This window comes from Arvicanthis niloticus, chromosome 1 (genome assembly GCF_011762505.2).
Source record: "Arvicanthis niloticus isolate mArvNil1 chromosome 1, mArvNil1.pat.X, whole genome shotgun sequence".
NCBI classification, from domain to species: domain Eukaryota; kingdom Metazoa; phylum Chordata; class Mammalia; order Rodentia; family Muridae; genus Arvicanthis; species Arvicanthis niloticus.
This window is the reverse complement of record NC_047658.1, coordinates 111608370-111679256: the sequence shown is the minus strand read 5'-3', so window position 1 is coordinate 111679256 and position 70887 is coordinate 111608370. Positions and strand designations below refer to the sequence as shown.

Below are 70887 nucleotides of genomic sequence, written 5' to 3'. Positions count from 1 at the left end.
CTGCACTGCCCAAGCTACTGCCCCAGCTACTGCCCCAGCTCTGCAAGGCTCTTGGCAGAACCTGAAGCTGTTGCCTCTGCACCTCCTGGAACCCCCCACCTCTCAGGGCACCTGCAGTGGTGGGAGGTGGTTTGGGGCAGAGGCCTTGCTTCCCAGGGGATGAAGATGGCAGGTGTTGACAAGCTGCCTTTGGGACCTTGGGCTTCTCCCCATGCCTGATCAGACACTGATATGGTTACCTGTCTGTCCCCAGCCCTACTGGACACTCATATACTCTCCTGATGCCTTTGTTGGGTCCTAGGATAATTCATCTCTATATCCTTGCTCTCCCCTTCCCCAAATCTGGGAAGCCACAGGAGTTCTCATTGGATGGCAACACCCCTCCCCTTAGCCTAGCCCACACTTAACTCTGCTGCTGTGGAATCCCTGTTGATTTTGGGCTTAGTGTTGGAGGACACCCCTCCCCCATCCCTTAACATTCTCACATTCTCGGACAGATTAGGGAGAGGCATGAGAACCAGGATCTGGTGCTGATCCATTTATTCTGTTCAATCTCTCTCTCTCTGTCTCTCTGTCTCTCTGTCTCTCTGTCTCTCTCTCTGTCTCTGTCTTTCTCTCAAAAAAAAAAAAAAAAGTGTATAGGTGTTTTGCCTGAATGTATGTATGTACCACATGCGTGCAGTATCCTTGGAGACCAGAAGATGACACTGGATTCCCTGGAACTAAAATAAAAGACAGTTGTGAGGCAGGTGTTGGAGCACTAACCCAGGTTCACTGCATCTAAACCAGTGATGGCTCTTAACTGCTGAGCCATCTCTCTAGCCCCAGATCTTTAGATGTCAAAAGGGATCCCTGAAGGAGCCGCATCTCATGTTCTGATGGAAACAATCTGATAAAATACATTTATAACGTGTGTGTGTGGTAGAGTAGGGGATAGAAGCGTGTGCTCCACACACATGTGTGGAAATCCGAGACAGTATTTTGGTAGTCAGTCCTTAAGCCTCTCTCTGAGGCCAGGTCTCCTGTTTGAGTCACTGTGCAGCATACTCTAGGCTGTTCAGCCCACAAGCTTCCTGCTGGTTCTCTTGGCCTCCTGTCTCTCAGCAGGAGTGCTGGTATCACAGATGAACACCACCACTTCAGGCTTGCTTTTTTCTTTATTATTTTTAGCACAAGTTCCTGGGATGGATCTCAGATCAGATCATCAGAGTTACAATGGCAAGTGCTTTTACCCACTGAGCCATCTTGCCTGTTGCAGGGATCTGCTCATGTGATCTGCAGATATAAGCCTGCTAGGCTTCCCCTTGCTGGTGGTGGATCTGCAGGCCCTTAGGCCTGGATCTGTGTTTCTCAGTGTTCTAAACCACTCTACAGTGTACTCCAAGTACCCAGAGAAGTGAGATGTTGGAAGGAATAATAACCGCCTCCCCCAAATCCTACCCCAACAGTGACAATATGTGAGCTACTTTAGAGTCAGAACAGTCTGGGTAGAGCAGAGGTGAGGGTCAAAGCTTAGACCTGAGCACTTTTCTGTGCTCCAGAGCCACAGGATCCTGAGCTCTGTCTTGGAACTGTGTTTAGATTGTCCTGAAACACCACAGGAGTGTGTGTGCACTCAGAGTGATGGAACCATCTGGCAACCTGATACACTGTCATGTGTGTGATTTCGAGGGGACAAGTGTGTTCACATCTGTCATCCCAGCATTCAGGAGGTAGAAGCAAGCAGTTGGGGAAGGTTGAGTTCCAAGCCAGTCTGGGCGACATGAGACCTTTACTTAATAATAATAGTAATATAATGACTAATTATCATTTTATAAAAGTAAGGATAGTTTTAAGAGTAGCCAGTGGTGGTTGTATGGTATCTCAGTGGGCCCAGGGCCACAGCAGAATGGTGGCTACTGTATGCATTTAGGGGTGTTGGTGATACCACTTGGTTTTCTTGTCTGGGATTCCTGGCCCCTAGGGATTCTCCATAAATGTTCCAGCAGGGTTCTAGTCTGTCTGCTGGCCTGGGATGTTGGAAAAGCTTCTGTCTGACTCTTAGCTTAGCTAGGGCTTAGCCTGCTTGCTTGGTCGTGGGCATAAGGTTACCCGGCTGCTCCATGAGCCCCACATAGTAACATTTAGACGCCTCTTGGGCAGCTGCTTCTCCTAGCAGAGTTGGGTGTGGCAGGCATGGTCAAGTATGCCACCTGTCCCAGGTGCTTCAGCCCCGGGGAAGAAACCCATGGTATAAGACAAGCCATCCCACTGCCAGGCACTCCACAACAGCTGGGAACATGGGGGTTGTCTTGGTCCCTAAGCTTTAATATCCATCAGAACTTGTGAACAAGTTTGCTGGGCCCCACCCTCAATTTCTGGCTCATAAGCCTGGGTGGGGAGTCTCTGTGCTAAACTGCATCCTGTGATGTACAAGCCTAGGGATGCACTCTGAGAATAGCCATGTTTCTCCTCCACCCCAAGTGACCTCCAAAAGTTCCTGAGTCCTAATCCCTAAGCACTGTGTGACTTTACTTGGGGATAGAATTCGCAGAAGTATTTAGAGATCTTGTCACAGTGAGAGTCACAGCTTCATAGAATGACTGGTGTCCCTGTGAGGGGAGACAGAAAAGCCTTGTTGGAGATGAAGGTGGACATCAAGTGATGCAAGTATGTCTTGAGAGAGGCCTGGAAATCTGGAAGCCAGAACCAAGGAAAGCTCCTCCCTGGGCCTTTTGGAGGGGTGGGGTCTGGATGCCAGCAAGCTTGGATGCCTGCCTTTGCAAGCTGTGAAGGGAGACAGTCTGGTCTGAGTATGCCAGTCCGTGGTGGCCTGTCACAGAGGTTTGAGACAGCCCGGCCCTCCGTGGGTGCTTCTTACCAGAATCTCATGCTGATGATGGACTCTAGGCCACCAGACTCCTGGGGTGGGACTGGATGTCAGTAGGGACAGAGTGGCTTAAATGACAGTTTCTGACTGTCTCTATGTAGTGATCCAGGGAAGCAGGTACTGTTCACATTGGCTTGTCACTTTGTTCTGAAGTGATAGCATTAGAAGCTGTCTGAGCTTGGCCTAGAGATACCAGTGGGACAGAGGGCTTCCCTGTGGTAAAAGCACACTGTCCTGAGCTGGAGGGGTCCACAAGCAGCCACATGCTGGCTGGTACTCTCTACTGCCTTTTTAGGTGGGGATTGTTCAGCCATTGTGGTTTGGTCAGCCTCTGGGATATGTGGACCTCAGATAGATCTATTTAACAGTGACTCTCAGGAGAGAGTAGCGGGGGTTTCTCCAGGCCAGGGTGCTCTTCTGGGGCCTTCTCCTACTGCTTCTGTTTCCTTGTGTATAAGTTAGGATTGACCCGACTGACCTCTGGACATGTAGATACTTGGGAGACCACAGCTCCTAAGAAAAGCTTTGTCTGGTGTGTAGCATCACTGAAAAATGGCTGTCAGAAGCCTGGTGTGACAGGGCAGCAAGGAAGGGGCTGCATTTCTCATGGGCTCTTGGGTAGACAGGCTGTCTACTTGTCACACAGTTTGGGGGCTCTTTGACAGCACCTCCTTTACCTCTGCATCTATACAAAGGTGCTCAGTCATGTGTTCACCTGTCTCAGTGAGCATTCTAAGCAGTGTCCCTCCCCCAGGTGAGGTGTGCACTGGGGCAACTGGCACCTGTGTGCAGACCCAGATGCCAGTGATGTCTGAGGCCCCAGTGGGGTTGGTGTCACCAGCACCTTGTAAACCCATAGGACACCCAGAATTGGCTTGGGTAATGGGATGTGTGTCCTTCATAGGGTCCAGCTGGTAGTATGAACTGGCGCCCAGAGGTGTTTTGCATACAGGTGAGGGCCTGTGGCAGGCACAGATTGTCAAGGAAATAGGAGTCCCCAGACCAGGGCGCCTGAAATCCCTTGTCTGTCCAGAAGAGGGCAGCAGAGCTCCAGCGGCCGTGGGTGGATCCTGTCCCATACCCTCAGCTCCCTACACTAAGGCTAGTCTGGGGTTACCCAAATGATCTTCCCGACTATTTTCATAAAGGCTTCCTTCTTATCTGAGCAGCTTTCCTTGACTCCAAGGCCCACGTGCATTGTCCTGTCTACTGTGTCCACTTGAATGTATGTGTAGATCTTCTGGCCTAAGGGACCCAGAAGACCGTGTAGGGCAGGACTTTGTCTCCAGGGCTGTCCTGGGGCCACAGTCAGCATTTTCCGGGTGCTCTGCAGCTGGCCTCAGTAGATATGACCTTCCTGCCTCCTCTCCAGGCCTGGCTTGCTCCTTGGTGTTCCTCTTGTCTGATGTGGTGTGTATTTATGGGTTCTCTATCATGAGCTTTCTCTGGCTAGAATGTGAGCCCCACCAGGATAGAGATGTGTTTTGCTTCTGGCCAAGTCCCAGGTGCTCATGGAGGGACTGACTTATAGAGAGATGCCCAGGAGGCGTCTGATGGGCAGACTGACAGACGGAAAAGTGTGGATGTCCACTTCTGGGCCAGCCACGTGGTTTCCACTGTGCATCTGAGCGGCTGAAAAGGTCCAGTTTGGAGTGCAAATCTGGCCATGTTCTGACATATTCTCTGTCCTCAATGGACATTGAAGAGGGTAGAAGGCACCAGAACTCGAATGGGGGAATGGCTGACCTTGGGCTGGGCCAGTGTTGGTGCAGACTCTGGGGTGACAGTGACCACCGTGGGGGACTCTGTCATGTACAGTTTGATGTGCACATATGATTATACTTATTTCTGTTTGACAGGAAGGAACTGGGGCTCAGATCTTTATAGACAGTAACTGTCCCCACATTAACATCGCCCCCTTTCTGTGTGCATCAGAGCTGATGCTGCCAGAAAATGACTTGGCACTAGCCATGTGCTTGAACAGAGAGACGGTGATGGCGTTACTGACGTGGTAGGCAGCTCACGCCTGGCAGGGAAGGGAGGGGAGGAGGGGAAGGGGGAAGTGTGAAGTCACTGCCTCCCTTGGGCTCAGAGTTCATGGCCCATAGAGCCCAAAGCATTTCTCCAATCAGGTACCTTCAGCATTTTTGTGAGATGCCAGGAATGTGTTTGGGGGCACCAGGGACCAGTTGGCCTTGCTTTCCCCTGGCACACAAACTACCACATAACTAAAGGGCAGGGATTCCTCGTGACCAAGGCATGCAGGGCGGTGATCTCTGCTCCAGCCAGTGGTGTGGCTGCTGGCCAATGGAGGGGAACTCCAGGCCAGGCAGGAGTCTGGTGGTAAAGTTGTCAAGGGGTAGGGGACAAAAACCCTTCTCTGAGTACACTGAGCTGGACTATTGGCTTCTATTTTGTTTCCATTCATCCCTAAATGATCAGTAAAGCGACAGGGATGGGGTCCACATGTTGAACAGTGACCTGTAAGTTCCCTCCCGAAACTCAGGGTGATGGGGGTTGTCCTGACCTGGAGTAAGCCACTCTGAAGCCAAGCTGGCTGTGTGTGACTTTTTACACTGCAAAAACCCACCTTCCCATTCTGAAGCCTGGAGTCCAAGGTCAAGATGGGCTGGTGCCTGTGGCCTTTGAAGGTACAGGGGAGATTCTTCCTAGCTTTTGAGGTTGTTGATGTCACTTACATTGTTCCTGTGACCTGACAGAAATGACTTAAGGAAGGAAGAAGTCACTGTGGATCACGGTTTGAAGGGGTACAGTTGTCGTTACCCCCTCCCCCTTCCCACGCTGCGAGGAAGCAGAGAGGTGAACACTGGTGTTCAGTTCATTTTCTCCTTTTCATTCACTCCGAGACCCTGGGCCATGTGATGACACCACCCACATTCAGGGTGGGGCCCCCTCAGTTAAACCTCTCTGAAAGCGCTTTTCACAGACACACCAATAGTGTGTCTTCCTTGGCGGTTTTGGACCCAATTAGGCTGCTGCTGAAGGATCCCTACACTGGGTCACTCCTGCCCCACCTCCCCATGTTGTTGTCTGGCTTCCTGTTCTTTCCAGCGTGTTTACCTCCTCTTACAAGGATGTCAGTTCAGGGCTTAGGACATGTCTTATTCTAGTATGACCCCAGCTTGGCTGATGACACCTACAAAACCCTGACTAACTAAACCAAAAAGGTAGGCTGTTCGTGGGGTATGGGGACACGCTTGGCTTAGCACGGGCATTTTTTTCTGACAAGCAGCGTCTACTTGCTGGCAGGTCCTCTGGCCTCACACGGGGACTGGCTGTCCTCAGTACTGTCATGAGTGGACAAGTGCTAGATGTGGCAGATGGGGTGGGAAGGAGGAGAGAGGAGAAAGCAGGACAGGGTAGCTGTGGCATCCCTTCTCAGCCCCAGCCTGCCCTGTACTTTGTGGCAGTTTGGCTTCTATAAAGTTTGTCATATACAATGATGAGGACAGATCTCTCTCTACCAACCCAGCCAGTTGCTGGTTCACAGAGTTGATTGAAATAGTAGAGACTGTTCCCGGTCCTGGGGGAACAGGGTCAACTTCTTCAGAAAAGACCCAAGGGTCAGTCTTGGGTCCTCCCTCTGCCAGGTGGTTCACGTGCTTTTTGTACTTTTGTATAGTCATCTTTAGATGGCAAATGGGGACTATGCCTCCTTTGAGTGTCTACAGGGCCTCCTGAAGACGACCTTCCTTTCTCTGGTGACTTGGTCTACCTCATGATGCCCCAGTAGTACCCAAGATGAAGCTGGTCACTGCCTCAGTTTCCTGATATATATATTTGGGGCTTGTACTAGCTGCAGCGCACAGGGTTGTCATGTCAACAACACTGGGCCATTCTCCCTATTGTCGGCCAGCAAGCCAGGGGACCCAGGAATGTTAATTTCAAGAGGTTGTTCCAGTTTGCTTATGGTGGGGAGACCACCCTGGATGAGTTTAAGAACATGATACCCAGCCCTTAGGTTAGGTCATTAACAGCAGGCATTTCCTTGTGTCGGGCTCTCTTCTGCCCATGGGATATGTGGGGTTCCCATCCTCTGCTTGGATTCCCTGTGCCTGTATGAACAGTGCCATGTCAGCTGGCAGGGCTGTGAACTTTGTAGCTTCCCTGTTTTCTTAGTCTGAGCTCCTTTGTCACAGAGCTAATGATCCCCAAACAAGTGGGACAGTATCCTTAGGGAGTGCCCATTTGAGGGGGCCCTACTGTGGGTCTTTGTGACATGAGCCATAGCCCCTTGGGCCAGGGTTTCCATGGATCAGAGGGGCACACCTGTGCTCAGCCCCCCTCCAGCCAAGAAAGACAACCCTGGTGTTGCCTAGACCACAGGGTATGGCCCCACTTCACCTGGCTCTCGAGCCAGTGGGAACACAGAGAAGGACTTTTGATCTTAGGAGGGTAGCACTTTTGCCAACAGCCCCAGACACCGCTGCCTGGCCCTGTCCCAAACCTGCTTCCTTCCAGAGCTCCTGGGAAACACCTTTGAAAAATGGCTCTAGGCAGCGGGCTGTGGGGCGGCAGACCTCGCCCAGGGCTATTCCTTGGCTACTAGCCTGGGTCCCAGGACGCAGGGCCATATGGCAGGTTCATAAATTAAGCCAGATCAGAGCCTGACATTCCTGTGCAAGGGCCCTGGCGGCCAGAGTGCGCCCACAGGCAGCCCACCCTGTCTCTGCCAGCCTGGGGCCCTGGTGAACTCACCCTGTCCTGGGGCTTTGGAATGGGGAGGTCTACAAAGGCTTCCGGATTTCTCTCTGGAAGCTTCCATGAGTGGCCCAAGCAAACAAGGGGTCTCTCCCCACTGTCACCAACAATCCTCCACGGATTGTTGTGATAGGTGTCCCTTGTAGGGGTGACCCCCTGAGGCTACTTAGCCAAATCTGAGCTTGGATGGGGACTTTATTTTAGTCACGTGCAGTCAGGGTAGTTATCTTTAATAAGGCCATCACGGACATTTCCTTGTAAGTTCATTCTGAGGATATGTTTGTACGGCACGCATTTTCCCACAGCTGGGAGACAATGCCCTATCCTCTGCCAAGGATCACATTTACCACCCTCGGCCTTCCCAAAGCTGGAAGGTGAGTCTGGAGCCTGGCCAGGCAGGCACTGCCAAGGGCTCTCATTGATCACTATCAGGGCCCATTTGATTAATATACCACGTGGATGCAGGCCGCGCTTGGCTGGCCCCCTAGCATCCTGCCGTGGAGGGGCTCTGTGTGCAGGGCTGGGCTTGGTTGGTGCACTCACTGGTTCCAGTGACTGTGTGCTGGGCTTGGCCTGGGCCTGCTCTCAGCTCTCTGAAGCCCTTTCTGTGCCCAGCTCTTCTTGCCCAGTACAGACCTTTGCATTTCCAGTTTATCCAGATCCACAGTGCAAAACCACATCACCCAGGCCCAGAGCCGCACTGGCCCTGTCTCTCAGGCCTTCGTGGGAAGATGCCTCTGGGCCATTCTCTGAGCTTGTGGGCATTGAGAAGGGAACAGGTCCCAGCTACCTGTCCTCTATGAACTGGCCTGGTGGGGACAGAACCAGGCGCTTCCAGGGTACAGTACTAACCTACTGTATGGTTCCTGGCAGGGAAGAGCCAGGCTGTCTGTCTCTAAGGGAGGCACAGAGAACAGGATAGGGCATCGAGGGGAAGCGTGGAGGATTGTTGGTGATTCCAGCTCCTGACTGGGAGAAAGAGGACCCTAACTAAAGGAAGCCACAGGGAGAGAGAAGAGTGAGAACTTGAGGTCAGGCCTGGTGGCTGAGGGAGGAACATTTGTGGTGGACTGTGAATGTCTGAGATATGGTCGCTGTGCTGACTCCTGGAAGAGGGTAGGCAACCAAGGTGGCTCTGCCTCTTGGGTGAGCTGTGACTACTGGTTCACACTGGCAACCATTTATGTTCTCCAAATGACCAAGGCTCTGCTTTACAGGGTTGGAGAAGTCTGAAGTGGGAAGGGCCTGCAGAGACCATGGTCTGAGGCTGTCTTAGCAGGAAGGCCTAACCCTAGTAGAACAGAAGCATGGCCATGCTACTGGGACGAGGCCTGGACAACACCTCAGTAAAAGCTTATTTTGGGTGGAAGTAGAGAGCCCTTGTGTGGTCTGGGATGTACCATAGGGAGCAAACATGCCATGTTCGGAAAACCCTAATGCCCAGGCACCAATTCTTGGAATACCTGCTGGGCACCAAGGTTTGTTGAGCATCTGCCATGGCTTTTATCTCTTGGATCTTCTCCCATGAGAAGAGAGCTCCATGACCCTCAACAGGGCTGTTACACATGGCCATACCTACTCCTCCATTTCAGGAGAAGGCCTTTCTACGCCGGCTCTGGTGGCAGGCTCTGTGACAGGCTCGGTGGCAGGCTCCAGTGGTAGGCTTGGTGGCAGGCCCTGTGACAGGCTTGGTGGCAGGCTCCAGTGACAGGCTTGGTGGCAGGCCCTGTGACAGGCTCAGTGCCAATGTTGTAGCTCCCTTCTTATCCCATGCCCTCTCCTGTAGGGTTTGTTGGTGCTAGACCACTCCCTTTTTATCCTGCTCTGGCCCCTTGGTTAGATGATCCCTTAGTCACAGTGCCTGTGTCCTGCTGACACTGCTTCCTCTCCTCCCCTCCCTCTCCCCTTTCCCCTCCATGTCAGTGGATCACATCCCTCCCCCATTCAGACCCATTCATGAACTTCTGCCAGCTGTAGCCCTGGGTCCCATGAGAACAAGTGTCACTCACCATACAAATGCTTCAGCTGTGATCCTGCCTTATCACTGTCCCATAGGAAGCCTGCCTGCCTCAGGGTCAGTGCCCAGAACATATATCTTGTATAAAACGGGGTCTGAAAAAGATTCAAGCCCATAGTCACACACTTCTGTGTTCCCAGCACTCAAGTGGTGGAGGCAAAAGCTGGAGAGTTAAGAGCAGCCTTAGCCAGGGGTACCTAGTGAGACCCTGTCTCTAATAGAAGGGAATGATTTATTCAAGCCCTGACCCCCAGGGCCTGTGATCATGACTCGCTTTGGCCATGTGAGGAGGGTAATGCCATGTTGGATTATTGCCCACCCCTGAGCTCAAGTTCCCACTGTGTGGTGTTAGGGGCTGGAATCAATCCTTCCTGATGCTTTATGGAACCTTCAGGGAGTGGTTAGGGTCAGATGAGGTCGGAATAGAGACCTGAGAATTTTGATGGCTTTGTCAAAGACAGACAGACAGACGGACGGACGGACAGACAGACACACACACACACACACACACACACACACACACACACACACACACACACACGGCCGCACATGAGTACATGCACACACCCTATGTCTCTGTAGAATGCTCTGTGCTACCAGGGACACCATCAGCAAGAGAACTAATGCCAAGTGCAGCCTGTAGCCCTTTATCAGATCCATGAACCCAAATCAACCAAATAAACCTCACCCAGCCTGTGCTACTATGCTATTGACAACAAAAAGCAGACCAACAGAGGGATTTCAGGTCAATATTCTACATCATCCTTGTTAGCCAGAGATCCAATGACAAGGATCTTGTAAGAGACACAAGAAAAGACTTGGGCAAGAGAAGTGAGGCATCCGTGAAGACTGGGGATGTAACCATAGCCACGGAGCACAGGCAGCCACCAGAAACTGGCGAGGCAGGTGGTGGATCCCCCAGGAGGGAGTGTCACTCTTCCATGGCTTGGTTTCAGACTGGTTGCCTCTGAGAATATAGAAGAATTAGTTGCTTTTACGCCATTGGGCATGCAGTCATTTGTCATGGCTGCTGCTGGAGCGCATATGTCCTCTTTGGATCTGATGTGCCTTTCTTGAGCATTGTTGATGTCTCAGCTAATTCCTATTTCCTGGTGCCTGTCTGGGAGCCCACTCCTGCCCCTTGGGGAGCCTTGTCATAATTAACTCGGATGCTTTTGACACTAGCCACTTCTGATCATGCGAGAGGAGCCCGAGCCTGAGGCTAGTGCCATTGGTGCACATGTCCTCTGCATTGTCCTGGTATGGAGGACATTGTGAGGCACATGGCTACCCACCGGTGAATGGAGTGAAATCAGGGCCCATGGGCCAGAGGAAGATCTCGGATGTAGGCTGAGAGGGAGAGGTATCTTAGGAGGAAACTCTGTGAACAGTGCTTAAAGGACAAACACAGGCTGAGGGGAGACCTGGCCTTGTCTCTTGACTGAGATCTGTGTCCAGTTCTAAGGAGACAAAGAAGGAAAAGTGAATTGTTCTACTGACACAATGAGCGTTGTAGGGGGATGATTAGTTTTCTCTATTCACCCATCCACTGGCCTCTCCCCCACTCATCCACCCAACATTCATCTATGTATGTATGTCCCCAACCTTTATTTATTCAACACTCATTTACCCATCCATCCATCCATCCATCCATCCATCCATCTCCCCAACATTCATCTAACACTCCTCCCATTATTCATGTCCCCAACATCCATCCATTCAACATCCACCCAGCCACCCAGCCACCTACCCACCCATTGGTCTATTGATTTATGCTTTTGTTCATCTATCCACCCACTCTCTCCGTGTGTTATCTATCTCTGTTTCACATTCATTCTTACTCTCCCCACTGCCCTGGATATCCATCTCCCCATCCATTCAATATCTATCAACTTAGCCATCTCTCCATTCAACATTTACCCACTCATTCATATGTCCACTTACCCAACCACCCACCCATCCATTCACCAGCCAAAATAGTGCTTTTCTTCTCTCTTCCCCTTCCTCCCTTCTTCCTGCCTCCTCCTATCTGCCCATCTAGCTATTCATCAAGCAAATTAATTTTCCTTCCCCTTTCTTGCTCTTCCCTCCCTTCCTCCAGCCATCCTTCCTCCCTGTCTCTCCCTTAGTGACCCCTGTTCTGTTGGGAAATGGGATCTCAGGGTCAAGATGGGCACCTCCAGACTTCCAGCGCCCAGGCACTTTGCTCTGGCCAAGTCAGCTGAGAGAACATGTGGGCCTAAATTAGGCAGGTGTGAACACCCCCTGGAACTCCCGTGGGCAATTTTGCACATCTTTCCCTGTCTGTTCATGGGTACAGTCTGTTCGGACCTTTGGAACATTCCTCAGCTTTGATTGAATGTGGGAAGAATCATTTATGGAATTAGCATATAAATTGGCAGAGGTCAGCAGCTCTTACAGTAGCCGGTGCTGTCAGGCGGGGCAGCTGTAGGATGAACCTGTCTGGTCCCCACACTGCTCTGTTGCTTCCAAGACACTAGAGACACACTCTGCTCCTTTCCCAGACTAGCAGCTCGAGGAAGGGTACATGTCCTCTTGATGATGGCCACAGGGAGAGCGGGTCTTGGCCAGGGAGGAGCAGAGTGTGTGGGAAACTCCTCCGGTGCACTGGCTTGTGGTGGGAAGAGCTTCCCACCGCAAATCTCATGGCCTGCAAGTGAGGACAAAGTTATGCAGAGGGGAAACCAAGGAATAATTGTCATCCTAGTTGTCATGTCTGGCATGGTCAGGGGCAGGCATTTTACACATTTTATAGCCCTGTGACTTCCAGGACTTCTGGACAGAGGTGACCAGTTGATCATTAACTGTTTGCTACGTGTGGCATTTCAAATTCTACTCAAGATAGCTCAGTCCAGAATCTTGATTCCGTCTACCCATTGGGCCATGGCTAGGCCATAGGGGTGGTGCAAATTCCCCTGATGCCAGGGACAGGGCCCTTGTGGTGGCCCATGGGTTTCCTCTGGCTCTGGTGTATTTGCTTACTTCTCTCTTTAGGAAGCCTGGTGGCCTGTGACCCTGAACTGTATGTCCTCTTTTCAACCCTGGAGTATCCACCCCAGAGGGTGTGGCAGCTAGATTCTTGTTATCCTTATGTCTGTGTGGTCCCTGCAAATGACACAGGCATGGGTGTTTGAGCATCTCTCTGGAGATGGGGTCCTTACTGGGTCTCTAGGCCTGGCCCAGGAACTTGCTTGGTCTTCTTCATCCACTTGTGTTTCTTACTGCTGTCATGAAATGCCTGACAAACAACGTCAGAGAAGAGAGATGGATAATACTTTTGGTGCACAATTTGGGGTGTGTGTGTTACAGTCCATCACGGTGGGGAAAGCATGGCAGCTGGAGGCTCTGAGGCTGTGGGAGCATGCTTGCTCACACCTCAGCAGATCAGAGAGAGATGGATGCTGGCAGCTCACTGCCTCCTTACTCAGTCTAGAAGCCAAACACATGGGCTGGTGCTGCCCACATGCAGGGTGAGTCTTCCCTCTTTGGTCAGACCTCTCTGGAAACACTGTCATATCATGGACATGCATAGGAGGTGCATCTCCTGGGTGATTTCAGATCCAGTTGAGTTCATGGTGTGGCCTGACCATCACATTTAGTAGCTGTAATTTCCAGCTACTCAAGATTCCTGGCAGAATAGGGCGGCGGTTGGTCAGCTTGAAGCCTTCCACACTGGCTTCTTGGACACCAGAGCCAGGCCATTCAGATGCAATGGGAGTTGAGTGTGTGTGTGTGTGTGTGTGTGTGTGTGTGTGTGTGTGTGTGTGTGAGAGAGAGAGAGAGAGAGAGAGAGAGAGAGAGAGAGAGAGAGAGAGGGTCTAGAACTCATAGGCTCAAGCAGTCTTCATACCTCAGCCTTCCAAGTAGCTGGGACTAGAGACACAGCCTACTATACCCCAGACAAGTTGGATCTTATATTTATATTTATAAATTTTATCAGGCTTAGAGAAGGATTTTTGGTAGAATCATAAGAAAGAAAAAAGAACCCACTATGCATGCACCTATGACAGGCAGGCTTCTGGTACCACCTCACTCCTGTCAACAGCCTGGAAGACCAGCTCTTTCAGGGTTACCCTGCTCCCACCCCAAGCACTCAGTTTGCCTCCCTTTAATTCTCCCTCTCTACTGTCTCCTCTCCTGTGATTGGCGGCTTCTAGTGAGCACTTCTAAATGGCACATTTCAGGCTGGGGCAGTAGCTCAGTTGGTAGAGTGCTTCCTTAGTGTGCACACATCTCTGGGTTCCATTCCTAGAACCGCAGAAACTAGACATGGCTGTGTTTGCCTGTAATCTCAGCACTTGGGATATGGTGTTAGGAGGATCAGAAATTCAAGGTCATCCTCAGCTACATGGAGAGTTTGAAGCCAGCCTGGCCTATATGAGACCCTGTTTCAAAATAATAATAAGCATGTTTTGTCACTTTCCCTGGGCTGAGCACTGCCACGGTGTCGGTAGACACTGTATAAAAGATCTCTGTCCTGACGTGGCTCTAAAAGGCCCTGCTCAGCCAGCTCTCCACTCCTTTCTGGACTCAGGTGACTTGGAGGGTATTTGCAGCTCCCTAGTCATGGCTTAATCTCCCCATCTTCCTCCCCCTCACCTGTTGTGAAGCCTATTCTGTTGGTACTTGGTCCTGTGGGGGCACCCAGGACCCCTTTTGCACCTTGAAGGACCAGAGTCACTCACAGGTTCTGTTGCTGAGGTTGAAAGACTGAGCACATGTGTGGGTAGGTGGGAGGCTTTGGGGGATCTGCCCTCCTTTTACTGCTTAGCTGAAAGGATAGGGTCAATGGAGACAGACAGACCTGGGCTAGACCCCAGCCCAGCTGCTGTGTGGCCTTGAGCAAGCTTGCTGACCTCTCTGAGTCTGGCTTTCCTTACTGAATAAAACAAGCAGTCTAAGAGCACCTTGGAAGAAGATCAGGGAGCCTGCCCCTGGCTTGAGCCTGGGACTACATCATAGATGGATTCTGAGTGTTATCTGGGGTCAGGTTGAAGACTGGAAGATGGTTTCTGGCTGCTTTAAAGTGGCTCCGGCAGGAGGGAACTCTGAAGTGTTGTGAAAGATGGCTTCAGTCTCACGAAGGTCAAGTAGGATTTGGATTCAAATTTAGAGCCTCTTGCTTCTGGGAGGGCTGGGGACAGGTCTGGGCTCTGTCCTCACTTGCTCTGGGGACCCCACACTCTTGGGGTTCCCTAGGGGTTGTGTGTGGTGATGTCAACCCTCCTGTAGTCATTCAAAGCCTTAAAGAAATGTACATGACCTCTGGCTCTTGGGGACCTTGGGACCTAAGCTGATCAGACATTGGCCTTCGTCCAGAGTCCTTGTATACACACTGTGATTAGAAAAGAAAACAGCAGAAATGAAAAGACTCATATCTGAAGGAGAGGTCCACCTTGGCCCTCAGATAGGAAGGGTCTCCTGCCAGTGGAAAAAGCCTCCCCTTCCCTCAATCTGTGAAGTGTGGCCTTTAAGGGGTGCTGGGGGAGGGGCTTGGAGAAGCTTTATTAGAGCAGAAGGTGACTGGCCCATGTGGCATCGCCCCATGTTTGAGAAAACAGTATTCACCAGACATTGGTATTTACCTGATCTCCTAGTCAGAAGCCGCCACTGTATAATTTAGTGCTAGGCTATTGCCTAAGCTGCCAAGTTCTGCACTCTGTCACAACGCCTGCGCTGACACCTGTCACTCTCACATCATCCCTGACACACACACCAGAAGTGGAAACTCTTATACTGTGGTGTGGGTGATAGTGGTACTGCCTAGGTCATCTCTGAAGAGCCCATAGACTCCCTATGAAGGAGCACGCTACGGTGCAGTGCTCAGACAAGGCTGGGGGTTGCCCAAGGTCACTAGGGAGAAAACTTCTTGGCTTCTTGGACTTGAAGTCTTAGTGGTAGACATAAAAGGCTCTCCCTTATGGCCTTCCCTAGCAAGGAGGGATAACAAGGGGGAAGGCCAGGGGGCACTTGTGGGTTCAGGGAGTGCTGTGGGAAGGTGGGCTAGGGACCCTGTTGAGGTCTGACCTTCCCAGGACTCCTCACCGACAGTCTACAGCCAGGGTCCCTGGAGGAATTCTGCAAAGAGAGCTGTTTCCCCTTCAAGGAATAAAAAGCACACACACACATTCCTTCGAATCAAAGGTGTGTCCCGGGGAGGGCGGGCAGGCCCCTCGGCCAGTGGCCCCAGCACGTGACAGCCTTGGAAGCTGCTGGCACCAACTCCAGCCAGGCATTTGCAGTAGATGGCGGTGCCAGGAGAGGGATGGTGGCCTTTCACCAGCCTGGCACCTCTGCCAGGTGACGGCCTCCTCCCCTGGGGAGGGCCTGCTTTGTTCCATGCTGGCTAGGCAATCCTGAAGGGCACTGAGCCTTCTGGGTCTGGCTCCCCTCTCCAGCCTCTGGAACCACACTGAACACCTGCCCTCTTAGACAGGAGGAGGTGGGTGGGGGAGGAGCTCTTGGCTACATTACTGGCAGGAGCTAGGGAACTCACATGCAAATGGATGGATGGATGGATGGATGGATGGATGGATGGATGGATGGATGGATAGATGGGACAGGGTCTCATGTAGTGGAGGCTGACCTTGGATTACTGATCCTCCTGCCCCCTACCTTTTGAATTCTGAAATAACAATGTTTTATTTGGTGCTGGAAAAAATGGAACCTAGAATTTTGTTTTTGATTTTGTTTTTCAAGATAGGGTCTCTCTGTGTAGCCCTGATTGTCCTAGAACTCGTTCGGTAGACCAGCCTGGCTTTGAACTCAAAGATTCACCTGTCTCTGCCCCCAAGTACTGGGATTAAAGGCATGCGCCACCACTGCCCAGTGGGACCCAAAATTTTGTGTGTGTCAAACAAGCTCTACGAGCTCTGCTCCGTTCTCAAACCTATTTCTAGTTTTAGGTTTCGTTTTGTTTTGTTTTCTCTCTTCTTTTCATCCCTTTATGCAGGGTCTCATGTAGGTCAGGCTGACCTTAACCGTGCTTTATAGCGAGGATGACCTTGAACATCTGGTTCTCCTGCCTTTACTTCTTCAGTACTGGGATTATAGGTGTGTCTTTCAAATGCCTTTGAAGAGTTTTCAAGATAGCTGAGCATGGTGGCTCATGTCTTTAACCCCAGCACTCGAGGAAGAGGCAGGTGGATTTATGTGAATTTGAGGCCACCCTGGTCTATGTAGTGAGTTCCAGGACAGCAGGATTAGAGACCTTGTCTCAAAAAAACAAATAAACAAACAAACAAAAAAACAAGATAAAACAAAAAAGAGTTTCCACCACTGTCTCAGGAGGGTGTGCTGTTGTGGAAGGTAGGTCTTGCCTTCCTAGTGCCCCCAGAACTCCCACCAGGGTCAGACTCCGGCCCTGCTTTCCTGGCTCTTGAGGCCCAGTGCCTGTGGAAACATTTGGGGATTGTTAAGGACACAAGCACTGTAACAAGCTGCTATAACCTTGGTAGCTCAAGCTGCCAAAAAAGAAATCTATCCCCAGGTCTAGAGGCCAGCAATCCATGGCCAGGGGATAGTGGGCCTTCATTGATTCTGAAGGCTCCAAGAGGCTTCTCTGTGGCTAAGGGAGTGCCTGAAGCTGGGTAGCCATGGCAACAGCTGGGGCCCACTGCATGGAAAGGTGCAGCACTCAGTTCTCAGGACAGTAATGCTCAGAGACTGAGCCCATAATGGAAGATGTCTTGTGGAAATCTGGTCTACTCATCTTTTGTACAGTCAGGCAGACTGAGGTGGGTCAGGGTGAGTCCCTCTGTTCACTGGCTTGTGGTATGATTTTTCCCACAAGCAGTTTTACCAACTGCTCAGAGTAGGAAGCTGGGGTACAGTGAGACCTCAGTCACACTGCTCAGAGACTCCTTCCTCCTGTGGCCTCAGGCTATAGAAGCACAGGAGGGAGGGTCTCAGATCAAGACTAGGGAGACTGCCGTGTTTCCCTCTACTATGGAAAGACTGTAGGTGGAACTGGCCACCTAGGTAGGATGACAGGGTGTCAGTTTCCTGCCACAATCCTCTTCCTGTTAGACATGGAAATCCTGGTTTAGGGTAGCATTGTTACCCAGTTAACACACCATTTCTAGTTTTCCTATAGCTGAAGAAGTCTATCAGCCAGCTTTTGCTGTGTAACAAACCACCCCGGTTTTAAGCTCTATTGGGTGGGTCCCTGTAAACACTATGGCTGGCAGAGAAAGGAACCCCAGGAGGCAAGAAGGAAACCTGATTTAGCACAACTTGGCTGGGCTGGTTCAAACTGGAGTCTGACCCGGTGTGGTTTGATTTTTGGATATTTAAATACAGAGCAACTTTGGAAAAACATTTCCTCGTGACAGTTATCTTCACAAACTTAAGGCGTGATTGTGTGGAAACTCCTCTGCAAAAGCATAGGTGACCTCTTCCACAAGAATGGCTCTGTTGACTGAGACAGTGCTCAGGATCAGGGTCCAAGGAGGAAAGTTTGTAATAAGCATGATACAAGGCTCTTTTACAAAAGCACATGGAACCTCTTTCAAAAGGATGGGCTCTATCAACTGAACCAATGCTCAGGACTCTGGGAAATTCAGATGAAGCCTGGCTCTATAGAGTAGCAAAAGTAACCAGGTTATTAACGCATCAGTTCGCAGCCTTCTGGGTGGAAAACAGGCACACACATCCCTTCACTGAAGAGGAAAGCCTGTGTGTTCTGGTTTCTCAATTGCTATCTATAATGTGGACCTCATGCCCTCTACATTCTGTGCTTGAAATGGCAAAGATCCTTCTGGGCTGTGAGTTGGTTCTCAGATCTGGGCTGCCGAGCTGATGTAGCCAAGAATGGCTTCTCTGCCATGATCATGCTCTCCCATCCCAGAGACTAGCCTGGGCTTGCTCACATGGTAGTGATGAACTCCACTCCAGACTGATAGTCTGGATGTAGAAAGGCTTCTGCTGGCTCCCTGCTTGTTCCTGTTCCTTTGAACAAATTAAATCATAAGACCACACCCAGCTGCAAGGGTGGAGCCTCTTCTGCTCCAGTCCTCCTCCCGATAGGAGGAATGGTGGAGTCAAACTGTCATCCATGTGGGGAAGCATGATCAAATCGGACTCATCATTTAAGTGACCCTAGCCAGTGAGAGCTCAGCAGCATAGGATTCCTTGGAGGGAATAGGCATACACCCCGCTTCCCTCTCAGCTGCCTGGGATGGGATGTGATGATTGGAGCTCTTGCAGGCATTTTATACTACAAGGATGAGAGCCACGCCCTAAGGGTGGTGAATCAGTAACTTCGAAGGAAGCTAGCTTCCTGTTGAGTTCTTAGAGTCTTGTGATCACTATCCCTGGACTCCTTTCACACAATGAGAAAGTTACATGTGGTCAAAGTTTATTCCTAGTTGGGGCTGGGAGGGAATAAGGTTCAGTAGATAAGGCTCTTGGGGTCCTGAGTTTGGATCCCCAGAACTCACATAAAAAAGCTAGTTCCCCAATGTACACTTAAATTTTCCAGCACTGGGGAGGCAGATACAGGAGGATCCCTGGGGCTCACTGGCTGGCCAGTGAGCTCTAGCTTCAGAGAGAGACCTTGTTTCAAAGAATGCGGTGGCTGTGGTGGTTTGAATAGGAATGGCTCCCATAGGCTTACATGTTTGAGTGCTTGGTTACTCGGAAGTGGCACTACTTCACAGGGACTAGGTGTGGGCTTGGTATAAGTCTGGGTCAGGCCCAGTGTCTCTGCCTGCTGCCTGCAGATCTGGATGTAGAACTTTAAACTACTCTTCAGCACCTGCCTGCCTGCCTGCCGCCATGTGCTGATCTCTGAGAGTTGCAGGCTAGCCTGGGCTGCATGGCGAGACCCTGTCTAAAGGTAGACGTGCTAGGGAAATAGTCCACTGCATGAAGACATTAGCCACTTAAGCCCAAAGGTGAGCCCAGTCTCTGCACCCACATGTAAAGCCAGATGCAGCAGCTCCCATTTGTCGTCCCAGGGTTGGCAGCAAATGAGAGATAGAAGCAGCCGAACCAGAGGCTCGCTGGCCGGCAGCCATGGTATGTGCAGCGCAGCAGTGGACACTAGAAACCAACCTCAACAAGGGAAAAGGCAAGAATTGTCCTCTGACCTCCACATGTGTGGCATGGTGTGTGCATGCACATACTTATAAACCATGCACCTACACTCAATACATTTATTTAAAATTAAGGTGGAAAATGATTGAGGAAGACACCTGACATTTACCTCTGGCTTCCATATTCACACACACACACACACACACACACACTCACACACTCACACATGCACACACACACACTCACTCACTCACATAGACATGCACACACTCACCCACTCACATAAACACACACACTCATGCACTCAAATACTCACATAGACAATCTCTCTCTCTCTCTCTCTCTCTCTCTCTCTCTCTCTCTCTCTCTCTCACACACACACACACACACACACACACACACACCTCAGACTCACGACTCAGTTCATTTCGACTAATACATTCAGCAAAGCCTCTTGTCTACAGGTCTGGAAGACTTGGACGTCTCTCAAGGGGTACCTTGGGTAGCAGAGGGGTGAGCATGAAGCACACGTATATTGTACTTCTAAGGGCCTAAAAGCACTAACCATGAGTGTCTTGGGTCAGACAACCTTGAGGTATTCCTGAGTGTATAGCTCTGAGTCAAATCTGGGGAACAGTGGCCTGGGAGGCTTGAGACCTTAGCAGAGAAGGTTGCATCCAGGATCCTAGCCCAGTGTGGAAACCTCAGCAGCTCTAGTTAATGGCGGAAGAAGCCGAATTTTCTCAGCAACTTGTACAAGGCCAAAGGATCGAGCTGTAGAGGTGAGAGTTGAGCCTACAGGGAAGGGCCTGAGCCTTAAGTCAGGTCATGGCCCTGGCTAGCTGAATCATTAATACGGGCTTTGAGTGCCATGGAGCCTGCCCACTCACTTCCTGAGCCTTCCCCGGCTCTGGGTACTGGTAGTCATACTGAGGACCATACTCCATCTTGTGGTCCCTGTTCTGGGATCAGAACTGTGACATTTAAAAGAATCTACCCCCTAAGTCTCCCAATATCCTGGGGGTGTGGTCCCAGCCCAAAGCAGGGCTAGGGGATGTTAGCCCCTCTGGAAGGATCTGGATTTTACTCTGAGCTTTGCAAGTCCTCAGGAGAAGGTATGGGATTGGCTGTGTCTACCCCATCACAACACCTTATTAACGAAAGTCTGGTGGGTCTTCAGCATTCTGAGCCTCAGTTTCCTCATCCGTGTGCTGGGGTTGTTCTCCAGCTTCTGGGGCATTCCACCTTCAGAGTGCTGTGTAGTTGTGCAGGGCCATGGAGGCCCCCAGTCTTAGCGTCTCCTCAGCACGTTTTTTGGAGGGGGCAATAAGGTAATAAGACATTGACAGTCCTTGTCCTTTCCCCATATCCTGCCAATTGCTGCAGTTGACAAGGCTGAGTCAAAACAGGTCTGGAGCACAGGTCATGCCTGCTTGGTGGCCAAGAGGGCAGCTCAGAGTTCAGCTTAAGTGCCCAAGCCCCTCCACTGCAGAAGGCTCAGGCTGGCTGGCCACGTGCTCCTGCCCACGAGGTCCCTGGCATGCAGAGTGGGAGGATGGGACAAGGGGCCCTGGCCAGTGTGGCCAGGTCCAGTGAGCTGGGAGGCTGCTTTGCCATTTTGGGGGTTCTGCCTGTTGCAGAGATCTGGGCCCCAACTGGGTGTTGTGATCCTGTTTTGGAGGCGGCTGGAGGTGCTGGGCGGGGCCCCTTCTGACAGCAGCTCTTTGACAAGGAAAGGCTTTGCCTTACTGTCCTGAGACCTTTTCCAGGAGCCACTGAAAGAGAGTCCCATAGTTGGTGGCTTTGATAGATATGCACATGTTGTTCCACGTGCCTGAGTCTGGAGGTTCAAGGTGGAGTCACAGCCCAGCTCTGTCTGAGCTCTCTCCTTGGCTCACAGAGGCAACTCTTTTCCTGTATCCTCCTCACACGGTTGTCCTCTGTACGCTTGCATTCTTATGAAGGACCCATCCAATCAAATTAAAGATCTACTCTAATCTTTATTTCTGAGGCAGGATCTCACTATGTAGCCCAGGCTGGCCTCAAACTCACAACCACTCCCCTCACCTCTGTCTCCTAAGCATTGGATGACAGATAATCAAAAATTAAATTTAATTCTTGTCACATGCCATCATTTTTTGAGGCACTGGGGGGGGGGGTCAGGACTTAAGTGTAAGCATTTTGAAGGATACTACCAGCTGGGGACATGTCCCTAGGAAGAAGGTAGGTAAGGCAGAAAGGAAGATGTGCTAAACACTGGTGGAGGTCTTCTGGGTCCTGACCCTGGCTAGGCTGAGCTGAGCTGTTGAGACCTCCTGGGGAATGGATCCCTCTCTGGGGACTTGGCAGCCTGAGGTGAATGCAGAAGGTGTCTCAGAATCCATGTCCCTTTTATTCTTCCCTGGCTCACTGGTTACTTCAGCCCCTGGCCAATGACACTTTTAGAATGCTCTCCCCATATCTGTGTTCAGCACAGAAGTGGACAAGCGCCCACTCACAGGCCAGCTGTGCATACTGGCCTTTTAACAGCAAGGATTCATCTTGCCCTTCAAGCGTGTGTGGACTCTGGGTGATGGATGGATGGCTTGCTCTCCTTAGCCTCAGTGTCAACATCCGTCAAATGAGAGATGCTGTGGGAGCTCTTAAGGCTGTGACTGAGGCCCTGAAGGAGCTGACTCTGTGTGGCTACGTGTGGGCATCTCTGTTACTTACACTTATTTCTGGATCCTTGGACTACTCTGGGCAGGCACAAAGTCCTGTCATTTCTACTACTGAGCTGGTGGGAAAACTGTGGCCTGGGCAGATGAAGCCACTAGCTCAAGGTTGTGGGGCCATCCCTGGGTCAGCCAGGCATGAGTGAATACCTGATTCCCACCATGGAGGGGATGGGCAGCCCATATGTGTCCGTTTCTTTCCTCTGCCCATCTTGGGTCCAGTTGGCTTCCCGAGGGGTGGCCACCCCAGCCATGGAGCAGCATCCTGGCTCCCCCAAAGTGAGAGATTCTTCCTCCTCATGCAACCAATGGGTCCTCCTCTGTTGGAGGGGACCAAGATGCACAGGAACTTGATAGCATCATCAGAATGACACAGTGTGGTCCAGAGGCTGCAGGGCTGAAGGCAGATGAGGCAGAAGACTCCTGAGAAGAAGCACTTTGAGAGACCAGAGGTACATTGCCCTGATGAGGGAGCAGCTGAAGGGGTGACCCTGGGGAGGGCAAGACCACCTGTCTGCTCTCTCAGAGCCTCACAGAGGCCAAAGTATCCTCTGTGCACCTACCCCAAAGTGACACTCTTGGTGGTGGAAGTGGCTGTGTGGTCCAGTGTCTGGATGCCCAAGCTCTTCACTGAAGTTTGTGCCATGATTTCCCTCAGAGGCCCATTTATTAAAAGCTCGGTCTTCAGAGATGCTGCAAGGATGGGCGGAGCCTCTGAGAGGCAGAGCCTCGGGCAGGCTCAAGTTGTTATAGATTGTGCCCCTGAAGGATGTAGGCTGTGCAGGCTCCTGTTTTTTCTTTAGATGGATAAGGTGCTTCCCTCCCTCCCTCCCTCCCTCCCTCCCTCCCTCCCTCCCTCCCTCCTTACCTTCCTTCCTTCCTTCCTTCCTTCCTTCCTTCCTTCCTTCCTTCCTCTTTCCTTCATTCCTTCGTTCCTTCTTTCTCCCTACTGCTGCTGTCTTTCTTTCTAGATCTCAGGCTAGCCTGGAGTTTGCTTTGTAGACCAGTCTGATGCCTTCTTGTCTCTGTTTCCCAAGTTCTAATGTGACAGGTGTGTACACCATGCCTGACTTATTTAATTTAATTTAGTTTGGGGGGCTAGGGCCTTACTATGCAAACCAAGCGAGCTTAGAACTCATGATGATCCTCCTGCCCCTGCTTCCCCAGTGCTTGGAATAGATGTGTGGTGCTGGGGATGAAACTCAAGGCCTTGCGCATGCTGGGAAAATTCCTCTATCAACTGGGTCAGCTCTCATGGAAATCATTAAATAATAACAGTCCTTGGTGCCACCCATTTACAGATGAGGAAACTGAGGTTTAGAGAGTCGAGGGGCTTACCCAGTGAGTTCTGCTAGGGCTCAAACCCCAGCTTTGTGGGTGCAGAGTGGTAGCTGTGTGTCCCCTACCTAGCATCCCCCAGTAGAAGAGCATCTATAGCCCTCTTCTCTCCACAGTTTGGTGGGTCAGGCCAAGACCCCGCCACTAGATCTCATGGTCATGCTGTGGGCCTGAGCTGTGTCACTCGGCTCCCATACGTGAATGAGATTGCTGGCTGGTTCAGCATGGGTGAAGGTTGGAGAATCAACTCCCAGGGCTCGCTGGCCTCTCCATGCTGCATACATGTCCACAGTGTAGCCCAGCCTCTGTCCCATGAATTAATGTACAGGAACTCCTGCCATGGCCCAGAACACAGTGGCAGTTTTGGGTATCATTTCATACACTAGAGACAGGAGGTGTCCTGAGAGATAGGACCCAGCACTCAGTCTTCCTGGGTTGCTGGAACCCTATTTAAATCTACAAAGGTCAGTTTACACAAGGAATAGCAGTGCCTGGGTGGTGCTTGACTCTGAGAGCACTGTGTGAGGAGTCCAGAGAGAGCACTGGGCAAGGAGTCGGGAGCCTCAGCTAACCAAGGCCACACTGCCCTCTTCTGGCCTGTGTGCTCCACACCTCTGATGTGGCCCAGGTAGACAGCACAAGAGGCTGCTGGCCATGGAACAGGATCCAGGCACTGCCTGCTGTTTACCAGGGTTCTGCTTGGAGGGTTCCACCTTCTGCCTGCAGCCCTGCTACGGGCCTCCTCCCCACTGTGTCTGACTCAACACTCTGTTATGTGTGCCGAGAACATTCCTGAGCCCCGGCCCTGCAGCAGGGCTCTCTGTGGGGGCAGACTGCAGGGCTGTTCACTGTCCCTGGAGAAAGAATTTTGCTTCCCTAGAAGTGTCCCTCACTCTGCCCTTGTGCCTCTTGGTGGTGGCCACAGGCTGTTCCTGCCTGGGACCTCAGCAAGTGTGTGTGTGTGTGTGTGTGTGTGTGTGTGTCCATCTGGGGATTTCCTAGGACTAATCACTAGTCATCTTACCACAGAGGATGATGAGTCAGAGGGAGCCAGTACACCTGGGTCATCTCTGTTCATGGACCTTGGACAAGTGGGGTTGGCTTTGTGTGAGTGATAGTGGACACTTGTGGTTGCAGAAATAGCAGCTGCAGGGCCCATGCACCAGTGACAATCGTCTACCCAGTAATATCCACACAGCCTGGCCTTCATAGAAGCTCCTCTTGGTAAATGAAGTTTGGCCTTGTGACAGAGCCAAGTTCTATACTACAGGGACCACTGGGTCTTCCCTGTCAGCAAGGAACTCCCAAGGTTCCCTAAAATCCTCAAGGCTACTCCAAGTCAGTCCTCTATACTCTATTCCAGCCTAGGTTCCTGTGTGTGACATGCTGCTGCCCTTCCCTCAGCTGTGAGAGTGTCTGGTACCCAGGCTCTCTGAGTGCACAGGGCTAAGTACTCACCCACTGTAGCTCCCAAATGACAGGCACTGCTTGTCATTGGGGATGCTTTACATCCTCTGCTGGGACTTTGAGCCTGTCCCTGCTCCTCCTTCCTTGCAGACAGGCTCACCTGCCCTGCTGCCTTTGCCTCTCCTTCTCCTCCAGGATGCTGGTCCTGGCCTCATCCCTCTTTCCAGGAAGAAGAGATTCATTGTGTTTGGATTTGCCGTGGGTCCTAGGAGCCAAGACACATCTGGAAACATCAGGGAAGAGCACAAAGTACTGGAATGAAGAGTGTCCTCTGTGGGGCTTTATCTTATGCAGAGAAAGGGAAGTGTAGATGCTGTTGTCTTGGGGCAGGTTACCTCATCTCTCTGGTCAGGGTTGGAGGGTCCATGCCATCTATAGGTTGGAGGCAGTCAGCACAGCTGGAAGACACTGAACCTGGGTCAGTGCCCTGTGAGAGCCTTGCTGTGGCTCAGTGTGGTCATCTTAGTGTGGTGACTCTTGCAGGCGTTCTGGGAAGAGACAACCAACATAGGCAACTGAAGGCACTGGACTGGCTATAGCAGCCTAGGCCTTTAGGTTGCCTGCACTCTCCAAGGAGTCCTTCATTGCTCCTGAGTAGCTCTACCCCTTAGAAACATAGACACCGGGAGCTGAAGAGATAGCTCAATGGTTAAGAGACTGTATTGCAAGGCCACTCTTGCACAGGACTGGGGTTCAATTCCCCACATATCCGGTGGCTCACAGCAGAACTCCAACTCCAGTGAATCTACTGCTCTTTTCTGGCCTCTGCAAGCACCTGCACTCATGTGCACAAATTCACACAGACACGCATAGATACAGACTTTAAAGAAAAAAAAAAAAAGCCAGGTGTTGGAGGCCCAAGCCTTTAATCCCGGCACCCAGGAGGCAGATCCACATGGCTCTCTGTGAGTTAGAGGCAGCCCGATCGGCATAAGGAGATCTAGGTCAGCCAGGGATACATAGAGATCCTGTCTCAAAACAAAACTAACGAACGAACAAACGAACAAACTAAAAAGAAACCTTCAAGGCAAACTACTTAAGAGGATGCTGAAGTTTTTAGCTGGCACCTTAAAGAGGCCGGAGTAACTACGTGAAGTGGATGTTACCCATGTCTGCACATGAGCAATACTCATCACCACCAGGTTGTGGGACTACACACAAAGACTCTGCCTGTTGGATCATGGCGGTGAAGTTGTAGTTAACGGCTTCAGGACAGGCAGTGGTGGCACATACCATTAATTCCAGCACTCAGGAGGCAGAGGCAGGGGGACCTCGGGATTCAAGACCAACCTGGTCTACAGAGGGAGTTCTAGGACCGCCAGGCTACGCGGAGAAACAGAACTTGGGTCTCTAGAATTTCAATATGTACCCTTAGCCAGTGAATCAACTCTTTAGCGCCGCCACCATCGTTTGTATGTAGCTCAGGCTGACCTAGAACCTGACATGTAGCTGAGGATGATCTTGAACTTCGGATCCTCCTGCCTCCACCTAATCCAGTGCTGGGATTACAGGCATGGGCCACCATATCTGTTTTGGGGGGAATATGGGGGAACAGACCCAGACTCTGTGTATGCTAGGCAACCACTACACCTATTGGGCCACTCCTCCAGTTCTGCATCTGGTCTTGAAGTAACTTTTCTTTGTTGTGGGGCTGAGGGAGGTAACAAGGGGCGTGTGGGAGAACCACATTGAACTGTCCAGTGTGAGGCCCTGAAGAGCAGGGGAGGAGACACAGAGAGGTCTGTGTAGTTTCTTAGAGGCCAGGCAGGAAGCCTGCCCTGGTCACTAGGATGCTGGGACGAGCTCACCCTTGGTTTTAGCCTTTGGGCCTGGCAGATGCTGGGGGTTAGCTGCCTGTGCTCCTGGGGTTGGCACAACAAAGTCTGGCGGCCAGCAGCAGGGTGGGCAGGGTGTGTTGAGGGGCAGCATCCATCACTCCAACAGTCCTGTGGCCCTGCCAAGTGGTGGTGGAACCAGGCCCACGTGCCAAGGTGCCTGGTAACTGGATGGCTATGTGAAAAATGCCAGGGGTGTCCATAGCCAAACCTCTGCCTTCAGATTGGGATTCTGGAATCAGGCGGGTGGCGGCTGGAGCCGGGCTGTTTGTGTAAGGCAGCCTGTGGGAAGGTGCCCTGGGACGGGGCAGATTACAACCAAGAGTATTACCCGCTGGGCTCAGGGTTAAAGGTGAGGTAAATAACTCCAGACAACAGAAAGCACAGCTGCTGGCCCTCCTGGGCTTGGGGACGGTGGCTCTGGGCACAGAGTGTGGGGTCAGTACCTGCTGGGTGCCAGGCAATGGTGCCAGGTGCATAGTCGGGTGGCATTTCTAGAGCACACAGCACCTGGGCTCATTTAGGGGCACATGATAATGTTTTCTTTTTCTAATCAGGAGATCTTAAGATATGTAGTTTGGTTGGCAGAGTGCTTGCCCATCGTGTACAAAACCTTGGGGTGCTGTCTCCAGACTGCGTGGGCCAGGCATGATGGTACATACCTGTTACTCCAACACAGAGAAAGTGGAGGCAGAAGGATCAGAAGTTCTCAGTCATGTCTCAAAAGGGTGGTATCCTGAGGCTGCACCCCTCCCTGGGGGTGTGGGTAGGGGCCAGGGACATTTTCTTCAGTGGTTTGGCTTCTGGTGAGATGGTCCAGGCCTTTTTCAACAACCCCATTTGTGTTCCCATAAGCAACCTTAACGGGCTCTTTGGGTCACACACATGCAGACAAAAGTAGAAGGGAACTAGTTATGAACAGGGAGGGGATGGGGTGAGCTGAGACATGGTAAAATACACACATATGAAAATGCCATGAAGACGGCTACCATGTATAACTGCTGCATTCCGATACAAGGCTGCTGTCCGGCAGACCCACTCACATGTTTACACAGGATTCAGTGATGTCTCTGTAAATTCATGCCCACCTCAAAACTTTATATACTTGGAAAAAATGTCTTGGCTGATGAAATTAGTCACAGAGAGGCCACCATGCAGTAGGGTGGGCCATGATCCAATAGCCCTGTCCCTTAGAATGCCACAGTCAGACATGAAACTGTGAAAAACCCTTGATGTCATAGTGATGTGACCAAGAAATCCCAGAGCTCCCAGACCCTGGAGCAGGCAGGAAGGGCAGGCTCCAGAACCTTCTGAGAGAGTGGCCCAGCCCACACCCTGAGGTTGGACTTCTGGCCCACGAGGTTCAAGACACTTGGGTCGAGGTGCTGTCCTGGGGTGTCAGCCGAAGCGGACAGGGAGCTTGACTCTTGTCTAAGATGCTGTGGTGCTCAGCATTTACTATTGTTTGATTGTTTGTGAGGGGGTTTCACTGCGTAGTCCTGGCTGTCCTGACACTTGTTAGACCAGGCTAGCCTCTAATTCAAAGATATGTGTGCCTCTGCCTCCTGAGTATGGGATTAAAAAAGTGTTGCTCAGGAGGGTCTGCCCAGGAGGTGGGTGAAACTTACCTCATCCTGTCGCCAGTCCCATGCCAGACAGTGACATGGGGGATGCTGTCCTCAATCAAAGCACCTCAACAGTATGCATGGTGGGCACATGTTGAGGATGTGGGAGAGAGGTGAGCCTGGGTCAGAGTCTCAGTTCTGACGGAAGTTCTGTGGAAGCCCTTATCTATATTCTCAGCACTTGGAGAGTGATATAGAAGGGTTGTCATGGGCTACAGAGTGAGTTTGGGCTAGCCTGGGCTTCAGAGCAAGACCCAACGTAAACAAACAAAAAACAAAATAAAACATTCTCGGTTTTTGCTCCTGCTTTACTGTTTCCTGGCCGGCCAAGTGACCTTGAGGGGTCACGACCTTTGTCAGCCTCTTTCATATCTGTTCGATATGTCAACTCTGGTTTCTGTTTTAGAGGCTGCCTGAGAATTTGGGGGAGAAATGCTCCTTGTTCCTATGTTCCCCAGAATGTAGCTCAGAGCATGGCTTTGGGGAGGGAATGGCCAGAGAATTAGTTCCTTGTCTCTGTCACCCATTATCTCTGTCTCCATATATCTGTCACCATCATAGCCCCAGCCCTAGAGAGGAGGCAGGGATGTTGTAAAAAGGGCTGCTCATGTCTTCTGCAGGTTTTTATCCATGTCTCAAAAGAGCCGAGCCCTCCCTGTATTGCGTGGTGGGTCTGAGTGGCTGCCATCCTCCAGGACTCCTTCATTTTAAGGGCCTCCTCTTTTGGTTTTTGTCCTCCTGGTTTGCTCAGCACTGCAGTCATCCTAAACAAACTGCCAGGAAGGTCTTTCCCTGAAGGCCTGTCTGTTTTAGTTGCTTCTGACAGGCCACTGTGGGGACCCAGCAGGCATCAGGAATCGGGGCTGTCCTGTGTGGATGTGTGTGGCTGAAAAGGTCTCTGTATAAATCACTTGTCTTGCCATCCTAGGGCCACCAAAGTGGGGGCTGACATGTGTTTCCAGGAACACATGCAACACTGCTTGGGGGAGGCACCTTGCTTTTTTTTCCTAGAGCTTCCTGTGTGTCACCCACATACAGCCACCAGCAGAGGCTGGGTACAGACATGATGGTGACCCTCCTTTCAAGAGGAGAAACTGAGGCCCAGCAGCAGGGAGGCAAGTGGGTGGATGGGGAGGGGAGCTGCTTTCCTCCCTGCTGGGGCCCCACATTCCTGCCTCTAGATGGGGCCCGCAGTCCCCGGGACAGCCCACATATCCAGAAATCTCTGAGCGCTTGTTTTTCTGTATGGCAGATCTGTCAGGCAGAATCAGTGTGGAGCATGAGGGCTCTTCAGACAGTCCAGAGGAGTGAGGGTACTCCATGACCCCCTAAATGTCATCTGCAGTCCTTCTCACAAGTACTTGGGCTTCTCCAGCTGGGGAGCAGCATCCCTCCTTGGGACCCCTGCAGACCCCAGACTTCTCTTCTGGCTCTCCCTGCCTCACTGTCCCCACAGAGAGCTGTGGAGCCCTCGCTATTCCTCACAGTGGGCCCGAAGGGCTCTCTTAGGAGAGGCGTTTGACTTTGTGAGTAGTTTTAGGGTTTCTTGGTGACCTTGGCCCAGAGGAGTCTGGGAACATCTTGAGGAAAGGTCAGTAAGACAGCTGGTCTTTCCAACTCTCTCTGTGAGCAAAGTCCCCAATTTTTCTCTTCCTCCTAAACACAGGCGAAAGGAGCAGTGTCCCTCAGGACAAGCTTAGGAGTTTGGGAGTAGATACTAAAATGGTCCAGGGAGGACCTCTTGACACCTCAGGCTTGCTCGAGGTGACACTGGGTGACAGGATTCCTCTGGGCCCCAACTTCCTCTTTCACAGTAGCAAAGGCAAGACTGGCCAGGGACATGACCTTGAGGCTGCAAGTGTCTTAGCCCAAGCTCAAAGACTGGGCAGGGCTCTTTCTGACCCTTATCCACACAGCAGTGAAAGGGTGTGGCTCTGGGGTGTAGAAATTCCAAGCAGTAGTTATCATAAAGGAAAGGTGACATTTATGATTTGTTTTTCTCAGTTTGATGCCATTTTATACAGATTTCAATGGCTTAGCTGTCACAGCAATTAACCCAGGGCAGCTTGTCACCAGAGCCCCTTCACTCTTTGCTTCCAAGCTCTGCCCCAAGCAGGGCCTGTGTTCTGTTCCTGTGGATTTACCTGTTCTATAACATTCTATCACTATCTGAGGCAGTAGCCTCGTGCTTGGCTCCTGCCACTTGCCACCAAGTGTTGTCTGGCTGTGCCTGCAGCCTGGGTGCCTGTGGCTTGCCTATTGCTCAGAATCACATGAGCGTCATGGCCGGTGCCAGGCTGTCAGAATAGGAATAGACCGGAACTCGATTTCTTATCTTCCACATAACTGACGGTCGAGTTGTATCCAGACGAGCAGTTGTGCGCAAGGCACCATGGACCTTCATGCCAGGTCTGTGTGGGCACCATGGACCTTCATGCCAGGTCTGTGTGGCTATGCTTTCTCTCTCTTTCATTCTGGTACTGGTCACATTTTTCATCGCTGTGACAAAATGCCTTCTGTAAGCAGCTTCAGGGAGAAAATAAATTTCAGCTCATGGCTGAGGCTCCCTGGCCCTCCTGCCTGCTTGACACCTTTCCATCAAAGGCTCATCACGTTTCCTGTCTCCTTTCTCATGTTCCCAGAAGAGCATAAAAGGGGGGCTCAGAGAGTACAGGTCTCCTCACCATCAACAATATCTGATCCGACGAGTCTCCTCAAAGTGCTGGGTTGTGTGTGTCATGCTTCCTGGGGGAACTTGGGAAGCTTAAGAGTTCTTGTGTGTGGTGTATGGGACACAGTAGCTGTTGAGTAAGTATCTGGAGTACAGATACGTGAACTTGGAGACCCTCACCTGGCAGCATCAGGCATGAGTCTACTGCCATTTGGATTGGATTTGCTATATCATGCTCTCTGCACCACTGCTGATTGACTAGATGTAGAGCCAGGGGATAGTGGGATACACTTGGGGCTGGACCCAGAGACTTGGAGACCTGTTCAACTAAAATCAGGCCCACTGTGAGCTCAAGACAGAACACAGTTTGTGGAGTGCCTGCCTAGCATGCACAAAGACTTAGGGTTCAAACTCTAGCACAACCTAAACTGGAATAGTGGTGCTTGCTTGTAATCTTAATATTCAGGAAGTAGAGTTGGGAGGTCAGGAGTTCAAGATCATCTTCAGCTACATAGTTTGAAGCTAGCCCGGGGTACATTAGACCTTGTTTCAAACAAAACTAAACACAAAAATCACCTCACCAAGTAGCTAGTTAAGAAAAGAATGGCCCATTGGGGACAGGGTCTGGTATGGCTGGCTAATCACCAGCTCTTAGTGGTGACCAAGGGCTGTCCCTAGGACTAGCCTGGGTACAGGCTTCTGTCCTAGAGGGAGAGAAGGGGATGACAGCTGGAAGCTCCTGGCCTTTAGATAGCTCTAGAAGTGTCAGCGTCAGAAGCCTGTTTTGGGAGAGGCTGGCTAGAGAGCAGGGTGGCTGCCACAGCTGAGGGCTCAGTGGGGTAGAACTTTCTTTCCCCCATTGTCCCACCACCTGCTTGCTCAGGCCCCCGAGTTTCAGTTTCTTTGGTACCCAGGCAGAACATCTTCCAAAAAGATACCTGGTGATGGGGATCTGGCCCCAATTAGCACTGGCCTCCAGCTCCCCCAACCAGCCCTGGGGATATAGTTGGTGCAGACCTCAGTTTTTCCAGGGACCTCCACCACAGGGACCATTTTCCTGCTTCTGACTCTGAGTTCTGATAATGGATGTGTGCTGTGTGTGCACACATTGTGTATATATGTGTGTCCAATGTGTGTGCTATATGTATAAGCATGTATTCACATGTGTATGCTTTGTGTGCACGTGTCTGAATGTACACGCTGTTTGTGTGTATGTGTGTGCATATACAGACTGTACACACTATGTGTCTATGTGTGCTGTGTTATGTGTGCATGCTTGTGCATGTGTGCTATGGGTGAGCATATGTGTGTATGCCTGTGCATATGTGCTGTGTGTGTGCATATGTGTGCATGCCTGTGTGTATGTGTTGTATGTGTGCATATGTGTGTGTGAGCCTCTGTGTATTTGCTTTGTGTGTGCATATGTATGTGTGCCTGTGTGCATGTGCTGTGTGTGTGCATATGTGTGCATGCCTGTGTATATGTGTTGTGTATGTGCATGTGGTAGCCAGAGGTTGACTTGAGCGTCTTCCTCAACCACTCTCTTCACTTGGGTATTATTTTTTAGTATTTTGGTTACTTGTTTTGTTTGAGTCAGGGTTCCACTTTGTGTAGTTTTGGCTAGCCCAGAACTAACTATGTAGCCCAGGCTGGTCTTGAACTCACAGAAGTTCACCTGCTTCTGCCTCCCAAGTGCTGGGATTAAAGGTGCTTACTATGGCACCTGGCTCACCTCATTTTTTGAGGCAGGGTCTCTCACTGGCCTGGAGTTCATTGATTCAATGAACCCTATGGATTTTTCTGTCTGTATCTACCCAGCCCTGGGGTTGTGGTTACACTCGGAGGCTGTGTTCAGGCTTATACTCACTATAGGCAGCACATGAGACAGTTTAGAGAACAGTGTCCATTCTGAGCCTTCTTTATTGATGCCCCGGTGGAATGTGTGGCAGTCAGGCTAGCTAGGTCATACGAATATGTGAGGCCTTCATGTTCTGCATGTGTGTGCATATGGTTGCATGTGTGTATCTACGTGTGTAAATGAAGATGGGTGTGTGCAAGTGTGTGTGAACGTAGGCTGGGGTGGGACAGCTCATATCTTCTACAGACTCTTTCTCAGCCTCTGAAGACCCACTGAAGCCTCAGCCCTCAGCTCCTGAGCCAGGCCTGGCACCAGGGCTGCTGGCCTTTCTGGCCTGACCCAGGAGTTTGGAGTCAAGCAGTTAGGATAGCGGGATGTACTGTTGGTCATAGCCTTAGGCAGAAACAGGCTGAGGGGCTTTGGGCCAGCACCAGTGGGGAGAGCTGAGGTAGAGAGACTTGTGTCCCAGAGGCAGTGTAGCCACAGGGAGAGGCAAGAGCAGCTTCCTGGTGTGGTTCTGTCTCAGCTTCCATGGTCAGCCCTCAGCGATCTCCTGTTCTTAGGAAGATTATGACCTACCACTAACAATGTGAAGGCCTGAAGTTCCTTAGGGTAGCTGAGATGAGGGAGCTGCTGAGGCAGGAACAGCTCTGTCTGTCTCTCTCTCTCTCTGTCTTTGTCTCTCTCTGTGTTCCTCTCTGTCTCTGTCTCTTTCTCTGTCTCTCTCACTGTCTCTCTCTCATTTAGATGTTTCTAGAAACTCTTATATATGGGGTCTTTCAGCACCTGATGGCCCATCTCAACAGTGGCCAGTCTCTTCTTTTTGGCTTCTTAGTTTTGTCTTTAGCAGAGCAATCATACCTTCCTGCCTTTACCACCTCTCTGGGGACAGAGAAAGGACCCTCACTGGGGCTTCTGGACAAAGCAGATAGACTTTGGCAGTTGAGAGAGAGGAATCAGATAAGCGTGGGGAAGGAGTTGGGGGATGGGGAACAGGAGCTGGAAGAGTGGGAAGAGGCTAGAGCCTTCAAAAGAGCCATGGGAGAAAGGGGAGGGAGGAGAGAGGCAGGGGGACCAAGGAGACCTGAGCCTTCAAAGGCACCTCCTCTAGAGGCACAGGCCACCCTGCCTATCAACTCTTTGAAAGCTTTCCTGTCTGCAAGTGAAAGCTGGTCTGGGTTCATTGATAAAAACAGGTATTGTTTTAGGGCTGAGTGTGTTAATGAGTCTTGGCCCTGGACCCCTAGCACTTGCCTGGGGCCATAGGCCCCTCCTGACTTCCTCAGTGTCTGTCAAGGTACAAACAGGTGGCCACCCCAAACCTGCTACCTCCAGTAACATCTGGAGGAGGGCGGTGGGTGCAGGGTGCTCTCTCCTAACCCTGAAGAGTAGTTGGCACTCCTTCTGGTCTCAGCTTCCCAGATCCTAAGGTGTGGGAGAGCCACACAGGTCCCTAGATTTCCAGACAGCTTGCCTCCCCTTAGGGATGGTGGCCACTCTGCAGAAATATCCCTAAAATCATGACTTTGTCTACAGGTTAGGTGCAAATGGAGCATTAGCACCTCTCGTATGGAGGAGTTCCACACAGGGATCACTGTCCCTTCCCACCCCGGGGACTGTAGGTTGAGAGGAGAAATACCAAGGGAGGCTGTTAGGAATTCTGACAAGGGAGCTTGAATAAATTACGCTCCTTTGCACACCCTAATCCGGTGTTGTGATGGCTTCTGGGACATGGCTAATTTATTTGGAATTTCATTCTGGGCTGACAGCAGCCTGCAGGCTGTTTGATCACCAGGCAGAGTTACACACCAGCTTTCACTGGCTGCAAGGCGGCCTCCTCCAGCTCTGCCTGCAGCGGCCTTTTCAGAGGGCTGCCCCTCCTTAGGACACAAGCCCCTTACTGACCCAACGCTCCAGCTCTCCACCTCCCCACTCATCCTGACAGCGGCGGTGGTGTTAATCTGCCTTTGTGGTGCAGGAAGAAAGATTTATTTTTGCCTGTCTGGGGGTCTCAAGCATTGAGAAGCAATCTGCTTTGAAAAGCATGTCCTGTTGATTTCAGGGGCGGTTTTTTTTTTTTTTTCTCTTCTTCTCCTTCTCCTCCTCCTCCTCCTCCTCCTCCTCCTCCTCCTCCTCCTCCTCCTCCTCCTCCTTCTCCTCCTCCTCCTTCTCCTTCTTCTTCTTTTCTAAGACAGGGTCTCATGTAGACTGCCAGTTTACTAGGTAATACTGGCTGGCCTTGAACTTCTGATTCTCCTGCCTCAGTCTCCCCCCTGGTGACATTATAAGGTGTGCACTGCTACCATGCCTGCCCCACCTCCATTTTCATGTCTGTATATGTGTTGCGTATTTGTGCAGGCTTGCATGTGTGAGTACATGTATGTGCATGTATGTTGAGGAGTGTTCACTGTGCCTCTTCCATCTTAGTCAATGAGGCAGGATGATCTTTCAGCCAAACTGAGTTTGACAACAGGGGGGTTGCAGGCAGACCACCGTGCCCACCTACACTGCTCACCCTGCTTGGGAGGCTAATGCCTTAGCCACTCCTGCCACATCCCTTTGGTTTTTTGATACTGAGTCTTGTTTGATACTGTAGCTTAGGTTGGTCTTGAACTTACGACCTGCTCTACCTTCCCAGATCTTGTTTTATGGGCATGCACATTCACTAGCAGGCTCCATTGTGGCTAGAGTTTGTGGGTAGGGTTCTAAGGGAAGAAGTAGGCTGGCCATGGAGATTCTATTGATTGGGAGGGTTCCTCACTGTCTGGGATCCATCTTGGCAATAGTTTACAATTTCCTCTTTTGTAATCCACACACTTCTGCAAGGCTTCCCCGCGCCCCTGTCTCTTTCCCAGTCTTGTTCTCTTGCCTTCCTTCAGCATGACTGTCTGGTCTTTGCAAAAAGGTAAAAGTAATGATTTTGGAGACAGGAGCTAGAAAAGATGATAGAACAAAAAATACAGAATTTCATAGATAAGACGAAACAACAAAGAGATAACAGTAAAATTTAGAAACAGAGTCTTTTTTTTTTTTTGGTTTTTCGAGACAGGGTTTCTCTGTGTAGCCCTGGCTGTCCTGGAACTCACTCTGTAGACCAGGCTGGCCTTGAACTCAGAAATCCACCTGCCTCTACCTCCCAAGTGCTGGGATTAAAGGCATGCGCCACCACTGCCCGGCTAGAAACAGAGTCTTAAAGATAATTTACTAAGGTTAGTAAATCAAAATAAAGTAGATGCTACAATATCAAAATTATAACCTAAAGAAAAATTAAAATTATGGCAGCAGGACCTATAACAGAAGATACAGGGATTTTTAGAGCACGATGAACAACAGAGAGAGAAATTTAAGACTGGCCCACATGAGCTAGAGGACACACTAGAATGAGAGGCACAGGATAAACACAAAGAGAGGTTGGAGACAGGATCTGGAAAAGATGCCAGACCAAAAGATGCAGAATTTCATAGATGAGGCAAAACAAGGGATGTGACATCTCACAGATCAGACTGAGCGGCAGAGAGAAAATAATGAGGACTGGAGGCAAGGCTTGGAGGAGAATCTTTTAAAATTAATCAATCAAAATAAAATAGACATCGGAGTATCAGAAGTATAATATAGAGAAAAATTAAAATGTGGAAGCAGAGCCTTAAACAGAGAATCTAGGAACTTACAGAACAGGATAAGAGACAAAAGAAGAGGTAGCCATGATAACATAAAATCACATGGCCAAAAACCCAGAAACCCCACAAATAACACGGAGTCTTATAACTAAGGAGTGAGTTAGGATAGTGTTAGATCTGCCCAATCTAGGCTAAAGCATATATTTTATAATAACTGAATTGCATGGTTTTTACATGGGCTTATTGGGGTTGGAAATTTCTGCAACAATTGGCTGGAAGATGGCTCAGCCATGAAGTGCTTAGGCTTCTCTTTCAGAGGACCCAGATTCGATTCCCAGCACCCATGTGATGGCTCAGCACTGTTTATAACTCCAGTTTCAGGAGGGATTATTGTCCTCTTGGGCACTGTGGGCACTATACACACACGGTAGTGCACAGACATACATGCAGGCAAAACACCCATTAATATAGTTTAAAAAATAAATGTTAAGAAGACATACAAGTAACAACTGTTACTGAGACTGGCTGGGAAGGCCTACTCTTAGCCCAGTGGCTGCTGGAGGCTACACAGTGTTGGCAGAATTGAGTCTAGTGCAATATGGGTTTCCTTTAATGTGTCCTGGTGACCCCAGTCCATGTGGAAGCAGGGGACTTGTGAGAGCTCATGATATAGACATGGGAGACTTCAGAGGTTGTAAGCTCCAGGATATAAAGGAAAAGTGAGCATTGGGCTGAGGAGACAGTTTGGTCGGTTGGTAAAGAGCTGGCCACACAAGTTTGAGGACCCAAGTTTTATCCCTAGAACCTGTGTAAAAAAGCCAAGTGTAGAGACACACTCTTATGCTCCCAGCTCTGGGGATGTGGAGACAGGCGGATCACAAGCTCACTGGCCAGCCCAGCATACTTGGTGAAAGATCCTGTCTCAAAAATAAAAAATAAAATAAATTGGTGGATGGGGTCTGAGGAATGACATCTGAGGTTGACTTCTGACTTCTGGCTTTCAGATGCGCACGCGCATGCGCACGCGCACGCGCACACGCACACACACTCACATACTCAGACACACCCAAAACCAATATAAACCAATCAGAAGCAGGTGTGGGCCTTGACTATGTCCTCAGTCAGGAGTTCAAGCCCAGAGAGTCCAGTGTGCCATGGTGATGTTTAAATCCCTGCAGAGCACACTGAGCGCCAGCAGTGTTGGCTGCCAGGTGTCACTGTGGCTTGCCCTGTATGAGTGAGAAAGAGACCTGTGGCCACAAATCTTCTTGATGAGGGCTCAGAGTAGACACCTGAGTGGGTCCTTGGTCTCATTCCTAACACTGTCACTGGTAGGGACAAGCTCCCGTGGGGACCATGCCACAGTTGGCAGGAGCTGGAGCCCCCTCTGCTTTTCACCCCAGCTTTCTCCATTGGCCTCACTGGTGACTGCGCTTTCACCTGGCAAACATCAGGGAACAGTGAGCAAAGACCTGTCCCTTGTCACTTCAATGCTCGAACATTTAGGTGTAGGAAGACACTGTGGAGCCTTCAATCCTTGAAGATAGCCAGAGTCCCCTGATCTGTCCTCTGTGACAAGGGACAAGAGCCTTCACAGCTGAGCTCTGACTATCATAGCAGACACTCTTTGTGTCTCTGGGTCTTTCATGTTGTTTTGGGCTGTGTTCAATAGCAGGTGGTTCAGGATGTGGTGGTCCCAGAGGATGGTAAGAAATCCAGGAACAGGAAAGTGGGGATGGGGGAAGCCATGAAAGAGGATTGACTTAGGCCCTCGTTTTTCCAATTTGGGAATGTTCTGGTGGCTGTGTACCCTTGAGTTAGTCCAGGGGATTAAAGTTTGGTAAAAGTCTGCCCAGGGGACAGCTCCTGTAGCCCCAATACTGGGGAGGCCCTAGGGACCAGGAGGAGCATAGCCCATGCCATGCTCACCGTCAGTTGTGGGTGACTCAGAGCGTCCCTTTTGCCACAGTAGGGAGCACCTTGGTGTCCTCTGGGCAGAGAAGCTGTGTCTGTGCTGTCTCCATCAGCTTCTTGCTTCTTCCTGTGCTTCCTCCGTCCTCCTGGACTTCATCCTTCAGGACTCTCACTGACCTCCTCTCCTAGGAGCAGCTAGGAGGGCCACACACTTCCTTCCCTGAAGGACACATGGCAGACTTTATGCTTGCTGATTTCCAGAGGCATATGAGCAGGAAGGAAGGGTCAGGCCTCCTTGACCCAAGAGTCTCCTGTGTCTTGATGCCATGTGACCTGGGACAATATTGACTTTCCCTATCTGATGGTGTGCTTGACAAACACAGAGCTTTGTTCAAGGCCACCTTGGCTCCACCAGTGGTGGGCCCAAGCTGGTGGCCACACTCAAGGCAGAGCTTCCGAGAAAGCCTCACCTGGAGATGTGGCCTCTCAGGTGAGTGAAATGCTGGCTGAGGTGAGCCCTTGGCTTCTTCCCGTTCCAAGAGCATGGTGGTGTCCATCTGGGGACTCCCAGATTTACTTGGGTTTTTTTTTTTTTTTTTTTTTTTTTGGTTAGTGAGCAAGGCCTCTGCTGTCAGGGACATCCCAGAAACTCCCGAGGAGCAAATGTTTGGTGTAACTTCTGGTTAGGCCCGTCTCCTAATTTCTAGATCCTTACTAACATTTGCAGCAATAGAAAAGCAAACCCAAGAACATTTCAAGAATGTTGTCCTGAGAGCGATGGGCACTGCAGAGTGGGAGACAACCTTGGTCAGTCCCAGGGATGCATGGCTGCAGCGTGAGAGGCGGAGGGTGGGCACAGGGAGCTTACATGCATCTGGCACACTTTGGGTTAGTGTTGTGAAATCCACAAATTGGCACCATTGTCAAAAATCTCTCCTTCCCACCCTATGGTGTGGTGCCTGCCAGTCCTTTGTGTTTGTCATTATTTGGAATCCTCTAGAAAGGCTATACAGAGTGAATACTTTCAATGCCATGGAGGAAAGAGTTCAGAACTAATGGGAGGCGACCAGTGATGGGCTACAGAAGTTCTCTGTGTGGAAGGGCCCCCATGCATCTCTCATGGCATGTTGGACTGCTTCTGGGTGAGACAACTTGGGTTGTAAGTCCAGGACCCTGTGGCTAGGCATTCTCATTTCTCCCACAGTGCCCCTGGCTTCAGGTGAGGTCCTGTTTTGTGGGACACAGGGTTGGTATTAGAGGTAGAGCAAGCCTGTTTTTTCTTCATCCAAGGAGACCTCAACTGTGAGGGGACAGAGAGGCCCACACAGGGGGACAGGGTCCTCATATGTGTGTGTGGGCACACGTGTATGTATGAGCACATGTATACGGCAGACGGATGCAACCAGCAGACAGATGCTGTTTTTCTGGAAAATTCTGAAGGTGAGTCCCCAGAGAGGCTGCTCTAGGGGTGCTGGGCCTATTTAAGTATTCTCTTTGTCTTCCAGAGCAGGGGGCTGTGACCTCATTTCCCAGCAAGGAGCCTGAGGTCTAAGGAAGCAAGCATCTTCCCCACTGCCACTCAGTGAGTCCCAGGCCGTCAGCCCTGTGTGGGCAGCTGGAGGGGGGGCTTTGGGGGTTCCTTCCCATAAACCTCCTGTGGGGCTGGGGTCGGTGGTGCTCAGCCCGTTTCCAGTGGTTGCCCTCCCAGGGTTGTGAGGGGGAGATTAAACTCACTCCCCCAGGTTCCAGACCCTTTCTGGGGCGGTCTGTGTTGACCACCCCCATGCTGCTACAGGCTGGGGCAGCCTTGGGGACTCAGCGCACAGCCTGTGTGCTAATTGAGCCATGTCTGGGGTCGCCTCTGGGCTCCAGCCGACTGTTCCCCCTCTCTGTGCCTCTCTCCTCTTTTCAATTGCACAGTCTCCCTGCCGCCCTCCCTGCTGGGCCGGGCCTCCCTGCAAGCCTCGTGGCCCCCGCTCGGTGCGGACCTGCTGCTGCTGCTGCACAGCCCGCCCAGCCTCGGACCGCGCTGGCCTCCAGAAGTGATAGCTAATTGGGGAGAGAAAGGGCTCGATTGTCTGCGGCAGCCGGAAAGGCCCGGAGGAGGCGGCCGCTTCGCCCTGCAGCTGCCGCCGCCGGAGATGTTTGGGGATTACGTCAGCCTGGCGGGCAGGGGCCGCGGGGACAGCGCGGGAGGCGGGCTCCCGCAGGCCTCCCGCCGCCAGGGCCTCTGGACAATACTGCCATTGTCGGTGCACGGAGTGCTTAGCTCCCCATGAATGGTACACGGGCCTCTTGACCAAGGAGGCCGCCTATAGCCCCAACTGTCCCCTCACAGGCGGGGAGGCCCAGTGCGGTGGGAAGGGCTGGCTGTGGACTGCACGGATCTGTCCCTCAGAAGGGGCCACCGGCAGGCTAGGCTGCTGCTGCTGCTCTACCCTGTGTGGTGTCCTCCCTCTTCAGCATGGCCTCCTGGCTGGGGGACACTGCTGGCCCTGACCCACTCATGGTGCTCCTGGTTGTCATCCTCCTGGTACGTTTCATCCTGTGGTCCTGTCTGGGGACCTATATGGACTACAGGCTGGCTCGGCCTCAGCCTGGAAAACCCAAGGAAGAGTAAGCCAAGGGGCACAGTGGAGACCCAACCGTGGACGTTTTGTGCTGGGGCTCTATCATCCTTCTGTGGGTGGGCAGGAGGTAGTGGGACATCCACCTGTCATTGAGTGCCACAGACACCTTCCTGCAGGACACTGTTACTCTCCCTTGCCATATCCCTTCACACCTGCCCCCAAGGGCCTCTAGTTTGGGTTAACCTCCCTAGCCTTCACCAGCCAGGCAGTTACACGATCCTTATGTCCTATCCAGTGTGCTGAAACCAGAGAGCAGAAGAAGAGACAGAGGTTCTGAGAGTCCCAGAACCTGCTCCAACTTGTTAGGACGATCTCCATAGGAGAGTGTTTGCCCACACAGGCTGTCAAAACAGCCTTTGTCACCAGGTTCTAGACCCCCATGACAGTGTGTGCCCTAGGAAATGTCTGGCTCCTCCCTGTCTCTAATTCTTTGTAAGAGGCTGGTGTTGTGCAGCGAGGCCACAAGGACAGTCACGACCGTTGCTCCCAAGGCCAGTGCTGTCATGGATCGCTGATGTCCTAACTGGTTGCTGGATGCAGACAGCTGCCTCAGTTTCTCCAAGGAGACATTAGGGAAGGGTCTCAAGATGGTCTCATGAGCTGGAGTTCAAGCCCAGTTCTTTGTCTCTGAGACCACTCTTGGCCTGTCAGAGCCTGGGTTTCCCACCTTGGTTGTCATGCGACCAACCTTTGGGGTTGTTGATGTGCCTTTCAAAACTCTGTTTTGTTTTGAAGACTCACCTGGGCAGCCCAGGTGGCATTGGATGCAAGGAGAGTTCACAGCTCACACGCATATGAATATGTGCATCCTCTGCGCGTGAAAGACCCAACACTGCTGAGAAGACAGTCGGAGATGGGGTTCTGCCAACCTTATGTGACTCCCCAGTTCTGTGGCCATGGTCAGTAGACCCCTGTTTTCTTCTTGAACCAAATCGTGTAGCAAGACATCTGTGGGCATTCCAGGCTGGAGTGTGGAAGTTCCGGGACTTGGCGTGGACTTGCTTCTGCTTTGCCGTCTTTGGCACATGATTTAGGGCTCATGGCTGCCAGAATGCTGCGGCCACTTCAGGGACTTTACATAACTTCCATGTCTAGAGACAGTACAATAGAGATGAAAAGTGGCCCTAAGGAACCCCTAGGTTTGCATCTCATAATCCAGAATAACGTCATAGTGTCTGAGCCTCCTGACTGTTGCTGCGATAAAAAGTAACTTACGGGCTCAGCTCACAGTTCCAGGTCAGTCTACGAAGGCTGAGAAGCCACTGGCAGGAGCATGAGGTGTCCACTCCCAATGTGCCCGAAGCTGGAGGAGGGCAAACAGTATATGCCCCTCCTAGATGCTGCCACTGGCCGGAGCCACTCTTTTCCATTATGGCCTTTTGGAGACTGGTTTGGGTACTTTGGTGTCTCTGTGGCCTCCTGGACACTGGCTTTAACCTTATCTGAACCTTAGGATGGTAGACATGTTAAACTTTGACGCCTTACTTGGCTTGCCTTGGCTCCTGGGGGGTCCTCAAAGTGATCTGATGTGGATCATGGAAGCACTTGGGAGGGAGAAGCAGGAAGATCAGAAGTTCAAGGTCATCCTCAGCTACTTAGTGAGTTCAGGCTAACTTGGACTATATGAAACCTTGTTTCAAAACAAACAAACAAACAAACAAACAAACCCAGACCCCCCCACCTCAAACAAAAGTTTCCAGATGAGAGAATATGCCCTTGTTGTAGAGCTTCCTGAGAATGCCCCTCCACTCACTGCTGGCAGTCCTTGACACAGGCACACAGAGGGCGGCCAATGGCTGAAAATGGCAGCAGATCTGTGAAGGAATTTTGTGACTGGTTGTATAGTATTTCCCTGAATCTGTATGTTGGAACCTTCATCCCTAGTGCACTCAGCACCTAAATGTGGAGGCAGGATTTTGAATGAGATGAGGAAGGTAAATGAGGTCACATGGCATGGTCCCTAACCCTGAGGTCACATGACATGGTACCTAACCCCGAGAGACTGTTGTCCTCTGAGAAAAAAGAGGCTAGCACACAGCCTGTCATTGTCAAGAGGGAGAGCATTGAGGAGGCATGGACAACATGCTGTCTGCAAGCCAAGGAGAGAAGCCTCAGGAGAACTGAGCCTAGGGACACTTCAACCTTGGACTTCTGGCCTCCAGCACATGAGGTAATGGAGCCTGTAGTGTAAGCCTCCATTCTGACATGTTCTGAGCTGTCTAACACATAAATGGGCAGAGTCATCAACACAAGGGATCACCAAGTGCTCCCAACCCAGGGGTCTCCACGGCTGTGATATGGGCTCAGCATAACGCTGGTCAATAGGTGAACTGGGTCTGGGAGTCACAGACAATGGGCAGAAAGTTCTGGAAACAGAGAGTAGACTGAGTACTTGCATATAGCTATAGACCACTAAAAATTGTGGCCAGTGCAAATTTTGATGCATGGTGAATGTGACCTCAAAGGCTGGGTGCCTTAGACTTTGTCACAGCACAACAGAAATGGCTTCATGTGAGTTCTGCAGGAAAATGGTGGTATTTTGGGCACATTGAAATAAAATGTAAAAGTCCATTTTCTGCTTCTTTTAGTGAGTTTCCATGAGATTACTAGAAACATTAACAGGACTGTGCAATTTACATTTTTGTTTACAGTAAACAATTGTGTTTGAGGAATGATCTATGGAAGCCATAGTTTCTGTTTGGAATGAGTTTCTTGAGAGAGGGGGAGAGGGAGGGGAGGGAAGGGAGGGAGAGGGAAGAAGAGGGAGGGAGAGGGAGAGAGAGAGAAAGGAGGAGGAGGAAGAGGAGGAGGAAAATGAGGAGGAAGAGGAGGAGGAGGAGGAAGAGGAGGAGGAGAAGAGAAGAGAGGAGAGGAGAGGAGAGGAGAGGAGAGGAGAGGAGAGGAGAGGAGAGGAGAGGAGAGGAGAGGAGAGGAGAGGAGAGGAGAGGAATAGGGGGCAAAAATCACACCAGGCACTGCTGACTGGGGTCATCCCATTAAGACAGCCTGCTGGAGAGTCCCAGCACAGGAGCTGTCCCCTCAGGTGGGACTTTCAGTAAAAGGACAAATAGCAACAGATAGAGATGAGGCCATTGTCTTAGGGTTGTATTGTGAAGAGACACCATGACCATGGCAAGTTTTATAAAGGCAAACATTTAGTTAGGGTTGGCTTACAGTTTCAGATGTTCTGTCTATTATCGTCACTGTGGGAAGCATGCCAGCATCCAGGCAGACATAGTGCTTGATCCACAGGCAGCAGGAGACTGTATGCCATACTTGAGCTTATGCCCATAGCTTGAGCATAGGAGACCTCAAAGCCCGCCCCCACAGTGGCACACTTTCTCCAACAAGGCCACACCCCCTTACAGTGCCATTCCCTAACACGATTCTGTGGGGCCATACCTATTTAAATCACCACAGTCATCAGATTGAACTCTCATATCACCCAGCAGAAGTCGACTGGAGTTGAGGCATCAGCTGGAGTTCATGATGGAGCTTTCTCTCCATGGCTGAACTTCTGGCCTCTCCTTCCCACTGCAGGGATTTTATATTGTAGGATAAGGACCAGTAACCTCTGTTGGGCATGCCCACCTTCCAGATGTTCTCAAGGGCACAGAATCTTTACCTTGGGTTCTTTGGTGTTGGTGTCCCCCCCCTGTCACAGAGTTGGTGGGGGGCAGTCATCCCCAGACCTTGGAGGGCACACTGAGACAAACATGGGTCTGAAATGGGGGGACTTTTCAATGAGCTCCAACAACACATGGCAATTTACTAATATATTGTACACTACAGACCGTCACAGTGTGGTGACAGTAGTAGGAGCTGGTGCCCAGTGTGTCACAAGAAGGCAGAGAGTAGGCTCTCAGGTGACAGTGTGCCTCCCGCTGCACATCAGAACACATGAGAGGCAGCCAATGCAGTCTGTGAAGGGGAAGTCATAGCCTTCCAAGCCTATGCTCACATACAAGGAGGAATGAAGAAGCAGGGTCATCGTGCTTGGTTGCAATCCTAGCACTCAGGAGTCACAGGCAGTAGGATTAATGTGAGTTTAAGGCCAGTCTGATTTCCATAGTGAGTTCCAACCCGGGATACATAGTAAGACCCTGTGTCAAAAATAAAATAAATGATACATTAAAAAAATTGGCTGAGCTGGACAGAGTAACATATTCCTTTAATCCTAGCACTCAAGAGAACAAGGTAAGCAAATCGCTGCCAGCCTAATCTTTATATAGAGGGACCCTGTCTTAAAAAATGATTGAATTAATAATCGCACCCAAATACCAGATTAAAAATATTTAAGATGGGGTGGAGGTGTGCACTTTTAACTCTAGAATTTGGCAGGTGGCTCTCTATCAGTTTGAGGCCAGCTTGGTCTACATAGTGAGGTCTAGGTCAGCCAGGGCTACATAGTGAAACTCTCTCAAACAAACAAAACCAAAAACATTATTAACAACATATCTCTCTCTCTCTCTCTCTCTCTCTCTCTCTCTCTCTCTCTCTCTCTCTCTGTGTGTGTGTGTGTGTGTGTGTGTGTGTGTGCATGTGTGTACATGCGTGTATGCATGTGCCAGTTTTTTCTTTTTATCACATGGGTCCTGGGACTTGAATTCAGATTGTGAAGTTTGGCTGCAAGCACCCTTATTCTGAGTCACCTCACTAACCCCAAATTGCTGGCTTTTTAAAGGAGAAAAATAAAAATAAAGAAGAAAACATACCACAAAGCATACCAGCAAATCTGCTGGAGTCACAGAAAAGGGCAGGAGAGCCAGACCCCTTAACTCATGGCTGTGGCAAAATATGACAAAAGTGACTTGGAGAAGGAAGGGAGGGAGGGAGGGAAGACAGGAAAAAGGGAGGAAGGAAGGAAGATAGGAAGGAAGGATTATTTGTCTCCTAGTTTGAGGGTACTTTCCACCAGGGTGGGGAAGGTGTGGCAGCTGCTCACACTGTGTCTGAAGAGAGGAATGTGAAGCTGGCATGAATGTTGGCACTGCCTTCAGCCCCATTTCTTTTAATAAAGTTCAGGAGCCAGGCATATGGTACATCCCTTTAATCTCAGCACTTGGAAGACAGAGGTAGGTGGATCTCTATGAGTTCAAGGCTAGCCAGGTCATCATATCCAGTTCCAGGACAGCCATGGCTACACTGAGAAACCCAGTCTTGAAAAAATAAAAAAGTACCAGACTTTACCTGTGAGATGGTACTTGCCACATTCCCACATCAATTAATCTAATCTAGACAATGCCTCAAAGACATGGCCAGAGGTTTGGTTCCATGGTGATTCTAGGTTCTGTCAAATTTATAATCTGGATTAATTATTGTAAGTCTACTCCTTATTAACCTGATACCCAGACACATCACTCTAAACCGTGACCTTTACCTTGCTGCCCCCATAGGTTCAAGAGCATCTCCTAACACAAAATGCAATAGTCCAACTTTAGATGTCTTTAACAGATGATCCTTAACAGTTCTGACATTTCAAAGTGTAAGTTTATTCTGAGTCTCAGGCCATGTCTTAGTTGTGAGCCCTATAACATCCAAATCCACGTTATATACATCTAGTGCACAATGTCAAGAAGTGACCACTTCCACCCTGGAAAGGGAGGATGGAGGCAGACAGGAAGAGCAGTCCAAAACAACACTGGAACCCGCTTCGGCAAACACGAGACCCTGCAGCCTCATGTCCAGCAAACTGAGCTTGCATTGGACTCATCCAGGCTTCAAAGGCTTGGATAACCCCCGTTCCAGCTCTGCCACCTGCAGCACACACAGCCTCTCTCTTGGGCCAGTCCCACTTCACACTTGGCAGCTTTTCTTAGCAGATATACAATGGTCTTGGCATTGCCAACATTCTGGGGTCTTTCATCAAAACAGGCTTCACCTTCATTGCTTCATGTAGTGTCTTCTCTGAACCTCATTGCAGGGATATTAAATCTTGCCACACGTTGCCCTGTGAAGTTTTGCAACTGTGGTGCAAAACTCTATGACCTCTTCAATCTAGAGTAGTCCATTCCTGCGACTCCAGCTGCTGAGTCCCTGTGCCACCTCAGGGTGGAGCCTGCCCATCCCATCATGTGTCAGTCCTGGGAAACAGTTCCCTTGGGTTTCTAAGCCTTCATTAGCTTTCTCATGCAGTCTCTTTCTTTTTAGCTACCTTTGCATTTCCTTAAGTTGAAGTCTTGCCCTCAGGACACCTTTCCTCATGTCCCCAACAGAGTGTAACATATCTCTTTAATGGTGCTAATCTCTTTGGTTCATCACAATTTCTTTCCAAACTGCCTTGTCTATAACCCGAACTGTGGCTACAATTGTTTCCTCACCCACCTGTGTATTCTCCCATCTTTCTGCTTTGCTTGTTGCTCTCTCACTGTAGACCTGGATGAGAGCAGTGAACAGTAACTAAGCCACAGCCTGAATGCTATCCTGTCTAGAGATTTCACCCACCAAACTAATTAGCACATTACTTTTTAGTTCAACTTGACTTTACATTTTCAGGACATTGGCAGAATGCAGGTAGATAATCAGACCAGTGGCCTATCATCCTGTTACTGATCGAGTCCTTGTTCCCCCTCACATCTCATAAGATGAGCCCCCAGTCTTTGCATTTCTCTCAGCATTCTAATGGTCTTCTAAGCTCCCACCAGTCTTGCTGATTAAATCCTGCTGTAGCTTTCTAGGGCCTTCCTAGCTCAAAGTTTCAGTCTCTCCCTCACACCTCTTATACTCCAGTTCCAAAGGACCAAGGACCGAATGTCAGGTTTATCACAGCAGTGACCCCATTCCTCGTGCCAGTGTTATGATTACGCTTCCTGTGACAAAATGCTTGACAAAAGCAACTTAAGGGAGGCAGGGCTTATTCTGGTTCACGGTTTGATGCCTCACAGTTCAATGGCACTGTCCATCATGGCAGAGATGGCATGGAGACAGGAGGGTGAGGTGCTGGTTTCATTGCTTGCCTTTCCTTTTTTTTTTTTTTTTTTTTTTTGTTTTGTTTTGTTTAAGATTTATTTATTTATTTAATGTATGTGAGTACACCGTCGTCGCTCTCCTCAGACACACTAGAAGAGGGTATCGAATCCCGTTACAGATGATTGTGAGCCACCATGTGGTTGCTGGCCATATGCACAACATCCTAGTCTCCCTTCAGCAATTACAATTAAATACCCAAGGCTGGGAAGTTTATGAAGGAAAGAGGTTTATTTAGTGAACAACTATAGAGGCTCCAGAGCACAGCACAGACATCTGCTTGGCTCCGGTGATATCGTCATAGAGGATGGCTGAAATGTCTGGATTGTACAAGTGGGAGATCCCCAGGTGGAAACTGACCAGAGGGCAGGGGTCTGCCTTGTTCTTTGTTAACAACTTCTCTTGAAAACTAACTGGGCTCCTTTGGGAAATGTAATCTCATTGGAGGAGGGCTCCTAATGACCTAATACCTTTTCATTAGGCCCTTCCACATTAGGTCCCGCAATGTGTCAACCTTTTCACACTGGGGACCGAGAACATGATCCTTAGAGACACACTTTAACTGTCTCAAACTATAGCTAGAGGAGACAGCATCAAACACCCTATTTGTTACATTTATTTATTTATTTAGTGTGTGTGTGTGTGTGTGTGTGTGTGTGAGTGTGTGTGTGTGTGTGTGTGTGAGTGTGTGTGTGAGTGTGTGTGTGTGTGTGAGTGTGTGTGTGAGTGTGTGTGTGTGTGTGTGTGAGTGTGTGTGTGTGTGTCAGAGAACAACTTGCTGGAGTTGATTCTTTCTTTCCATTTCATAGGTCTTAGGGATTGAACTCAGGTCTTCAGGCTTGGCGGCAGGTGCCTTTACCTGACGAACCCTCTTTTTGGCCCAATAATTTTGCATATAAGATTCACACAGAACAAGGGAAGAAAAGCAGGAGGTGGACAGCAGTGAACTTGGTGCTGCAGCAGCCATGGGGGGCATGTGGGCAGGGGGCAGGCTGGCTTTGCTCTGTTTCAGGTACCATCACCAAGGACAGTGTGGACATATAGACCTCAGCACTGGTAAGAAGTCACAGCCTGAAATCTCAACCCTGTTTGGGCCCCAGGCTTCAGGCATCTTCCTTGCTTGGCCTCCAGTGCTGGTCCTGGAGATGAGTCACAGGTTCTAAAAATAAAGTGGAGGGAGCTTTGAAACCGTGTGCTTCCTTTTTAAGCCAGCTGTGCCTGCCTAGGGATCCCCCGGCTGCTCGGTGCCGGTGTCAGGAAAGGCTTGGGGGCCTCTGGGTGCCAGCAGCCACAGGGGGCTCTTTTCCCTAGCAACCTCAAGGGGCTCTTTCCCCATTAGCAAGCAACAGCATGTGCTGGCCCCTGTGCAGGCACAGACCCCTGCACTGGGAAGCTGGGCTGGTCCCTGCTCACAGTGGCTCTATACTGAATGGGGGAGAAATCAATGTGGGGAAATGGCTGCCATATGGGAGGGCAGTCTTGGGTTGTACATGGCAGCAGGGTGCCAGGGAGGCACACCCACAGAGGGAGGGAGATGCCTATGGTTCTGAAAGGCAGATGGGTGAGGGACTGATGCTCCAGGCCAAATAATGCAGAGTAAGCAAAGCCTGAAAACCAGAGGACTAAATCAAGATGTGACCCTCAGCAAGGCATCTTAGATACACTCTCCAGGAGGCTGGTCACCTGGGTAGAGTCCCGAAGCCACCCTTTCCTGCGGCTTTGACTCTCCAAAGTTGAGGCTCAGAAACACAGCCAACCAGCTCCCCGGGGGATTCATCTGTTTCCCAGAACTTGGGGATGCTGATCTTAATGCTTCATACATGGAGGAGATGTGAGAGATATACAATGCCAAGGCAGGTTGGATCCAAACTGTGAGGGCTTTGACATTTGCCTAGGAGTTTGAATGGTAGTGCGCAGGCCGGACAGAGCTATCAGGGACTTAGGGACTGGGAGCAAGGGATGCCTTAGGTCTGTCTAGATTGAGAATGAGCACTGAGAGTCATGAGGGTGACTGGTTGATGAGGGGGCTGGGCAGATGTTGGGGGCCTGGGCTACTGCAGTGATGTGAGAAAGGGCTAGGAGTCTGAGAGAGTTTCAGGGAGAGGATTTGACGAGATATCCCTCAGATTCAGGAGAGAACCCTAAAATAATTACATGTAGGGTGTAAGAGAATAGACGGGAGGAAGGAAGGAGGAAGAAGATGGAGGGTGAGGAAAGAAGGCAGGGAGAGGAGGACGAGAAGGACAAGGAGGAAGGGGAAGAAGAGTTGGGGCAGCAAGTAGAGGAGGGAGTCGAAGGAGGAGGAAGGTGGAGGCAGAAGAGCTGGTGCGAGGAAGGAGATGAGGAACTAGGTGTGCAGCTGGATCTGTCTGAAGTTGTCAGGCTCTGTGGAGGAGGCCGTAGCCTGCAGGGTGGCCTCATGGGCTCGGCTTTCCATCTAAAGCCATCTGTGGGGAAATTGCTTCTGTGGAGCTCTGGATGCCGTTCAGCGCTCCAGCTGATGAGGGAGGCCCACACACACGGGGGAGGACTCTCTACTCAAAGTCTCCAAGTATGAATGTGAATCATATCCCAGAACCCTCCAAGAGACACCCATAATGTGCCTGGGTCCCTGAGCATCCCGTGGTTCTCGCAAGTTAACACATGAAACTTAGCAGCATGGGGGCAGCCTTGTTCTTGTCTTTGCAGCACACATGGGCAGGGACTTTCTGGGAGGGGCCGGTAGATGTACATCTTGGGGTGTGTCTGGTTCTGATGGAGGATGGGTGGATCTGTGGCCTGTCTCTGCTGCATGATCTCCAAGGTCTTTGTGAATCTCAGGGGATCTAAGATCCTCCAGAGACATGGTTTATGCTGAAATTGTTCTGTGTGTTTATTTTATTCATTTTGAGATAGGGTCTCTGTAGCCCCGTCTGAACTTGTACTTCCTGTGTAGACTAGGCTGGCCTTGAACTCACAAAAATCTGTCAGCTTCTGCCTCCCAAGTGGTGGAATTAAAAGCATACAACACCAGGCCTGGACCTTATTTTTGTTTTCCTTCCAATGTGTGCCTGCCTGTGTGTGAGTGTGTGTGTGTGCCTCTGTGTGCCTGTGTGTGTGTGTGTGTGAGTGTGTGTGTGTGTGAGTGTGAGTGTGTGTGTGTGTGTGTGTGTGTGTGTCAATGTATCCATGTGTGTGCTGGTGTTCATGGGACTGGAATTACAGGCAGTTGGGAGCTGCCCAGTGTGAGTACTTGGAACTGAGCTCTGGTCCTCTGTAAGAGCGTCAGCAGTTCTTACCCCTGAGCCATCCCTCCAGCCCTGTGTTGCCTGCTTATCAAGCTATCTGGTTCTGTGTCTTAGTTACTGGATCACCCACAGTAATGCTCACCGGGCCAAGCATGTGTCCTTTCAGGATGTCTTGCTTCCCTAAGCCCAGTGACTGGCAGGCAGCCCTACTGTCACTTCCCCCACCAGCAGGGGTCGCTCTAGAAAATCAGCTTGCCTGGTTGTATTTTCCTTGTTCCTTCTGTGTTCATGGGCTTCAGGGTGTTCACTTTGGCAGATGCTCCCACCAGCCTTCCAAATAGGTTTGACAGGGTAGGGAAAATCTCAAGACATAAGGGCTTCCTGTTTCTAGCCCAGGGGACTGAGTTTCCACCCATAGGTACGGCTGTGACTTACCCCTCAGAGGCCAACCATCTCTGTTGCCTTGGTGATCTGCCTAGCACTAGGCTCTGGACCAGTAATGGTGAGGGGGTCCATGGACAGTGACCTTGAGGCTTGGCAGACCATGGCAAGAACTAGTTACAGACAGGACTTCCACCTCTGAGGATAGTTTCAGAGCAAAAGCGGACAGCCACCTGGATGGGCCAGTACCTTTTGAAGACCAAAATGCGCAGGGCAGCACTCCTTTGCTGACTGCACAAGTGTGCTTCAGCAGATGCTGGTCCCTCCCTGGAGCTCAGAGACAGACCCAGAGCTGGCTACAGTCCTCAGTGGCTAGTAGGTACCAGGTAGCAGGTGACATGGTAATGAAGAGCTGTGGGGACACAGCAGGGACCAGGAGGTTTGCACTGTGATCTGAGCCTGGCCTCAGAGCTACAGAGAGTTTCTGGTGTTGGCAGGGCTTTCCTGGTAACGTTAGGGTACAGGGCTCACACCTGAAGAGTGAGCCCCTGATGAGCAGGGGGGGAGTGTTTCTCTTAGGTGGAGGCAGCTTGGGGGAGGAGTGCTCCCCATGGATAGAGGCAGCTGGAGGGAGGAGTGCTCCCCATGGGAGGGGCAGCTGGGGGGAGGAGTGCTCCCCATGGGTAGAGGCAGCTGGAGGAAGAAGACCTAGAATGTGGGCAGCATGGAGATCATGACAAGTCAAGCAAGGTCTGGCTGTCCTCAGCTCACCAGAAGGAGGGTTGAGTCACACACCGTCACCTGCACCTCTGGCTTCCTATTGAGTGTGCTGCTACATTCCCAGGGTCTTCTGCAGCTCTGTGCCCAGCTCCTCTGTCTTGGTATTGTCCCCCATGGGTAGAGCCCACTCTGTCATAGCTGCTGTATGGCCATGCAGCATGGCTCTGAGTCACACATTGGAAGGGGTCCCATTCTGTTCTTACTCTAGCCTTGGGTCAGGAGCCAATCCTTCCATGGATGGTCAAAGGCACAGTGCCACTGCTTGCTTTCTAAAAATGATTTTATTTTAAAAGTGTGTGTGTTAGGTCTGTGAATGTAGGTGCCTTAGAGGCTATGGTGTCATGCAGTTCAGGCTGGCTTCAAACTCACCATACAGCCTAAAATGACTTCTCTTGCCTGTGCCTTCAAATATTGGGATTACAGACACGGGCCACCACACCTGGTGTGTGCTGGGCTGGGGACAGGACCCAGGGCTTCAGAAGACATGCCAGACAGGCACTGTGCTCACCAAGCCACACCCCAGCCCTCAGACAGACTTTTGTTTTTCCTGAAAAGCCTCTGGCCCCACAGCTGTTTTTCTGTTTGTTGTTTTGGTCTCTGCCTCTGGGTTAGAAGCTGCTTTTTAAGGAGAGGCCTTGGCCATCAGCTCCTGACAGCCCGGCACCTGTGAGGCCCATTGTGCAGGAATGGCAGAATGTTCAGGATGCTTCTGGGGTGCCCCTGTGTCCACATCTCACCTGATGTTTCCTTGGTCTTCTCTCAGTGGGCTGGATCAGAGCTCAGAAGAGGGCCCTCAAGAGCGGTAGAAGGGAGGTCTGACTGCTGCTTGCCACATTTTTGGCAAGGTCTCTGGCCCTCAGCCATTGTTCTCCAGTACAGAACCCTTCTGTGACGCCTTTCCTACATACCCTCCCCGACTTCCCAGTTGCCACCACTGAGCCACTGTGGTGTCCAAGTTTGCACGGTCTCCCTGCCCTCTTCCCACCCTGGCTGCAGTGGGTGGCCCTCACAGTCACCCTACCATCACCTCCCCTGAGGTCACAGGAGGTCCTTCCTCCTGTCCATCCGTCCATCTGTCCGTCTGTCCACAAGCCTATTTCACCTTTCCCCAGTTCTTGCTACCAGCTTGTCTCACCACTACCATACCCCCCACCTCCCACCTCCCACCCCCCACAACCCACTCCCCCACCCCACCCGTCAGCAGTATTAAGCGAAAAATAAGCAGTATTGAGCCTTTGTCATGAGCTCATCCTGATACTACCCCTGTGAGACAGAAAGGTTAAAATTCAGGTGAGAAAGCAACATCACCCTCCAGGTGGAGCCGTGACAGAGCTCAGCCTTACCCTCCTCCGGGCTCAGCCCCGCACTAGTCCTGTGGGCTATCTCAGCCTTTCTCCACACCTCCCTTCTGCTATGGTCCTCTCCTACCCTCCCATGTTGCCTGTCCTTTACTGTTTAGTAGTCAGTGTTTATCATAGGATCTTCTTCCCAGGAGCTAGGAGTCAGTTGGCCAGGCTGACTAGGGTAGGTGACCCTCTACAGGCTCCCCAGCCCTGAACTGAGTCATGTTCTGTTGTGACATTGTCTGCTTGAGCTTTGAATTATAAGCTACCTGTGAATCAAGGGGAATTCTTACTAATAGTTAGAATCCATGAGATGCCTAGATACCTGTTGAAAAGAGGAGGGAGGGATGGAGGGAGATGGAGGAATGGAGAAGAGGGAGGGAGGGATCCAGAGGAGGGAAGGGAAAAGAAGGAAGGAAGGGCTGGGGAGGTGGCCCAGCTGTGACGCGCGGCATGAAGATCCATGTTGGATCTACAACACTCATGTAAAAAGCTATCCCAGTGCTAGGGAGGAGAGACAGGCGGATCCCTGGAACTCAGTGGAAAGGCAGCCTCACCAAATCAGTGAACTTCAAGGGCAATAAACTCAACAAATAAGGCAGAGGGCCTTCGAGATGGTTCACCAGGTAAAGGGGCTTACCAACCAAGCCTAATGACCTGAGTTCTATCCCCAGAAGCCATGGTAGGAGGAGAGCAATGACTCCCCAAAAATTGTTTTCTGACCCACCCCCATCTCTCATACACACACCAATAATAAAGACAATACACATTAGGAAAAGTGGGGGGGGGGGGTGACTGAAGACAGCTGATGCCTTCCAGCCTCCACAGACACGTGTGCACATAGGCACACCCATGCCCTCTGCTCATGTGCACATGTGTAGACACACATGAAAGAAGCAAAAAGGAGGGAAGGGGAAAGAAAGGAGGGGTGGAGGACAGCCAAGCAGGGGGAGGTACTGCAGCCCGGGAGCAGAGGCTCATTCCTCCTGCCACCTGTGCAGCCAGACACCCGAGCCCGTGGGAGCCATGCCTGGCATGCCGTGCGCAAACAGAGCTGCCCTCTTTGGCTGTAACTCCTTATTCCAACTCCAGCCTTTCCCTCCAGTGGAAACCCAAGACCAGCTGGGACAAGGGGTGGCAGATGTCTGTGAAAGGGATGTCTGCCTTGGCAGATAAGAGCTTACAGACAATGGGCCTGCTCTGTGGGAACTCTCGCCTACCAGGCAGGGCAGGACATAGCCTGACCCTCACTCTGGCTCTCTGCTGCTGGGTGCCATGTTTATGGGTGCCATCTTGTGGGCTGAGGACCACTAGTGGCAGCCCACTTTCTGCTGACCCCAGCTCAGGGCTGTGACTTCCTGACTGTCCTTGCACGGCTGTGTGCTAGTCCTCAATACTGCTACTGTAAGGCAGAGACACTGAGACACAGGTGACAAGGTAAGATCACTTGTACCTTCCTCACGTCTCCGGGTGACAGCAGCTCTAGGCCTGGCTGTCAGTCATGCTTTGAGCATGTGTTCACAGGGAGAGAGGCGGGCACTGCAGAGTATGTGTCCCTGAGGTACCCTGCAGGACCATGCGACACCCACTTGTTCTCTACTCCTCTATACTGACTCTGGGAGGAGCTACGTGCCCTGCCAGACCCTCGAAAATATCAAGCTCCTGGTGGGGTGGCCTGCTGATTCCTCATCACCTCAGTGGGTGAGGATATAAGGGTCCCTTGCTAGGCTCCAGGAAGCCTGGTGTCTGGGATCTAGCTTCCTCCCTTTATGTTTCAACCCTCAGAAGCTGGACACTCAGAAGTCGGAGACCAGCAGTCTCTGACTTGCTGTCTTTCCCAGGTGCCCCAGAGACGCTCTGCAAGTTCCCACCAGGTCTTGGCCTCAGATGGGAGGGAGAGGAAGTCCCCCACCAGTAAAGAGGGCTTCTTGGCTGTTCTGTCTGGATAGTGCTATGCATACTGGGGACAGACCTTCTCCACACAACTACCAGTTCATATGCCAGTCTTTCCCGGAGTCATCCTCAGGGACAAACCGGAAGTCACATGGAGTTACTAGCTCGTGTGGTCCACTTCTGTCCAGTCAGGCTTACCTAGTTGGATGAGGAAGGAAGATCTGCTTAGGGGCTGAAACGATGCTGATGTCCACCATGGTCAAGTTTGGACCTCGGCTGAGATCGTGCCTGGGTCAGCATAGGGGGTCCATTCACATTCATGGTCTAGAGTCTCCTTGTGTTTAGGGGAGACGATAGACTCCCTGAGACCCGTTGGAAGTGATCAGACTTCTGTCCCCTCATGAAACACACAGATGTGTGACTGTTTGTGTCCTTTGAAGATGCTCTCTGAAGCTCACCAGTGAGAGACAAGAGCTTTCCATGTTGGGGTGAATCAGAAGACACGTGGTTAGCTTGAAGGGAGCCCATGCCCATAGCCCAGACTGGGAGCTCTGAACCTAGTCCCCAAAACAAGATCCCACAGGCCTTCCCCAGGAGCGTGAAGAGATGGAGCGTGGGGAGAGAGCGCTTCTTTGCACTGGAAGAGCAGTGAATGAATGACTTAGGAAGTCACATTCATAGCCAGCAGAGTAATGAATGATTCAGGCAAGAATTATAGTCACTCTGTCACTCTGTCACATAGTCACTCATTGTGCACTCTGCTAGGAAAGTGTAAGAAGTGTGTGTGTGTGTGTGTGTGTGTGTGGTGTCTGGATTTGTATACATCATGTACGGTGTGTGCACACAGAAGACAGAAGTTAATAGACAGTGTCTTTGTCTATCACTCTTCACCTTGTGTGTGAGACAGGGTCTCTAATTGAACCTGGAGCTTACTGATCTGGCTATGCTGCCAGGCCAGTTAGTCTCTGGGGATCCACTTGCCTCTGTCCCCCAGGGCTGGGCTGCAGATACATACTGTCATGCCTGGCTTTTGTGTGGGGGATCTGAACTTGTCCAGAAATTTCTCCAGCTCCGAGGAGTAAAGTCTTTATGTGATCCCACATATCTTCCTAGTTGAGTTAGCACATCCCAAGAGAAGATTGGTGATTCCACAGGGGGAGCACTTCCCAGCCTGGTGATTCCACAGATGGAGCACTCCCCAGCCTAGTGACACTACAGGGGGAGCACTCCTCAGCTTGATGACTTCACAGAGAAAATCCTTCCCAGCCTAGTGACTCCACAGGGTGAGCACCGCCCAGCATAGTAACTCCATAGGGGAAATACTCACCAACCTAGCGACTACACAAAGGGAACCCTCCACAGCCTAGTGACTCTACAGGGAGAACACTCCCCTGTAGAGTGACTTTACAGAGAAAACCTTTCCCAACCTAGTGACTCCACAGGGGGAGTACTCTCCAGCCTAGTGACTCCATAAAGGGAGCACTCCCCAGCCTAGTGACTTTACAGGGGGAGTACTCACCAGCCTAGTGACTACACAGAGGGTACCCTCCTCAGCCTAGTGACTCCATAAGGGGAGCACTCCCCAGCCTAATGACTCTACAGGAGAAACACTCTCCAGTCTAGTGATCAAAGTTAGGGTCACTGGAAGTAGAACTAGCTAATGTCACATGCTCCTGATGGGATATAGCTGGGAGTGGGGAACATCACTCCTGTGTGATGTCCTTGTCTAATTGACACAAATTGAGGAACTACTCGTTGCACAAACATGAGGACCTGAGTTCAGATCCCAGCACCCACACTAAAGCCAGGCATGACAGTATGTATCTGATGCCCTGGGGACATCGGCAAGTGGATCCCCGGAGACTCACTGACCAGCCAGCATAGGCAGACACTTCACAACCCTCTTCAAAATGTCGACCTCCTGAGAACAAAGACAGAAGAGTCACTAGGAAACTAAGACAGGATCAATGGCTGATCTTGTTTTAAAATAAAAGGCTGTGAGGAGCAGTATGGGGACCTTCAGAATAATCTGAGCTGAACACTCTCTGTTGGATTCAAATATTAACAGCAAACTTTCTGAGTCTAGTAAATACCCTTGCCCTTAGGAAGACACATTCTGAATTTGATTGCTATGGATTGAATTATATCACCCTCTAAACCACAGATTCCCACACTTACATATTGAAGCCCTTTCTTCCAAATTCACATTAGTGGACATATTGGTGGTATCTGCAGGGATAGTCTTTGCAAAGTAAGTAGGCTGTGGTCACCATCTGTGTCTGCTTTTTCGGACAGGTAGAACCAGGCTTCATAGAGCCATCTTCCAAGCCTGCCAAACTAGATGCCGCATGCCTTCCCCCACATCCGGGGGCCCTTCCCGACACTCTACTGATAACAGTCTTTTACCTTTCCTGGGCCACCTCTCTGTCCCCACACCTTCACACAAAAGTTGTGTTTCTTGAGGGCTGTGTACAGCGATGTGTGGTTCAGAGGGCTCTGACAAATGTCACTGCGGGTGAGCTACCCACCTTTGCTCTCCCTATTGGTATAGAAACAGTTACCTAGCTCCAGTTACACGTGGAGGCCCTTCCCGATCTATTTTTTACAAGACTGAAAAACGGGCTCACTTCAAAGATATAGGTGCCCCGAAGAGTTCTGGGCTCACCCTTCTGCAGTCTGACTGCGATGTCCCCACCTTGGTAGCCTGCCAGTAGGTCTATGGACTCAACAGAAATCTACAGTTTCAGAGCAGGTGTGGGCTTCTCATCGACTGCAGGTAGGTTTCCTTCTTTCCTTCATAGCCTTAGCAAGTTGACCCCAAGCACCACTGCAGATGGGAGAGCTGGGCTGTCTCTCCTGGACACCTCACTGTGCAGTTCGACAGCTGGGCTGGTATTGCGTTATCAGCAGGCTCATCATATATTACTGTCGAGACCTGGCCACATGATGTCATTCATTGTGTGCTGTAACCTTTCAATCTGTGTTAGCTCTCTGATTGATCTCAAATCTCTGCATTTTTGCAGGGACCGGCTGGTGAGCTCGTATGTCTAAATAGGTCTCCCCTTTCATCTTTCACTCCAGCATATCCAGATTCTCGGCAAATTGCCTTTGTTCATGGATAAGCCAGGCCATCCTTCCCTTTTAAGAGCAAACAGTCTTGGCTCAGAAATGGAATATTTTCAGCCATGAATTTCAGGATTTTTTTCATTTTCCCAGCTAATTCAATGATCAGACCCCTTATCTACAGCAGCTCTCAACAGAGTGGACGCATGACCCTGAATTGTGATGACTCCAGATGTAGTTTTAGTCTTTAATGTTTTCTGATGGTTTCCAGAGCGGCCGTTTATTTTTCCAGGGAATGCTTTGGTGACACTGACTCTGCCAAGGGCTGCCAAGGACTTCTCTCCCAGGACAGGATGGGGCAGAGGGTCAAAGCTGTAGTTCCACTATGCAAAAATGTAAAATCAGAAGTCTTGACATCTTCGGAGTGGCTTGAACCCTTTCCCTCTGGGTGAGAATATGAATGACTCTGACCTCTGACACAGTTTCTCACACTTCTTGCTGTGTGCTGGATTCTTAGTAAAAACTGTATTGTTATCTCCTGTGTTGACCTCAGGTTCACTGGGGTTCCTCCACACCCAGCACAGGAGCTCCTGCTCCAATTTGGACTCTCCAGAAGAACTTGTGGCACTTTGAGAGCAAAGGTCAAGTTGCCTGAGACTAATTTTGGCATTGGTTTTGGTGAATCAGCATCTCTAGAGATAACCACAGGCTGACCCCTTGGGGAGGGAGGAGTAGCTTGGTAAGGAAGTTCTTGGCACAGGAGGAAGCTCCTGGGTGGGCAACACTGCTGGTCACTCTGTGGGGACATTACTGGCTGAGACTTGTCTAGTGCAGTCTCATATCTCTATTTTTGCTCCAATTTCATGTGTATGTGCATACACACATGTATGTCTCTGTGTGTTTACATGCATGTACATCTGTGTGTATGAATGTGTGCATTTCTATGTATTTAAACATATATGTGTACATTTATGTGTGTACGTACATGTGCATTTGTGTGTATGTATGTGCATATGTATGTATGTATATATGCATTTGTGTATGGTGTCAGGTGTGTGTGCATGTATTATACATTTATGTATATGTGGGTGTATTATGTATTTGTATATGTATCTGTGTATGTGTGCATGTATTATGCATTTGTGTATGTATTTATGTATGTGTGCATGAATTATGCATCTTTGTGTGTGTATGTATTATATGTGTGTGTGTGTGTTTGTACGATGCATCTCTGTGGGTGCAGGTGTACACTTGTGTGGTGCAGTGTTGAGGTCAGAGCACAGTCCCGTCCCCCTTTTGTTTGAGGTAGGCTCTCTTATTAGCCTGGAACTTCATTTAGGCCAGGCTGTCTGCCCCCAGGCTTCTAGGAATCCGCTTGTCTCTGTCTCCCTTCTCACCAGCACTAGGATTACAGGACAGAGTTGCTACATCCAGCTCTTTGAGTAAATGCGGTGGCTACGTGCTTCTGTTTCTTGCTTGGGAATGATGGTTACAGCTTCTATGCTGTCCTGGAATGAAGAGACTGTGACTCTTGGTGGGGTCCCCCTGGGAAAAGCTGGAGGATGGTCGTGGAACATCTCTGGGCCGTCAGATGAGCATGGTCCATCTCTGGGTCCTCAGCTCCTCTGTACTAACTGCCGTATGTCCTCCTCATGTGCACTGACCCTAGGCTTGGGTTTCGTTTCTGTGTTTCAGAGTGGCATGTGAGGGTGGTGGCAAAGGACACTGTTGTCCTTGCTTTGCTTTTTCCTTCATTCAGGGAGGGGAGGCACTGTGCAGAGTCCAAGGGGAAATGAATCGGAGGGGTGTGATTGTGGGTCCGGTCGGTTCTGTGGAAAGCTGGGCTGTTACTGGGGAGTACACCTGTGCCTACAGAGAATGCCCCCACAGTGATCCCATAAAAGGTGGTCCTGTCTTTTGATAAGTTCTGATGGCCCTGTTGTTGGGCTATACAGGTAGGCAGGTGATGAGAGGAGCCAGAGTTAGTCTGTAGCAAAACTGTCCAGATGCCACCTCTGTGACACTGTGACTTTGTTCCTGAAGCCTGGTCAGAATGGGAATTCTCCCTTCCTGGAATATACAGATACTTCCCAACTTTCAATGGGATTGCCTCCTGAAAGCCCACTTCAGGCTGAACCTACCAGAAGTGGAAAGTGAGTCGCAATCTCTCACCCTCTCCCACCCTGTGGCCCCTGGCTAACATCAGGGTCACTCTGCCAGCCTGAGACATGAGAGATGTTCAGACTGAATCCTACCACTGGCCTGAGGAGACAGCAAACTCAAAACCTCAAGTACACTTGTTTTTGCATAGGGTAGCATGTAGCTCACGCTTGCCACACACTAGGTTTGGAGCCAAGGGTGACCCCAAACTTCTGATCCTCCTGCCTCCACCTCCCCAGTGCTGGAATGACAGGCATGCAGCACCATGCTGGGTTTCTGCTGTGCTGAGGAGAGCCTTGTGCCTGCTGGACAGGCACTCTACCAACTGAGCCACATCCCCAGCCCTGAAACAGTTTCTACTGAATGAACGTTGCTTACGCACTGTGGGAGAGGAAGACAAAATGCCAAAACTTAGTAAGTCAGGGTCTGTTTAAACTTTCTTTTCTTCTTTAAGTGGGAAAGTTAGTGGGCTGGAAATGGCTGAGTGATTCATGAGACTGCAGGACAACTGTAAGGAGTGGATTTCAGCATCCCAGAAATTCATATAAATGCCCCCAAAGGTTGGGGTCAGCCTCAGAGTAGAGACAGGATCCCCAGAGCAAGACTAGCCACACAGGTGCGCTCTGGCTTTCATTGAGAGACCCTGCCTCAATGACCAAGGATGGAGAGTGGTTGAAGATGGTTCCCAGCAGAAGCTTCAGGCTTCTACATGCATCATGTACATGTGCACACCCCCACACACGTGCACTCATTCAAAAACATACAAACACATATGCATACTACACACATACATGAAAAGTGATTCAGTTTAGGTAACTAGCTAACTCGGTTATGTTAACTAGCTTGAGCCTCCCAGCCAATGAGTGTCTGTGCTGGGATGTGAACCCATGGTCACAGCTCTAATTTGGAACTCCCTTGCTAGACACATATATTTATCCCTTCCCTGGTGCCACATTTTAGTCTGACAGGGGCGTTGGCTCATATAGTTTCACAGACAGATTAAGGCTCAGAATGCCCAGGGATTCACTCATTGGAGTACAGCTTACAAGGGTTGGGTTAAACAGCTGGGCCTTTTCTTTTTTTCTCTTCCTTCCTTCCTCCCTTCCTCTTTCCCTCCCTCCCTTCCTTCCTTTCTTTTCTCCTTCCTTCCTTCCTTCCTTTCTTCCTCCTTTCCTCCCTCCATCCCTTCCTTCCTTTCTTTTCTCCTTCCTTCCTTCCTTCCTTCCTTCCTTTCTTCCTTCCTTCCTTCCTTCCTTCTCTCTCTTTTTCTTTCTCTTTTAAGACAGGGGCTCTCTCTGTAGTCCTGGATGTCCAGAAACTCATTATGTAGACAAAGCTGGCCTCAAACTCACCTCTGCCTCCTGAGTGCTGGTATTAAAGGTGTGCACCACCATGCCCTGCCTGAACCTCTCTCTAAGATGACCCTTGTTATTCTAACTGAGGCTGCTTCTGCTTGCCTTTCTATGTAGAATATTCTAGGATGCTGTATCCCTAGAAAAACAGCTGCCACCAGGGACCAATCAGTTCCCCCGCCTCAAGCATTTCCCTTAAGCCTGCTTGAAAAATGAATTACCATGTTGGGGGGGGGAGGGCTGAGACTGTCTTATCTAGATGGGACAAATCCATTAGGGTTTTTAGCCCCTCTCCCAACCTCAGTGGGGTGACATCAGCTTGTCCTTGGTGTGATAAGGAGCTGGGTGCACTTCGGTAGACACTGTGTCTCTGACAGTAGCACCCAGGAATTAGTGGCTTATCTCACCATTTATCAGTGCCCTCTGGGGGATGAGGCAACCCAACAAGAATCACATTGCCTTGGAGCCCGGGCTGCTCATGCTTCCCATCCGCCCACCAGGGACACACAGGGGCCAGGGTGCTACAGGGAGTCGGCAGAGAGGCTCCAGCAGCTGGATTTTGATGACCACGTCCCTCAGTGGCCTGATCTTTGTGGCTACCACCTATTGAGCAGAGTAAAGAGACCTTGCCCTAGAATACCTGAGCATGAGATACTGCACTTGAGGATTGGTAGGGAAGGAGTAGGCTCAGGGAAAGTTTTAGAATCCTACTGAGATGCCAGAGCAGATGGCAGACCCCAAAGACAGCGGCATCCGTGGGTCTCCTATTGCACCGGGTTTTTGCCATACTAAGCTTATAGTTTCTGTTGAGCAAATCTCCTGTGTCCTTTCCTCTGAGCCCAGGCAGACCTGTGTCACTCTGATGGAGCAGTTGGCAGAACGGCTGCTGGTGGCTTCTAAGCCAAAGTTAACCATGGCATTTGGCTTCTGTCTAGCATCTCCGTCCTGAATCCCATCTACCATATTGGGAGGGAGCTCAAGCTAAAAAAAGGCTCCTGCCTACCATAGCCCAGCAAGACACTCAGGGATGCCAGCCTCAGCTGTGGATGTGGACCAGCTTTGGGGTGGTTCCATCCCAGACTTGAATCCCTTGTGTGAGATGCTGGCTGTGGTGAAACAGGCACACTAGTCCTCTCCTGTTAACTGATGTAAATTATGTAAATGAGTCAGTGGTGTAAAACCAAGTCTTTTTTTCCTCTAAAGATGATATTTGATCATTTTGCCTCCACAATATACTATTTTATTTGTTTAAATTTAAATTTGGCTGGGCAGTGGTGGCGTGTGCTTTTAATCTCAGCACTCAAGAGGCAGAGGCAGGTGGATTTCTGAGTTTGAGGCCAGCCTACAAAGCATGTTTCAGGATAGCCAGAGCTACACAGGAAAACCTGATATTGAAAAACTGAAATAAATAAATAAATAAATAAATAAATATTTATGTGTATGGGTATTTGTCTGCATGTGTGTGCCTGGTGCCCTCAGGTCAGGGGAAGACATTGGATCCTTAGGAACTGGAGTTACAGACAATGAGCTGCCCTGTGGGCACTGGGGATCTAGCCTGGGTCTTTTGCAAGAGCAGTCAGTGCTCTGAGCTGCTGAGTGCTCACTCTCTCCCTTCTTGTCTCTTGTAGAATTAAGTAACTCCCAGCCTTGTCTCTGTGAGCATGGCACGATTTGGAACAGGGGGTCTGTGCATGTGTCTGAGCTGTGTCATCCTGGGTTGCTTACCCTGACGACAAGTGCCCATATGAGAAGAGGACATCAATGGCTTCCATCTGAAAGGACCCCCATATGGTCTCATATTGAGTGCTTGGTCTCACCTGGTGTTACTGTTTTGTAGCTGGTAGATATGTTGAAAATGGGTGCTGAGGAAGTGGTTACTGGGGCATGCCTCTGAATGTGACAGTCCCTTCTTTCAACCTCACACTCTGCTTCCTGTCCATCATGGGATGAGACACTCTCCACTATGCATTCCCGCTGCCATGGTGTTCTGTCTAAGCACACGAGACCAAGAGAGCATGGATGGGATCTTCTGAGACCATGAACCAGAAGAAACCCTTCCAGCTGGGGTGATGCTTCAGTCAGCAAAGCACTTTCTGTGTGAGCTTGAGGAAGGACCTGAGTTCCATCTGCAGCTCCTATGTACAGCAAGCCAGAAAGGTGGTGTGTGTGTGTGTATAATCTCAGCATTAGGGAGGTGGGGCAGGTGGATCCTGGGGGCTCTCTGGCTAGCTTGTTTTTTGAGACAGGATCTCTTAGCAAACTTGGAGCTCACTATTTTGGCTAGACTGGCCAGTGGACAGCGATCTGCCTGTGTCAAGATCCAGCACTGGGATTACAGCCAGGTATTACCACATCCAGCTTTTAAGTGGTGTTGAGGATTTGAACTCAGGTCCTTGTGCTTGCCTGCTGAATCATCTCCCAGGCTCCAAATTGTGGTATTATTTGTCATCCTCATGTTTAGTTTCTCTTGTTGGTTGGCAGGCTTGCCTCAAATCATGGTGCATGGGTACTCACTTGAAGGTTGAATTCCAGGCTGAGAGTAGACCTTCAGTGACTTTGGGTTTGAATGTGAGTGTCATTTCTGAGTGGGCTTTTATTTGCTTTGAAATCAGTCACAAATCCTTTGCAGATCAGAGAGTTGACAGGTGTTAGAGAACGGGTGCCTTGAAATGGCTGTATGGGTCAGTTGGATGAAGCCGAGAGCCAGTGACAGCACAGCAGACCACAGACTGTAAATACCTGGTGTCTATGACACAAGGCTGCTGCCACTGCCGGCCTCATGTTCACAGACAGTGCCAGATGGGAGGGAGGAATGGGCGGGAGGGGGTAGCCATTTGTCTTGATTCTTACATGGAGTTCCCTTTTTTCTTAGGGAAAGGATCCATCTGGTAATCAGATTGCAAGCCAAGATAGCTGCTTTGGGGTCACAGGACCTCCAATTGATGTGTCCTGTCAACCACACAGCCCCCACCTCCTGAAGTTGCTCTAGTCATCAGGCCTGCCTCCATAAACGAAAGTCATCAGGAGGTTGCCTGCCTGTAGAAGCTTCTAGAGATGGGGTGGGAGAGCCTGTCTTTCATCTTCCTCTTAGCTTTTGCTCCATGAATGTGGCTCCCACCTTGTACTCTTAAGGTTGCCTGTGTGTGTGTATGTGCAGATACGTGCCTGCATGTGTCTGTGTGTTTTCATCTGTATACATGACTGTGTGCATGTGAGCGTGTGCACATGAGGGTGTATGCACATGGATTTTCTTTCACATGAAACTCTGGTGGATGCCAGAAGGTCAAAGAAGCCATCTGGATTTGCTCCCGAGTTCACTGCCATCCTCCTCAGCTGTTCAGCTTCCTGGACCTCAGCCTCCTCATTTTCTATATATACCTGCACTCTGAGATGTTTCAGAGACGTCTGTGCATCCATAAAGCACCCGTGGAGAGGCCTTCACACAGGGGCCTCCACCATTCTGCTCTCCTGAAGCACTCTTCTAGGCCAACTCGGCACCAAGATGCCCTTTAATCATGGCAAAGAGCCTCAGAGCTGGCGGGGCTGCCTGGGCTTTGCCCACTGTCTCTCTTGTGCCTCATGTATTCCCTTCTAACGAGGTACTGAGGGGGACATGGACGTGCTTCTTTTCTGAGGACTGTAAAGGGCTGATTTTTCTCTGACCACATCTCAGATACGCCCCTCCCCCTGCACATGAATCTCTTGTCATCCCCCTCAAATTATATCCAGACGCAGGCAGTTGCGGACGTCACTCTTTTCCCACCCAGGGGCCCACCAGCTGGCAAAATGGGGCATTTAATTGGAATAGAAACTGGCAGGCTGCCCAGAAATCCTGAACACCCAAGTGGCCCCACTTTCAGAACTTCACCCACACCTTCACTGCAGGCAATTTCAAATGCTTAAAGGGTTCCCGAGAGTTCCCAAGGGCACCTGAGACCTTAAAGTGCCTTCCAAGCCAGCCAATGACAGAATCTCCACTCCATCCCCAGTGGACACCAAGTGGTGGTGGGGAAACTGAGGCAGTCCAGAGCTAGAGAAAGCACTCAATTCTCCAGATATCAATGAAGGTTCTCTTTGGAGGAGCCCATCCCATTTTCTTGGGCACTTCAGCTGGAATCCCTCCATGGATCTGGCCCTGTTGAGCCTGCAGGGGTAGGGACACACAGGCTGGGAATGACTAATACATAGAGGAGTGGATCGCTGGCAAGGACACTTATCCTAGAGCCCCACAGGACTGTCTGCCAACTGGACAGAGCCTCTCACTGGAGAGCCAAAGTTGGAGTTCATCAAGACTGGAGTTAGAGTACAAGACGTGGTAAGAGCTGACACTAACCAAGCATGCTGAGGGTAGGAGAAGGAAGGGTGCAGAGGGTTCAACCCTCATGTCCTAACCTGTGAAGTGGGTCAATAACATCCCTAATTATAGACCCGGGAAATGCAATGGCTTAAATCCCTAGAACATCTTGAACAAGGCCTGGCTGGTAGTAAATGTAGAATAATTGTGGTGTTATCATGATGGTGATGTCTATAAAGATGCTGATGGTGGTGATAGTGATGGTGGTGATGATGATGGTGATGATGGTGGTGATGGTGGTGATGGCAGGGATGGAAACAATGAACTATTTGCTATGTAGTGTACCAGGCATGGAGAAACCACAGCAAGCAAGCTGATGTCCCTACTTCTACAGCACTTAGCCATAATGGGGCCACTAGCTGGCAAATAAGAAAAACTTACAGATATCTAGAAAGACTCTGCAGCAGGACGAGCTAAAGTCACCCGATGGGTGGTGGCCACCGTACAAGGACGAGGCATTCGTATACACAGAGAAGAGCTTCCATCATGAGAAGCAAGAGTTAAATCGGGCACCTCCATTTCCACACCTTATCTCACTGGCCTCAGAGAGACATGAAGTTGGTATTCTGGGTTCATGGGCATCCTTATGACTTACAACTCTTTCAGTCTCAGATGAACTGTATCCCCCTTTCAGGACTTGGGCACATTAGGAGGTATGTGAGAAGAATGCAACCACACGTTCCCTTGGCCCTTCTTCCATCTCTAGATTCCCAAGCATACCAGGACCTGTCCCCTCGCCTTGGCTGGTAGGCTGGGGGGATCTCCTGTGGTCAGGGTCCTGGGATGAGGACTGATGCACTTCACAGATCTCTGTGGCTCACCTGCGACGGATCTGTCTCCTAGGGTGATTTCCGCCAATGGAACAATCTTAGGATTCTGCCATCACTCCTTCAACATAATGTTCTGTTTAAACAGCACCAGCTGTGGAGGGGCTGGGGCTGGGGCTACATATGGTGGGGGTGCTTGTTCTTAGCCCCTGCCCTCCCCCATCAGAGGGCTCCTTGTGGGGAGGGCTGGCATATGGAACCCATTTAGGAAATTCTTTCTGCATAAGGCACTTACTCCAGGTAAGACACATGCCGGTATTGACTGTGAAAGACGAAACGCTCACACTCTGCTGGCTACGCTTTCATGGAACTTAATTAAACACATGGCCTGGCTGGGAGACCGAACAGTCTCAGAGGCCCCTTCTCAAGAGGTGGTGGCTGCTCAGGGGAGGCCAATTACAATCTCCAGCCCTCTTGCCTCCCAGGACCTCACAGACCCTCCAAGTGCTTGGAAAATGTGTCTAACACAGGTCCTTTGGTTGGGAGGCCTGGATAACATCAAACCTATTTCCAGGCTTAAAGCCAGCAGTGGTCAGAATCCTAGGGGCTGCCGGGAGGCCACAGAGACCAGTTTTAAATCTCACTGGGCATCAGAACCCCTCTGTAACTCCCAATCATGTGTAGACCCCGATATAATGCAGAGGATTTTCTTGGGCTGAAGGAAGAGGGTAATGGGGGATAGTGAAGAAGCGTGTTCTGACCTACCCGAGGGGTAGCTTTAGCTCTTACCTCCCTTTTTGTTTTTTTGTTTTTTTTGTTTTTTGTTTTTTGTTTTGTTTTTATAGACAGGGTTTCTCTGTATATCTCTGACTGTCCTGGAACTCAGAAATCTGCCTCTTAAGTGCTGGGATTAAAGGCGTGTGCACCACCACTGCCTGGCTCACCCCCCTGTTTGAGGCAAGGTCTCTCTTTGTAGACCAGGTTGGCTTGGAACTCACAGAGATCTGCCTGTCTTGCCTCCTAAGTTCTGGGATTAGAGGTGTGTGGTACTATGCCCTCTGCAGGGTGGTTCCAAGGGCAGTCGCTCCTGCCTGGACACTCAGTGAACTGTTAACAAGTGTACACTTTTTTTAGGCTTTCTTTTTCTTCTTTATTATTTTTTATAGATGTGTGTGCATGTGTGCCTGCATGTGTCAGTGTCTAAAATGTGTGGGCAGGGGCCTGAAGAGGTCAGATGAAGGCATCAGATCCTCTGGAGCTGGACTTACCTGCCTGGGCTCACTCAGTGAGGGAGCACAGTGGGGGACACAGTAGTGTGGAATTTCTGATTCCTGCACATGGGACAACTTCTCTGGACACTTAACCTTGGGATGCAGGGATGTGGTCCTGGATCCCTCCCTGGGTGGTGGTGTCTGTGGCATGGTCCCCTTCCCTTGTCCTGTAGTGGCATGAGCTCCTTGGATTCTTTCTGGGGATGACTTCCAGTATTGGGGGTCTCTATGGTCAGCTTTGGAGAGAGTGCAGGATGTGTTCTTAGCAGTGTTCGTGTGTATGTTTCTGGGGGGCCTGGGGTTTCTTGAGGTGCCTCAGATTAGACAGAAAGACATTTTACTCTAATTCCTTTGTATTTGTGGTTTCTGCTGATACAGCATTATAGTGTCTTATTCTGGGTCACACAAGGCTGCTTTCATGAAGTATATAATGTATTTTGAAGACTCCTTCGTCCCTCTACCCTTCCAGTTCTTGTCCTTGTCCCTTTGTTCTAGACTGGAGTGAGTCTGGGAAGACAGAGCAACCAGTTCCTAAATAAGTCTGGGCTTTCCTGACTGGGGAGGAAGAGGCATCTGAGAAGCAGGGCAGTAGAATTTGCTGGGTGATGGTGAGTGTGCTCTGGGCAGGGGTCAGGGAAATGGCTCACCTCTACTGCCTGCCAACTATGGTGGGCTTCTCCCACTGTCGGGGCTCAAAGGAGGGCAGAGAGGGAAAATGTGGTATCTCTGCATGCTTGAGGTCTGCTCCTCATCCATCTGGCCTTCTGGCCTTCCATCTGTCCATACTCTATGTGTCTGTCTTTCTTGTCAATTTTCTATCCCTTCATCCTTCTACTTTCTCTCCCCATTCATTCATCCTTGATCTTTAGTTCATTTTTTCACTCATCTTTCTGCTCTGTCCCTCCACCCAATTTCTCCAACAGTTCATCCATCCAACCGTCTGCCCCTCTGTCTTTCTATTCATCTCTTTCCACCCATTCTTTCATCAACTCAAAAATTCATCTCTTGATCCCTGGGTCCTCCCATCACCCATGCATCCATCCATCCATCCATCCATCCATCCATCCATCCATACCTCCATCCCTCCATCCTGTTGTGCATCTCTCCTCTCTCATTCTCTCCACCCCTGCATCCTTCTACCCACCCAATGGTCTCTCTTCATCCCACTTACCTTTCATCTCTTCATCCTTCCACTTTTTCTCTCCATCTCTCCCCATTCATCCTTCCTTCCATATCTCCTCTAAGTCACAACTGAGTGGTCACTGTGTTTGGTTCCCATACTTGCTCCTGAGGAAGAGGCTCACCCTTAAGGACCTTGACAGGGATGTGTAATCCTCATTCACAGAGATATGACTTCTATGAGAGCTTTGCAGACAATCTATATAGCCAGCCCTGGTGCCACCCTGAAGCCAGCCAGCTGCTTTTTGGTCCTCTTTTAAGATTCAAACACATAGACGCTCCCTCCCTAACAGAAGCACGTATCCAACCAACTTCCTTTTTTGCCTCCCCTTGCTGTGTTTAGTGAAGGGTCACTGCAGCCAGATTAGCAGGAGTAAGAACATGTAGATACAGTGGCCTATTGTGTAAAAGCTCTGTTCTCTGGCGTCACAGACCACCAGGGCTCCCTGGAGGTAGGAGTAGAATTCACCGGCCTTGTTATTTTTCTTTCTGCCAGACTTTTTGGTTACTGGTGAAACATCACCTGTATCTGTGGCCAAGAGGTTTGAGCTCTGGCCCGGAATCACCTGAGCTAATAGCTATTTGGGAATTATCCAGCTAGAATCACACGCTCCACCAGCTCATCCCCTTATTAGCAACATTGGCTTAAGGGGATAAAAAGAAAGGATTTTTTTTCCTGCAAAGGAATTTTGGAGACTCCCAAGGGAACCGCCTCTGCCTCGCCCATTGCAGGGTGCTTCTGCCTGGAGGAGCTGGCTGCGGCAGCTTTCCCACGGGCTGCTGGCAGAGGTGGGAAGGGAATAGAGAGGGATGTC

The 70887-nt window shown here is 50.5% G+C and overlaps 1 protein-coding gene across 3 annotated transcripts; it reads left to right on the top strand.

Annotated features, from left to right (window-relative positions):
- Window positions 1–30979: 30979 nt before the first annotated feature.
- Smim38 (small integral membrane protein 38) lies at window positions 30980–43975 on the top strand. Of its 3 annotated transcripts, none has more exons than XM_076914509.1 (3): window positions 30980–31087; window positions 40212–40288; window positions 40627–43975. In XM_076914509.1, the coding sequence occupies exon 3, from the start codon at window positions 41171–41173 to the stop codon at window positions 41324–41326; it is 156 nt and encodes a 51-aa protein (XP_076770624.1). In that variant the 5' UTR covers window positions 30980–31087; window positions 40212–40288; window positions 40627–41170; the 3' UTR covers window positions 41327–43975. The 3 variants fall into 3 exon arrangements, with proteins under 3 accessions (XP_076770624.1, XP_076770616.1, XP_076770618.1); XM_076914501.1 differs by lacking the exon at window positions 30980–31087 and adding an exon at window positions 38426–39196; XM_076914503.1 differs by lacking the exon at window positions 30980–31087 and adding an exon at window positions 39229–39513.
- The last annotated feature ends 26912 nt before the right edge of the window (window positions 43976–70887 follow it).

Coding starts and splice junctions, on each gene's coding strand:
- Smim38 (XM_076914509.1), top strand. CDS start 41,171: ATGGCCTCCTGGCTGGGGGACACTGCTGGCCCTGACCCACTCATGGTG.